We start from the raw sequence: 54,686 nt of genomic DNA on the forward strand, positions 1-54,686 counted from the left end.
AAAAAAAAAAAGAATGTTTTTTGCTGCAGAAAAAAAAAAAATGTATGATTTCCAGCATCCACTTCAGGCAGCTGATACCCTCTTGCTTTCTGCATTCACAAAACCAAGACATAGGCACACACCTACATGTGATAAAAAACAACATAGGTCTACAATTAGCAAATATAATATACATGTATTCCTATTTCTGTTTTTTTGCTATCAATAATTAATGTCTTAAAGTATAATTATGAATATGACTTTGTATATAATGAATTATAAACACTAAACATGATTTTAAAGGAATTAACCATACATTTATATTTTCATTAATACATTAATAACCTATTCATATTTTCAACATAGCCTTTTCTGTGTAACAAGCCAGCATGTTCATAATCCAACATATCTATATCAGAATATAAGATCCTGAAGCTAAAGACCTGTCTTAATCATTTAGTGTCCCCTCATCCCTGGGACATAAAAAATACATAATGTCTATACTGGTCAAGTTGAGGAAAAGGCTGATGTACTCCCCCAGTATGAACAGTTACCAACTATTGGCTTTTATGAACATTTCACTCATGTATGCAACTAGTGTAACAAGACGCTATGCCAAGATTCTTATGCCACAAGGTCATTGTTATCTACAGTTCTAGTAAACTATCATACACTGCTTTTCTTATCAACTTGATATGGGGGAATGGTTGCATGAGAAGGGCAGTTGACATCCCAGCCTGGATGTCAGGAAGTTCCCTGTGTATCCTAGCATAATGAACAGCATCCCTGGCTTTGGTCGGTAGCACCTTCCTCCCAGTATAACAATCCAAATTACAATTGTCCTCTGGAAGGAAGAATCGTGTTGGGAGAAAACACTAACTTACAGATAGTTGATGTCTAATTCTTGAACAGTTTCACCAAGGAGATTTGTCTGTCCTTACTCAGAAGGGTATCCCCTAGCTTGGTTAAAGTGTTGCCTAGATAGGCTAATCTGATATATTGGCCTATCCCTTAGTCTACCCCTAATCCACTACATATAGCTATACTAAGCTATCTTTCTCCATTGAACTGTTCAAAATCACTATGATATCAGACTAGAAGCGATCTCTGTCTTTGTCATTGAGGTATTTAGTACATGCATATCACATCTATAATACTGCTATCAGTTATTTCAGTAAAAACTCACACAGCCTTCAGAATGTTTAGACAGTAAGGCACTATCCTCTATGCTCCCAGGAATTGCTAGAACTCCAAGAAATATATTCCAAGGCCTTTCAAAAATTGTCTTCCACATACAACTGTATACATTATGCTCTCGGTGGGGGAATAAGATGTTACCAACACATATGGACACTTTAAAAAAAACTCATCCCAATCTTCATAAATATTCTAATACTATCAGTCTGTTTGTCTGTCCATCAATCACCTATCTTTATCATCATCACCATCTATCCATCTATCTCCCTCTCTCCCTCCATCCTTTACTCCCTCCTTCCTTCTCTTCCTCTCCCCATCCTTCCTTTTCTCTCTTTCTCCATTGTTCTTGGCTTTTGAGGGAATTTCATTTCATTTGTTTCTATGGTAAATGTTTAAACGTGACACCTCTTAGAAGACAACCTACAGTCCTCGGCGTCTCTTTTCTTTCTCAGTTATTGTGGACCCCAAGACTTACATGCTAAAATTCAAATGTGGCTGTGCCTAGAGAAAAGGTCTTTAAAGAAGAAATTAAGTTCAAATTGTATCCTTGAGAAGAACATTAATTCAATATGACTGTGCTCTTACAAGAATAAGTCAGAACACAGACAAGCACAGGGTGGTGGCAAGGGGGTGTTCTTTTGAAGATACCCAGAGCAGATGGAAAGAAAAGGAATCCATCTATCATTCAAGAGAAAATTCCTCGGAAGAACCTTAACCTGATAGCACATTGAACATTGTAAAGCAAACTTCTGTTGTATGAGCCACTGTGTATATGGTATTTTATTAGGACAACTTAAGTAAAGTAACATACACTAGTATTCTCATCAACTTGATGTGGGGCAATGGCTTCATAGGAAGGGTGGCTCATTTTGCTTAGGTTCTGAACAAGTGACAAGCCTACATGGTTGACATAGCTCTCTTTAAATGAGAGGAGGTACTTGGACCCTCTTCAACTCTAACTCTTAACATCAATACTAGAGCAACAAAAGAAAAAAAATACCCTGCCTACTACATGATTTTGGCATCTACTAGGCTTTTAACAACATCCAGAAAGAGAGCCATATTTTCAGCACTGCAAGACCTCTGCTGTCCATTGCTGCCATACATCTCACAGATGCCTCTAAAGGCAATCACCCCTTGCCTATATGAACTTGGGTGAGGGTTCTACGATGCAGCAACCTGTCTGCTCAGTGATTTCATGGACAATATACTGAAACATGACTGACTAGAGGAATTATCTCCTTGCATTGCTGACCGGCAAATGGATTTCAAACTCTGGTCCAGCTCTGGATGGCAACCTTCTAGGTGCACATAAATCATCCTGTTGAGTTTAGTGAGCAGAACTAGTACAGGGCATTTTCTTGGCAGTCATCTTTCTCAATACTTTTTCTGATGTTTCACTTCAATCTATATTAGCTAAAACATCAGCAGGACTCTACAAAACTACAGACACTCGAGGTAGGATTCCATATGTATTAGCCCTGACTAATAAAGTCTTGTGTGGATTCATATCTGAAATATTATTTTTAAGGCTGATGATCTAGCTCAGATTTGTCTAGCTTACATAAAGTGACAGGTTCGAGCCCCAGAACTGCAGATAAATAAATAAACAATTTTTTAAGGAATTAATCTTGAACAGGAAAAGGCTAGTCACTGATTGAATAAGAAAACACTCTTCATTTCTACTCGGGCTTCAGTTTTGACACTTCTTATACTTTGAATCTGAAATATCCCCTGAAGTTTTATGTGTTAAAAAGTTTGTTGGGGCTAGGGCTTTGTAGAAATGATTGGCTCTGATGTCCGTGGCTTCACTGACAGTGAAGCCCATCGATAGAATCCCAATTAGATAGTATTATTGGGAGGTGATGGAAACAGGGAGATGGGCCTGGCTAGAGGAATCTAGCTGCTATGAGCTTGCCTTTGGTGGTATACATTGTTCCCTCTCATTACCTTCTTTGTCTGCTTCTTACCTGCCATGGGCTGAGCAGTTTACTGCCAACACTGTCAACAGACCATGGAGTAATAGCTCCAGTAGCAGCAGCTGAAATCAGTCTCCCCTATGCTTGAACTTTATGTCAGCTTTCTGCCTCTGGTGATACAAATGACTGACACACCATTCTACAGGCCACTATAGGACTAGGGTCCACCACATGTGGTCAGTACTAAAGGAGAAAAAAATATTGTGAAAATTGAACAGTCTAGTTTAAGCCTAGAAGCAGCAGTCAGATGTTTGACCTTGTACAAGTCCAGTCATTTGTTTCCTGGTTTTAAAACAAGGGATTAAGGGGATAGCAATAAAGAAAGCCTTCAGCTGTTAATTTTGCCTACATCTAACTACTAACCCCTTCCAGCTTTCTTATCTCGGTCTTCACACACTGTAGCATCTCGGTCTCCATACAGACTTCTCTGTGCTGGTGACATCATCCCTGTGAAACATTCTTGATAGCAATAACCTTCACATCCGGAAGGAAATGTTAATGTTCTATCGCAGCTGTAACAAATTGTGGCAACTGCTGCCTGAAACAACACATATTCAACATCTCCAAATTCTAAGTGGCCAGAAGTTGGGTTTGGGTTTTCTGATCTTGGTTTCACAGAGAAGGCAGAGCAAGCTGCAGGCTCTACAGCTGGGCTCTTAAAAGAAGGCTCAGAGAATTTGGTTTGCAGCTCTTCCAGTTGCTGGTAGATTCCCCTTTGGGGGAGGCTTAGGACTGGGGACCTATTATATAGGATATGATCCCTGTGTCTCAGTGCCAGCTGCAGCTGTTGGAATCGTTCATACGTTTAAAGTCTCTGACTACACCTTCTGCTGAGTCTTATATTTCCAACCAGAAAAGTTTCTCTGCTTTTAAGGACTTATATAATTTATCTGGGTACATGAGAGAGTAAGACCCCTCTCTAAAAGTCTTTGATGTTAATTGGATAGTCACCTTTTCCATAAAATAACACATTCCCAAGTCCCAAGAGTGAAAGTATGGGCATAACTCTGGAGAGAGCATTGCTGTACCACTGCCACCATGAACCATGAAAGCAGAAACGGTACCAGAGGGAAAGAAGCCACTGTCTCTGACTGTGAGTTTTAGTTTTCTCTAACTCAAGCAGACCCTTGACAGTAGTCCCAATTTAGCTGTTATTACATAGGTGATGATTTACGTATATTTAACTATGTTACTTCATTTAATCCCCTCAAAATCTTATGCAATTCACCTATTAATATCTTCATTTTACATCTGAGGCATAAAAAAAAAACAACCTTTAAATACCTCGTCCACATAACCAGCTAAGTAGAAAAGCCAGAATTCAAAGCCAATTTGTGTGCCTGTGAGCCTACATCCTCAACACTATAAAGCTCACAAGCCAAAGGCTCACTGAGATCTTGTGATCTCACCAAGATTGTTAATGAAAATGCTGGAAAAGAAATCAGACCTGCACCAGATTTTGTGCAACCTGCTCTCCCTGGCTCGCCCCTTCAACACCCTCCTCCTCCTTCAGAGCTGATCCTGCCCTGCATTTTCCCTTACATTGTTAGTTACCACATATCACCGTCTTCTCCACACAGAGGAAAATAGAAGTCCTTTTGTGGTCAGAGTATTGCAAAATTTTGCAAAATAGTGGGACTTTTAAAAAATAGCATAAGTGTCATAGTTCATAATGCTCAAGTATTAATTTGACAGAACTAGATTAGAGGCTTGGAATGCTTCAGCATAGAAGGAAGAAAGAGTAGCTATCTAGATCAAAAGGAGATGAAAAGATTTCACAGCCTCAGAAATAGTATGCTACTTGACTATGTGATAATCATGCTTCGATTTGATGCAGAAGCCCTTGCTCAAGCATGCACAAGTGCAGGTGGTCCTCAGACTGCTATAGCCCACTGTATAATTGATGGCACACAATAGGAAAGTTCTCTGGTGCTGAATATTTATTTAGATGGGATAGAGAGAACAGCCACTGAACTCTCAGTCCCTGGTGGGCATCTTGAAATATTACTGAAGCTTCTTTCAAGTGCGAATTTGATGTGTTGGTCAGTTCCCTGACAGCCACTGTTTTCAGACACCTTCGCCAAACTCAGCAACTAATTGGGATGAGCCTCATTTGTCCAGCATTAGTAATTCTGGTTATTCGTCCCTGCTGATGAATTAATAACTTTATAAGGACTCTTTCATGGAATCACTAAATAGTCTATAAGTAATAGAGGGCACTAAAACCTAGAAAGAAAGAATACCTTATCCAAAGTCACCAAAAATTTTAGAAGTCAAATTCAGAATTCTAAGCATCTGGACCCTACTCACTTAGTGGCACACCAAGAGTCAAGGCATAGAAACAAAATTCTATGATGATTTTCTGCACTGTTCTCAGATTATGAGTTTTTAGAGAGATAGCTCTTCCCACATAATGTTGACTATTCTACTAAGGAATATTAAGATTTTTGAAGATATTTCTTTTATCTCCTAGGCTGAGACTATGTTCTAGATAGAGAAGATTATAGAAATTAAATTGCTTAACAAAAATAGATTTTTCCATTTAGTAAAAGTTTTTTTTTAATTTTCCTATATTTTAAAGGCTTATATCCACATCTTTTTTTATCTTATCTTTTGAAAATATCTTGTCATCTTTCTTTATCATTTGAAAACTAAAGCTATTACAGTCAGTAGCCCAAGATGCCAGCAAGTTATGATGAGATATTTAATGAAGAAATATAGTTTAAACAAGTTTTACTCAAAAGAAAAGAAGCTTGACAAAGTTCAAATTAAAATAAATTGCTACCATTGCTCTCTAATATCTAGAGTAAAGGCATTGGGATGGAGATTAAAGAAACACCCCTCACATTAGCTACAAAGCTGGAATTGATGATGTTGTCCAGTTGCTCATTTGTAAGTATTCAAAGCATAGTAGCCTGAGAAACTGGCCTTGTCCAAATATGTACAAAAGTGTGTGTCAGCCATATACTTCATTGAGGCCAATGATGAAGCAGGGCCACACCTAGATCAATTTCTCAGTCAAACTGCTATTATGGTATAGCAAGTATGCTGACCAGTTCAGTTTCCCATGTGTGTGCATGAGTGTGTTTAATGCCATGTTATTTTCCCATAGGTGTTGATTCCTGGGTCCACCATCACAATTCAGATCCAGAACTCCCACCCTCATGAGACTCTTTCCTGTTGTCCTTTTATAACTCCCCACCTCCTGTCTCCCTTCCCCCACTCCTAACCTTTGTCACCAGTCATCTATCCTCCTTTGCCACTATTTCAAAAATGTCGTGTAAATAAGATTGTGTAACATCCAATTTGGGGACATTGACTTTTTCAGCACAGTATACCTAGAGATCTTCCTAAGACTGCACCATGGTCTAAATGTATTTATCAGCTGTTTAAGCATCTCTCCAGTGACCAAGGCCAATTTCAAAACATTTATCAGAATGTTTGGGCTTTCTTCTCTTGTGAAAACAAAACAGAACAAAACAAAAACCCAAACTAGGTCTGCTTAGGTTACCTAGAGATCTGAAACATGTGTGGGCAGTAACTTACTTTAAGTTTGAGCCAAGAAAGTGATGTAGTCATTGTCATGTACTCTCTAAATAGCTTTTTTGTTTTTAATCAAAGTAACATTGGGTGACATTTCACTGATAATAAAAGCAAAAGTCAAAAATGTTCAACTGCAGCCCACAAGAAAGTAGAAGTTGTACATTGCCAAGTCGGATAACCTGAGTTTGGTCCCTGGACCCACATGGTAGAAGAGACCCAGTGCTGGCAAGCCATTATGTGACTTCCACACATGTGCCATTACACATAGGCACCTGCATACAGAAAGGCACGCATAGAGGAATAAAAGCAATTTTTAATAGAAGGTTAAAGTCCAACTTCTACTAAGTAGTTGATCTAGGATTAAAACCTGTCTTTACCATCTTAAGAAATGTACACCCAGTGGCTCTCACACACTAGATTGTCTATGGTTTGAAAGAAGCCACTCCACCAAGGATGCAGAGGCAGCATCCAAAGAGTGAGGTCTGTGGCAGTAAATACAGAAAGCCAAACCCCACCTAACTCAGTTCAGTTTAGCTTGAACAAAATGGGTTTTTCAACTTGTATTTTTTTTCCTATACCTGATGTCCCTGAAACTGGGTAGCAAACATCTTTTTACAAAAAAAAAAAAAAAAGCCAAAACAAACAAAATCTAAAACAAAACTATGAAGTAAGCAAATGAGTACACTGGCTAGAATTAACTGGAAGTATTTATGGCAAACATGGCGAAGAAACTTCTGATCTTGTCGGGCGTGGTGGCACATGCCTTTAACCCCAGTACTCGGGAGGCAGAGGCAGGCAGATTTCTGAGTTCGAGGCCAGCCTGGTCTACAAAGTGAGTTCCAGGACAGCCAGGGCTATACAGAGAAACACTGTCTCAAAAAACAAACAAACAAAGAAACAAACAAACACCCCAAAACAAAACAAAAAAGAAACTTCTGACCTGGGGGCTCCTGGAGGTTCAGTACTTGAAGAGGAGACTATACCTCAGTGTTGCCCACATGCTGATGTGACTTGGTTGTATAATGTTTTTGCCATAAGCTTTTCTATAAATCAATAGCAGCACTGCCTGACTTGTCAGGCTGGTTTTAAATGACACCAGAGCCCTGAGCTGGGGTCTCAGAACTGTCCCCTCCACTAGCTTCCTGTGTGAGGTCACTCGCCCACACAGCTTTGAGAAGATAACATCTTGCTTACTAGACAGAGATGAATTCCTTGCCAGAACGCTCATCAGACACTCAGCTGAACTCATCTCTTCCTCCTCCGCTTCCCTCCCTCAGTCTGGTTATTTATAGAGATCACAGGTGAATCGGGGAAATTATTACAGCGCAATGACTGCTGAAAGGCTAGAAGCTAAAGAAGATGGATTACCATGGCTCTGACATGATTTGTATGGATTTCCAAAATTAAGCTGTTCGGAGTGACCACCCTCCTCCCACCCAGGCCTTCGCATCTGCCCTGGCGATAACCTTCATCTGCACTTGGGAGTCCAGGAAGCTGGGCACGTTTCCCATTACTTTCAAGCGAGTGTGTAGGGTTCTTCTGGCCCCTCAGTAATAGCAGGGCTGCTGGTGAACAGGGTGATAAACACCCACTGAGAGGGATACAGCGTGAAAAGATCTCATCACCTGCCATTAGCTCCCGATGAATAATGCAGCATTTTCCTGGCAGGTGTCAGGGGTGGGAGGGAGAAGGGCTCCCCTGAATGTTCTGGTGGGCACTTCAGCAGCTAGTAAGAGACAAGAGCAACAGATGCATGTGACAGAATTACACAAGCCATTGTGTTGTAAAAGAAAGGACAATTTTACTCCAGTCTCCCCTGCCGGTTTCTTTTCTTTCTTTCTGCACCCTGACAGTGAAGGCAGGCAAATGTGCCTTTCCCCTAGACTTGAAATGCTCTATATCCTGTCCCCTTGCAAAGGGATAGCTTCTCTCTGCTTTCAGTTGCCTCAGGTTTGTATACCTTGATCAGGGTTTTGCATTTATGGGTCTTTCTTATGTTTTCATTACATTCTACAAGCTTAGGTTAATAGAAATGTGGAAACACGGAAAAGTCACCATCTCTCTGTCCATCTGTACCCAGCTGTGCATCACACGCAGACACATTCACTCTGTAATTTGGAACCAAGTCAATGGTTGGCTACTAGGCTAGTTGTCTTTGAGAAGCTGCCCCGATGAGATGAGAGCAGCCACACAACCCCAAAAAGACAGAACTGACTGCCTCCTGCTTCTTCACAACATGCACATACAAACATTCAGCTCTCTCTCACTCCCTCTCTCTCCCCCTGCCTCTGTGTGTGTGTGTGTCTCGGGAGTTATGGGATGTTGATGATTTATAGTCTCAGAAGTTAGATTAACTTCCCTCCAAAACAGAACAATTTCTGAGCACTGAGCAGTGGAATTTTTGGTGTGATTCATAGAAGTTAATTTTTATGTAACTTTCCACATAGCTACGCATGAGGGCCAATTAGCCACCACTCTCTCCCCTAAGGTCTGTGTTTTCTAAAAGCAGAACTTCTGACACTCAGACATGGCTCCTTCCCTTTTAGTTGAGGAAATGATGCTCCATGCCTTCCTTCCACATAATGAGGGAAGACAAGGGCTGAGCCAGACAGAACCATCTTAAATTATAGCTATGCTTGCTTTGGAGATTATTGATATCCCATTTTTGTTCCCTTGGCTCTCAATTTCTCAATATCTTGACAAAATCTAACACATTTAAACAGCAAAATAGGAATGAACCTGCTCTAGAGCATGGGGCACATATAGCCAATATATGCTACATCTTTCCCCAAGACATTGTATTGCCATCAGCAATTCATTAGTATCTTATTTAGACTTAATCACATTAAACATATCTCATATTCTCAAATCATCATAGTTGCTTAGCTCCTCAAACTCCTAGTCCCTCATTTGAAAATCTCTAATGGGCTGGTGAGATGGCTCAGTGGGTAAGAGCACCGGACTGCTCTTCTGAAGGTCTGGAGTTCAAATCCCAGCAACCACATGGTGGCTCACAACCATCTGTAACGAAATCTGACTCCCTCTTCTGGAGTGTCTGAAGACAGCAACAGTGTACTTACATATAATAAATAAATAAAATCTTAAAAAAAAAAAAGAAAATCTCTAATATTCACTCAACTCAACAATATATGGTTTGTACATATAATATGTCACAAAATGGAGTTAAGTGCAGAAGCTAGCCATGTGTCTATCTCCTATTCTTGTTGGAGCCTATTCTTCTTGAGTAGACAAGTAATGTATACATAATCAAATAAATAAAATTTACACACACACACCTATATATATATATATATATATATATATATATATTCCTAATTCTCTGGTAATAGACAGGGATGTAGGCAATAAATGTACAGTTGCAGGTTCCACTTCTTTTCTGTCAATTGATCAAATGCATTAACTTTTATGCTTCCAAAAAATGATGGGGAAATTAATAAAACAAAAAGGTATCAACAGAGGCAAAAGGAAGCCAAGATTAAGGATGAAGGAATTTTATTGAAGAAAATTGTGTTGGGAGGAAAGGCAGGGGGGGCAGAGAAAGACTGAGGTGGTCACTGCAATACAATGCAAGTCTAATCCCAGGTACAGAAAGAAAGGGTGTGGGCCTTGTGAGAAGAGTTCTAGACTGCCATGCAGTCTAAGAACATTCCAAAGATTCCATCACAGACTCCTGGAGCCAAAATAACCTGTCAGCAAAGTACCACATCTCCCAGGAACAGCCCAATAAGTCCACTGGGCATAGCTTCAAACACAGCAGCTGGGGCCCTATTATGAATGTACTTCTGAAATTTCATGTGTTGCACGCTTAACCATCAAATTCACATGTTGGTATTTGGAGATTAGGTTTAGGGGAAGTGGTTAGGTAAGGTAAGAGGGTGTGGACCCACTGTGAAATTAGTCATCATAGAAAAAGAAAAACAGAGCTGGAATATTTGTGCAGTCTCAATGAACTGGTGAAACTGTTCTCAACACAGCAGAAAGGCCCTCCCTCACTAAACCCCACTGCCTTTTGCTTAGACTTCCAAGCTTCTAGAACTACAATGTAAATAAGCCTCAGTAATGTTATAAATTACCTGCCCTTGAGTATTTTGTTATAGCAATAGAAAAGGGAATAAGATGGGTTTTCAATCAGTCATATTCTCTGTAGAAGATCTGTAAGACTCAGTCTAAAGGCTTCATTAGCAAACCATAGAGTACAGAAGAGAACATTTCCAGGCAGAGGAAAACAGCAATGACCACACGGTGAAGTCAAGAACTACTGGAACAAGTGAGAAGTGTTTGGACTGATTTGATAGTGATCAAAAATAGATAGGCCCAGGATGATGCTGGACCAATCACAGAGATACAGTGGTTTGGTTGCAGAATGGGCTCAGTTAGCTGGGCATTGCTTCCCATGCTTTAAACACATAAACCTCAGCTTCTACAGGGAGCTGTTATTCCAAATACAGATACACAAAATTAAAGAGACTGTGAGGCATTCCGAAGGTCTCATGACCTGTATGTATGAGAGCTGAGAGTCAACCCCAGAGTTGAGTTTTATTTTCAACCACTGCACAGAAATCCTATGTATCTATCATCTCTGTCAAGGGCTCTAAATTTTGTTTAGAAACCCAGGAAGGAGACTATGGAGAAGGTACACTTCATTAAAGTACATGCCATACAAGAGTGTGGACTTGATTTCAAATTCCCAGACTCAGAAACTGGAAGCATAGGTACAGCTTCCAGGATACCAGACCTTTTACAGGGTTAGAGAGGCAGGAAGGAGAATTCACAGAAGCTCGTGAGCCAGATACCTTGGCCTACATGGCAGAAAAAAAATGAAAGTTTCCATGTTATAACATACACTTGCATGATATTTTTACACACTGAATGAAACATGGAGTTTGCATGTGACAGCAAAGTAGAGAAGTCTGTTATAGGCCTTGCATGCTATCTGATATTAGTGAATTTCAAAAATGATAGCATCTGGCAGTCACAAGGATGGATATTTGTTCAAACATAGAGGCTACTTGGGAGATAAAATACTCCAAGATAATTTGGTTCTGCAACATTCCAACTCTCCACCATCACTAAAGTTTGAGTCAGTCAATCAAGCTTGTAAAATGTTCCATACAAGTGCCTTTTTATGAGTATTTCACAATAGAATTAATGAATGTATACTAACACAGCCATTCCAGTGCAGCTACTCATCCTATGAACCTCTTAAGACTTTACACTGAAGCACAAGTAATTGCCTGAAGTTTGAATTCACAAAGGCTGCAATCACATGAGCAACTCCAGCCCAATTACAGAACTACAAGCTTCCCTGCCAGTTAGGTATTGTGATCCCTTCAGTGACCAAGGCAGAGAGGAACGCTGAATGGCACCTGGGGAGACCCCTGATTCAGCCAATAGAACTTTGGAGCAGAAATGTGTCATCATCTGTTGATGATCGCTTCATTCAGGGAAGTGAACCTGAGATGCAGCTGAGTTTAGAAGACAGCAAGCAGTGTGAGCCGCCATTTTGCACCACCAGGCCACAATGTTGGCCTCCATAGAAGAATGCTCTCCCCAAAAGAAACTGGTAAATGCAGGATAACCTTGACCATCTTAACCCCTTTAATTCTTCTTTTGACTTTTGACCACCAAGGTTCCTACTGTGACGTTCCTCACAGCTATTGTTCAAGAAGCTTGCTTTATAGAAAATAAGGAATGCAGTGGACCATTTTCACTGAGTTTCTTTATCAGCCCAAAGACTAGAAACAGTACTTCAAGAGATTGGACAATGCCTTCCAGGAGGCAGTCTGTTTTCCATATAGAAAGCCATTTCTACCACAGCTAAAATGCCAGGATACTGGATATGAAAGAGGCTTATCTCACTATGTCTTTAATGAGCCACTAGAAAGGTTTTACTTTCAGTTCCCCTTACTTAAGCTCTGATGGTCCACAGGTCTTCATTTCTGAGGAAGAAATGCCTCCATGGGAAACCTAGCAGTTCTCTGGAACTGGATGCTGGAATTGGTACTTAAACATTCTCAAAGCTTATGCTAACGAGACAACAAGCTAAATCTTTTGAAAGTTGTCAGAAGCAAAATGGAATCTCTTTGTCAAACCTTCACAATAAATAGACTCAGGATATTAGGATTTCATATATACCTATCAGTCTGACATTAGGACCAGAAGAATCCACTAAGACCACAAACTTGAAAAAAGCCTGCCATAATTGTGCATAATACCATCAATTCTGCAAATATAGTTACCTAACAACTGCCTGTTCAAACTTGGATTCATAGAACTTCATCATTGATATTTATAGCCAAAGATTATAATTACAAAGCAGTTTATATAACCCTCATATTTTTATACCCGCACAAGCTCTTTGAATAGTTTATTAAGATATACATATGCTTATTGCAATAGTCATTAATTGTTTACTAATATCTTGAGAATCTCTGTGCTTATTATTTAGGTGGACTCTATCAAATGGCATCTATATTCATAGAAATGACAGATAGTATTGGGGGAAATTGGTTCAAAGGTTTGGCCACCATAGCTACTAAGACTATTGTAAAGCAAGATCTGTGGGGCTGAGACTATGGGGCTCCATCACACAGAAGAGGGTTACTAAAGCAAGAAAGATAAGGTCATCCTGAATGGTGAAAGATTCCGGTAACTGCCAAGGCAATGAAAACAGTGAAGCCACCCCAGGTGTTTGCACACTATGCTTAAGGTAGAGATGTTTGCTTGACTTAACTACAAGACACAGTGGCCACCATTCCTCTGGGGAGGACTGGCTTGAAAAATGGTAAGACTAATCTATCTTGTGGTGCCGTGTTTTCATTTCAAATTATTGGAAGATGATTGGTTACCTGTGTCCCCATGCTGCCTATATGTTTAACCAGGATAAACACCACCCTGTTAAATTTATCCTCAGATAGTAGCATTGTCTTAGCCTCAGTGTCAATCGAAGACCTCTTTCTTGAACTGAACTTCAATCTAGTCAGTGATTAAAAAGATTGTATAAGGAAATACAGCATGTACTAACTGAAGTTAATTTTAGATATTGTCCATAAAATATGTTTATATAGACATCTTAGAAGAGTGTTGAAAATAGTTACTGAATTTTTTTACTTGTCTCACCAACTAAGGTAATTTTTAATGAGGATTCTAAAAAAGTCAAATCTATAAGAAATAAAATATAAAAAAAAACCCACAAAATTTGTATTTGTGAGATGAAGTAGGGGTAAGATAGAAGGAATGAGAGTCAAAAGAATTGTGAAACAAAATCAAACTATAATTTGTCAAGTTATACCCTCCATCAAAAATATGTTAAAATACCATCTAATGGCACATTAGTTAGTTCTCTACTGTTGGTATAAAACATGACCAGGGAAACCTATGAAAGAAAGTATTAAATTGGGCTTCCTATTCCAGATGGTGAAAGTCCATGGTGGCAGAGTGATAACCAAACAAAGACATTGAGTCAGGAATGGCTGAGAGCTCGCATCTTGAATCTATATACAAGAAGCAGAGAAAGTGCAGCTGTGGATCGTGGGAGACTTCTGAAGCCTCAATCCTCAATCAGTGGCTCGCCTCCTCTAACAAGGCCATACCCACTAGTTTTTCCCAAATGGCGACCAAATGGGGACCAAGTATTCAAATGCCTGAGATTAATGAGGGTTATCTCATTCAATCTGCCACATTCCATTCCCTGGCCCCCACAGGGTTCTGACTATTAAACTACAAATGCATTCAATCCAACTCCACAAATCCCCACAGTCTTTCATAGATTCAACACCATTTCAAAGACCAAAGTCAAAAACTCCTCAAAAACAATGCCAAATTCCATACTTCCAACCCAAAATGTCACATATTTATTACCTCTCCAAAACAGAGGGATTGAGGCATAGTAAAGAAATTCTAGATCCAACCAAGATTGTACCTACAAGGGCAAACTCTTAATCCTATAGCTCTGTACCTGGTGCCATACCTGAAGGCTTAAATGGCTCTGTCCTTCCAGCTTTGCTGTCTGTGACAACCAGAGTTCGATTTATGGAAATGAAGTTGTTGAGAATGTAATCAAGTGAGTGAGAGCACTCATTGTTCAAGCTTTGGGACCTGAGGTTGAATTCCCAGCACCCTTACAAAAGCACAGCTTGTGGCTTTGTGCTTGTGATCCCAGCACTGTAGATAACAAAAACAGGGGAATCATCCAGGCTCCAGGCTCAGTGAGAGATCCTGACTCAAGGGAATAAAGTTCAGAGTGACAGTGAAGAACACAGTTTCCTCCTTTGGTCCCCAAATACAGGAACGTGAGCACCAGGACACAGACATAGGCACAGGCACATGCACATACACACACACCAAAAAGAGAGAAAATAATGTAAATTAAATAAAATCATAGCAGAGAATATGAAATCTAATAAGTGCTATCCTTACACAAAGGTAGAATGCAGGACTACTGCATAAAGGTGATGTGGTGCCAGACCAGCGATTAAAAGGATGCATCTACAAAGATGAAGACTCCTTGGGAAGGTTAGCAACCACCAGAAGCTAGAAAAAAGACACAGAACAGATTCAGATTCTAAGATCATCCAGGAGGAATCAAAACCCTGTTGACTTTGGCATTGGACTTCAAGTCTGCAGAACCACGAGAGACCACATATCTGCTGTTTTAATGCCCAAATCAGCAGTACTTTACCAGAACCACTGAGTGATTCTACTATATTGCACTAGCCTAGAATTGGTTTTTAGGTTTTGATTTTAATTTGTCCTTCACAAGTGTTACAAAGTATTTAACAAGAACTAAATTTTGAAAATGTTTCAGTTGAAGCAGAAGCCAGGCAGAGGAGGGCTGTCACAGCATCAGTAGCTAATGTAACTGTGCCAGCTCAGAAGACACTGGGTCAAGACATTTTGTTTTCCAACCTTCTCAGATGAGAAATACATCATTCAGTGGCGCTTGGTGAATGTTCCCTTGATAAATGGCAGTCAGCAGGTATGGAGAAAGTAAAACCGTTTGACCCACAGCAACGTCTCATCCTGGGACCCCAACAAAAGAGAGCCTTGGGAATGTTTCTTACCAAATCTCTTAGCACATGCTGCTGCTGCTGCTGCTGCTGCTGCTGCTGCTGCTGCTGCTGCTGCTGCTGTTCTTATAACAGAAATTGTAAGCCAATACCTGAGGGAACAGGCTTCTATTAACAGGTGTGTGTGGTAACAAAACTTATCACAGATTTTTGTTAGCTATATCAGCTATGCATGAAGAAAACTGAATTAAAATGACCCACTTTTTCAGCTATCAAAACCACTTGTTAGCATCATGTTGCTCTCAGAATGTGATTAATTTGTATTAATTTTAGCATAACCATGACCTCAAAATTGTATGTACTTTTTTTTAGCAAAGCTAACCGTATATTTAGGAGAACTTTCTCAGTGTTAAGAATAAGGGGTAGAAATTTTTTTTGTAAGAAACACTTGATGCTATAGTTAATGTTTTTATTGCTAGTTTATTAGATTATGTGGGAACAAAGTTGTACATTCCTTTTAGAGTCATTCTTTCATGTGTGTGTCTGTTTTGTGTGTGTGTTATATAAAGAGAATAATAAAAGAATAGAGGGAAAAACAGAAATTAGAAGGCATGTGGTCCATATTCTGAACAGATTAAAAATTTCACCTTCAAGTATACCTCATTGATTGTTGGAATTAAGTGCCTAATTTGTGTTTGTTTAAATTATGCTAAATAATTTGCTCTGAGATAGCACATTTATGTAGAATCATTCTCTCCTAATGAAGACAATTAATTCCTATGACGCACTTCTTTGACAGTGACTTTGATAACTAACAGCAAATCAAATGCACAGAGAGCTGCTGTCTGCAATCGCAGATAAAAGGAAACTGATGGGAAACAAATCCTTTAATGCACTGAAGGATCTTCACAGTGCTGAGCTCAGAACAGAAGGGCAGCTTTCAAAACAATGTCAAAAGGCAAAGAAAGTGCCTGCAGCGGCAGCTTTTACATAGGAAAGGCCAGTGTACAGCTGATCCTCCAAAAGAACACCTTTATGATTTCAAGACCCTACAGTAGAGTAAAAAAGTATTCAAATTACTACATTTAAGTGAGATTTAAGATGACTTCCAGAAAAATGCCTATCTGACTTTTCACATTCTTGAAAGCACATCTCCTCCAGAACAGAGCAAGGCACAAGCCTATCCTCCAAAGACAGTGAAAGAATCTACCAATGGTTCTTGGGTTGTCTGTTCAAAGTATCCTGCAGCCTCCCAACACACACGATTAAAACACTGGATCCCCAGAGGACACGTCCTTAAATGTGACCTTGACTGACTGGAACAGTTTGATGCTACATGGACTGGACCTTTCTTCCAATCAAACAATGAATCTCTTGCCAGGACACTCGGTTAAGATAACAAGTGACTTGTTTGGTTTTGTACATGGCAGAAATATGAACAGAGAAGCCACTAAGAAGGCATCTTTTATTATGTGCATTGGAGGTCTGTGACAGAAGAATAGGAAGGGGAAGGGGAAGAGGAAGCAAGAGTTGCAGGGAGTGACAGAAAGATGAAACTTCATCTTGAATTTCAGTTCCTGGGGACTAGCTGCAACCTATAGTCTAAGAAACCTTTATACATATGTGTGTGTGTGTGTGTCTGTGTGTCTGTGTGTGCATATGTATATATATATATGAGTGTGTGTGTATATGTGTGTATGCAACCTGTAATCTAGCATATATATATATATATATACATATATATGTAGATATACATATATATATGTGTGTGTGTGTATCTTACCTTCTTCAGTACCCATTTTCTTTTCCTTTTCTAATATTATTATTATTATTATTATTACTTCATTTTTTTACGGTCAAGTCATTATCCCCCTCCCAGTCCACCCTCTGACTGTTCCTCATCCCGGGACCATTTTAAAAATTATTGCTACTCTCTATTGGAGGTATGATTTTTCTTTATTTTTTTTCTTTTGTAAAATGTCAAGCATACAAAACTGGTAGCTATTAGAACTGGATGAGTCTAAGCAGTGTGGGTGGGGTTCATGAATCACATGTGGAACATGCTAGGACTTCTTATAAGGTCAGCCTGCACATCCATGGCAGGAAAGCTGTGCAGAGTAACAAATAACACGTGCATCCTAGGAGCAGTCGGAGAGTAGGAGACAATCTGCATCCAAGGACAACTGATTTCTCAACAAAAACACTACAGCCACAAAACAGTGGACCACCAACTTGGAAGCTATGGAAGAGAACTGCCAACCTGCAATTCTAAATCCTAGCGACAATATCCTCCATTATTAAGGTAAAGACCTTTTAAGAAAAAAAGAGCAAAACAAACTTTTCAGCATGCTTGATCTAAAGTGGAAGTTTAGCAGGAAGGAGACAGAGGGAAAGAAGATGAAATTAAGAGAATTAATTTTTATAGAGGGCCAAAAACTACACTTGGGAATGCTACCATACATATTACTAGGTATAGAAGGCACTGAGTACCTACACAAAAGACTAAGATTGCATTTCCTATAAAGCATTTTACGTGAAAAATGATCGTGAGTATTTGACTCTAAATCCACTTTCCAATTTATTAACTTTTCTCTGAATAAAGAACAAGTGAGAAGATCAGACAAACTAACGTGCAGACAACTACACAAGTTGAAGAAAACCATCTTTCTTATTGGTAACTGCCTGAATTCTTCAGACGTTTAATGCCATTTTAAAATTCTCAAGATTGGAAAGAAATCAAAACCCAAAAGGTGTAAAAGTCCAGGTCAATGAACAAATGACAAAAAATCTTTATTCTGGTAGATAATTGTAAAACACTTACAGATGGAATTCAAGCAACTATTGCAGTTTATTGAATTACCTTCTTAATTTTCTCAACTCCACATCCTGATTATGACATTTCAATTAGCAAGGAGACCTGCAGAAGCCAAAAGGCAAGGTGAGTACTTTTAGGGACTTTCTTGGAACTATGGACTGGATGTTTGTTCCCATTTTGGCAGGTTTTGGTGCCTATGTGCTAGATTTTAAGGTCAAAATGGTCACTCTAACACGTTGTGAATTGTGCTAAGGTCTGAAAGTCTTATTCCCCAATGGTTCTATGGTCATGAGTTAAATATTGTACTCATCTTAGGGCAGAGGAATATATCGTCTCCTTAGTACTAATAATTTAACAGTTTAAAGTAAATTTAAAAGTAAATTAAGAGTAATTTAATAATTTGTTCTTTGCTTTACATAGTTAGGTAGTCAGTTATGCAGAGTTCTATCGTGAAAGCTAGAAGCAAAAAGTCCAGCAATGGCCATAAGTACAGGAGTTTACCAGCAAGACCAGGAGAGTAAGTATTGATACCAGTTGTCATATTCTTGGTGTGTCTTTTCTTCTTTTCTAAAGTTATTCCTGACCACGGCTAAACTTTCTCTAATTAGCCCACATTGGATGTCATAGAAGCAACAAGTTTCTCCAAGTTCAATAGAGAGACATCTTTGTTTCATGAAAAGGAGGGCTAATCCTCTGTGATTCTGATGAGCAACCTTAACTAAGGAGTCACCCTGATCTTCCAAACAGGAAAAAGAATTCTCCTTATAGCCCAGATCTATGTCTACTTAAGAATTGTGTTCCTTAAAGATTGTATGTCTCACTATTGGGGCCAAAGTTTTAATTGCAGCAGAGCCTACCTACCATGCCTAGCCACATCGGGGTGAGGATGAGAATGGAACATCTCACTGAGAACAAGGAGGCTCAGAATCTAGATTAAGTAGGCCCTGGCCTCTTCTCCTTTATAGGTGACCATCTGAGGAGTGACACACATGAGGACGTAAAGGAGTGGAATCTCCTCCAGTGCAAACAATTCAGAGTATGCACATTTGGTTAAGCCATTAGTGAAAGCAAGCCAGGTAGTGTCTGGGGCCTGGAAATATGTTTGACCATAGTTCCTGGATTTAACCTGGTATATGTGGTTATAGGAATCTGCATACGGGGGAATTTCTCGGAGAATCTTTGTGATACTAAGCAGGTACCCCTTGCTTACAGGTGCTCCAGGTGTGCTTAGGTTGGTCCCATTTACAGTTGTTAGTATTGGAAGTAGAATTTATTGTTTGATTAATTCTATTTCATTGATCAGTGTGTCTGTCTCTGTACCAATACCATGCAGTTTTTATCACTATTGCTCTGTAGTACAGCTTGAGGTCAGGGATGGTGATTCCCCCCAACTGTTCTTTTATTATTAAGAATTGTTTTTGCTATTCTGAGATTTTTGCCTTTCCAGATGAATTTGAGAATTGCTCTTTCCATGTCTTTGAAGAATTGTGTTGGGATTTTGATAGGGATTGCATTGAATATATAGATTGCCTTTTGTAGGATGGCCATTTTTACTATGTTAATTCTGCCAATCCATAAGCACAGGAGATCTCTCTATTTTCTGAGATCTTCTTTGATTTCTTTCTTGAGAGACTTGAAGTTATTGTCATGCAGGTTTTTAATCTGTAGTGACAGAACCTAACAAAAATAACAAAGGAAATGGGAAAGTAATTTATTCTTCATTGCAAGTAAAATGCATGTGATCTCATCTATTTCTGGATACAGACACTCAAGGCTTTCTGGCCCATCCTTTGGCTTCAACTCCTAAGTTAAAAGTAAGCAAAGTATGTGAACTATTAACATTCATGCTTAGAAGCTCCAGCCAAAAGCAAGTACCTCTTCCCAACAGTATTAACAAGAGTCCTCAGATCACCTTCAATCCTTGAACCCCAATCTCTTTATAAACCATAAGTGGGTCATTTCTAAGATATGTGTCCATTCTTTGAATCATGGTAGGAACCAACTATACTGATCAAAACAATGAAAGGTTGTTAACTAATGTTAAAGAAGGAAAATCTGCTCTTGTTACCAAAGGTGGGGGCGGTGGGGGGAGTGAACAGTAAGACACTTAGTCAGGGTTTCTATTCCTGCATAAACATCATGACCAAGAAGCAAGTTGGGGAGGAAAGGTTTTTTTTTTTCATCTTACACTTCCACATTACTGTCCATCACCAAAAAAAGTCAGGACAGGAACTCAAACAAGGCAAGAACTTGGAGACAGGAGCTGATGCAGAGGCCATGGAGGGTGCTGCTTGCTGGACTGTTTCTCCTGGCTTGCTCAGCTTACTTCCTTATGGAACACAGGACTACCAGCCAGGGAGAGCACCAACCACAACGGGCTGGGCCCTCCCACCCTTGATTACTAATTGAGAAAATGCTTTTAGCTGGATCTCATGGAGGCATTTCCTCAAGGGAGGCTCCTTTCTCTGTGATAACTCCAGCTTGTGTCAAGTTGACACCCAAAACCACCAAGTACAGAGACAGATAGAAAGGGGAGTCTTTCTACGGGAAAAGAAAGTGAGTTACTAAAGAGGTTCATATTGCAGGGGTATCTGAGGCATCCAAATGTGAACGTGTGAAGCTTCCTCTCCATCACGGTACCACTTTGCCATCCACAGCATCTGATTTTCAAGGATACACTCCACACAGACTCCTTTCTGGTATACAACTGACAACTATCTGGGATCATCCCTCATGTGGTCCATACAGTACACTCCTGTGTCACTGGTATCTGAAAGTCTAAGGTACCATGTAAAGCCTGGAAGGGACATATCTTTGCTCAGCTACACATACAGCTTAATAACCTAAGTCCTAAGCACTTACTTTTTTTTTTTTTTTTTTNCCTGGAACTCACTTTGTAGACCAGGCTGGCCTCGAACTCAGAAATCCACCTGCCTCTGCCTCCCAAGTGCTGGGATTAAAGGCGTGTGCCACCACGCCTGGCTGCATTTACATTTCTTATTCACAGATAACATTGTCAGTTCCTTGTGTTTTTTTCAACCCCTGGGTTCACAAGGTCTCTGTGCTATTCACAATCTCTCTTGTTCGGTGTGAAGTAGAAGGAAATCTCACCAGCAATGAAAACTATCATGCTTTCCACAAAAAAATTCTCCTTTCTGTTCACTTTAATTTTTTAATATCTGCTTACTTTAATAACCAAAATTAGTAAAAATCAACAGAATATTTCTCTTTATAATTTTCCTGGTACAACTCACAATAATCAATTACAAGGGTGGAATATCTAAAACCACCAAAAAAAAAAATAGTAGATGACATTTCACAGTGGTCTTTATTCAGTCCTTTAAAAAACATAAATTACATTCTTGATTTCTATTAAAATACTTTAACATTTTTAAATTAAATTCTACTTGTTTCCTTATAATTTTATAATTTCCTTATATAATTTTTGAAATCCTAGTCATTTCCTATGAGTTCAGTTTATACATAATACTTTAATTAGACTGTTTCTTTCTAGTGTTCTATGCCACCTCATGTTCCACAGTTTGCATAGACACCTCAGCTGAGGAAACTGACTCACTAGGCACAGACTGTTCTCAGTCTTTTGCCTCAGACCATTGATTCCTTGACTAAATCATGTGAAGGTTCAAACTGAGTATTCCCTAACACTGAGCCTCTCCTGATTGGAGGTACCCCTAGAGGAAGAAACCAAGTGGTTCTTAATGTGAACCATGCTGGCTAAGTTCTCTGTCCTGTGAAGATTCTGGCTTCCTGTAAGAAGGTGAGGTGTTGATTTTGAACAGAAAGATTCTCCAGCTCTTAATCTATTTTACCAAAGATAATCCTGAGGGGCTGCTCCAAGGACCACATAGATGTTAGCAGGGTTTGCAATATCTGGAATGGAGAGGCTATATGCCAATGCTCAATAACCTGTTGTTCTTTTGGATATTTTGATTGCCCAATTGGACACTCATTCGTTTTATTAAAGGGGCGATGCTTAGAATGACCAGTTACCAAGGTTTCCCTCTGGTTTTCTTTGGAAGGGTAAAACATGGAGGGGGCAAATGTTAGTGTGTTTAAGAAATTCTTGAAATCTGCTTGGAAAATGAAGACAATTTCTTGCCTTGTGTGTGGAGTGTTCACTCTGAAGACTAGACACATTTATAGTTGGCATGACAAAAAACAAGTTTTCATTTTTCTGAGCACAACCTCAAAACAGAGGCTGAATCGGACTAGCACAAGTATCTTTGAGCTAGTACAGGGCTTATCCAAAGAGCAAAAGAGCAAATACTAAACCTTTTGGCCTTCCTATGCTAATGAGAACATTACTCTGGCCAAAGTGCTTGAATACATACCTTGGAGCCTTTCGGCAAATCTACTTCCCATCTTTTTGGTCATCCGTGAGCAAGCATGTGGCTTGGCTAAGTCTTGAGAGGACACTATTTCAAATGGGTGGACGTCATCACAGGTTTCTCAGATATAGAAGGAAGACAGTGACAGATGTGGAAGGACACTAGCCTTCTCCTGATATTGCTGGGTCCTGAGAAACTTCTAGAGCAGAACATTCATTAGATTATCTTCTTGCTGAGAGACTAATACCTTTGGGGACTCTTCTATTCATGACATCACTCCTTCCTCTGGCATTGAGGCTGCCTCATGTTTGATAACATAAGGCTTTATTGATGATGCTCTGTCTAGACTGGCCAGGTAGCTTGCTATCCTGGGAGACGTCAGGCAACTAAGTCTAGGATCACCTGGCAAGGCTAGCCCAGCTGTAGAACATGAACACACTTAGGCTGCAGTCCCTAAATAAAACCCTCCCATTCTGTACATTGACATGATGAAGTAGACCTCTGCAGCTCTGAGCAGGAGTACACCTCTGCAATGGAGTCCCACTACAACTCCTCGGTTGGTAGTTTACATACCAACCAGTTAAGTGGTAGTTTGCATAACTAGATGCCTTCATAACACCTTCAAAATCAAGCATGGGTGATCTAGCATCTACTGTCTCTCTTTGGAATGACAAAGTATTAGCCACCTCTTGCTTTTATCTTCTGTCTCCCACCAATACTGAGATACAAAAGAATATCATGTTAACATCCTATTAAACTGACTGGGTCCTTCCAAATCTTATCCTCCAAAATGTTATTGTGGGATTGATAATCTATCTAACACAAAGTGACAGGCTCAAGAGATACTCCTGGCTCTTACAGAGGATGGGATTCAGTTCCGAGCACCCACATCAGGCAGCTCACTACCACCTGCCACTCCAGCTCCAGGTGTAGAACACCTTGACTCCATAGGGGTACACATATGTACACAGACACACACTCATACACAAAAATAAAATGCTTAAAATAAACATTTTTATTTAAAGAGCTATAGTTTTAAAGATTTTAAAAAAATCCTTCAGAGAAGCAAGCAGTTGTGTGTCATAAAGCAGAATTTTTATGTTCACCAAGAATAGCAACCCTGAGTTCAAGTTTTTGGGGATAAGTGGAAGTTCTACAAGATGGCATATTGTCTCAGATCTAGAAAATTTTAAATTTGACTTTTAAAATGCCAAGCCATTAGAATCTAAGCTTCTAACCCTTCCTTTGCTCTTTCTAACCACCGTATACAGTGTCTGGCGTGTAGCCCAAGTCTATAAATACTTATTGATCGACTCACTACAGACCAGTTACTTCATTATAAAAGAGTTTGCTCTCCAAGGATTCATTAATGCCAGTATTCTTGCATATGTGACTTCATCGTTAAACATGGACAATGCATTTTATATATTTTTGTTCTAGTTCTTGGAATGCTACCGCTAAGCAGTGTATTTCTCATGAGTTAAAATTCAAGAGTTTTTGCATAAATGACATTTAAATCCACAATCCAATTAGTGCATTAAAAGCTGACAGAGTTTTGCTAAAAATCACCATTTGTCATGTATTCTGTGCCCTAGTATTATCCCTACAGATATATAAGGCTAAAAAAGGCCACCTATTACTGTAGAGATGTATCTAGAAAATCTCTCAGGCTGTCTGTAATCATCTCCATTATGTATAATGACCATTTTGATAATAGTCTTTAGAAGAGGTAATGGCTCAGCTGAACGGTTATTACCTGTCTGTTCATGCTGGAAGCAAGATGCAGAAGCCAGAGGGGACAGTCAAATGGTCCTTGTGGTATATTCTGAGGAAATAAGAAATATTTAACAGAACGTAAGACACAGACAAGCGAGCGCCTTTTGCAGCAGAACTGGCCGCCTCAGCCACAAGTCTCTCTGAATTTCATAATTTAAAGCAAATGCTCCAATAACAGATCTGCTCTCAGCCTTCAGACCAATTTCATCCAGAGCATCACCACCTTGTCTATTAAGAGGAAGGGGAAAAGACAACTGAATGTTATCATATTCCTTCACATGTTATTGACAGGGGTATAAGCTGATAGCAACGGTGACTCCAGAGGTTGCATAATTGACTGCTAGCAACCAGCTCTCAAAAGGGAGCACTACCAGTTTTCCAGGCCATAGTGAGGGAAGGTCATGAGTTCAACAACCCAGCCATACCTATACCCCAAAACCATGCCCTACCTCTAGAATGGCTAACTTCTTCCCAGATGTACTGGCGTCCTGCTCATGAGAAAATGTGATTTGAAGCAAATCACATTTTATAAAGCTTAGAGAAGGCTCCCTTTATCCCTACTTAAGTCATCTTGATGCTGCCCCTGAAATACAGGAGGCAATGAGTCTTACTGAAGCTATAACATAATCTTTTAATATGAAGAATTATTGAAGCAGACTTTCAAAGTTAAAAATATGGCCACAAGTTCTCCACAGATACAGAGGAAGGGGGTGTGGGCACTGAGTCCATCAGCAAATATGAACAGAAAATTCTGAGTAAAGTCAGTATAAGCAGGTACAATGTGCTTGTTAGATTATAGCACCTTTTAGTGCCTTAAATGCAGCTGTGCACATCAGGAATCTTTAAATGGGATCGGGGAGGGGGTTGCAACACAGTACATGATACTACACTACTTTTTCAAAGCATTTATCAAAGGACATTTGATCTATTTATAAAACATATGTGAAGAACTTCTGTCAATGATAATATCTATATCAGTAAATGTAACATCCACTGACTACTCAGGCCAATGAGCATTTAAATTATCCTAAATTAAATTAAAACTCCAGGTCCTCAATTGCATTAACCAACTGAAAATGTCCTTTTAGCAACAGTGGCCGATGGCTACTCTCTAGGATGCTGCAGATTTAGAAATTTATATTATTGCAGAAATCGTAGGTAGCATCTTGTATTTAATTATAAACTGTAGACTTTTATCTCATCACTAACAAATGTTTTAAGGCAGAAACTCATGCTCACAATGAGTTTTCTTGCACAGAAAAGAACCTGGGAAATGTGGCAGAACCCTGATGCCTGCATCCTCCCCAAATCACACAAGTGGTAATAGATGGAGACAAGACTAAGTAACTCAGAACATCCAGGCAAACTGGGAGGGTCTGAAATTGGAGAAACACTCATGAATGGCAGGCAGCAAGGAATGGCTCAATAGTAAGAGACTTGATAATCAAAAAATGTTAAGAAGTGTTTGGGACAGAAATATTAAAATTCACATAGATCTGTTCAAACCAATAGGTGATCAAAAGCTGAATTATTCTTTGAGTGAATATTGCTTTCTTGTATCATTTAGGAAATATTCATATTGATATTTGCTGGTCCAAGGAGAGAGAATTGATTTGAATTACAGAACACTCAGCACAATGCTGGGTACAAGAAAATAAGTAAGATGGGCAGGAAAAATTCAGTGGAAAAAACATTTTTAATTATGTCAGAAGCTAAATAATATTCAAGAAACTAATACAAAGAATCATTGAAACTTGGCCTCTACCCTAGAAAAGTTCAGTTGTTAACACACAAGTTATTTGTCAATAAAATATTATATAGAGGGTCTAAAGTATGTAGATATTCAAATGAAATTTAAATCCCTTCACACAAGATGAGGAATGGTTCCCATTTAAAGTAATTCCAGTGATTATTGGAGATCAAAGAACAAAGATGTGCATGTTGCAGGAAAATGCTGAAAGAGTTGTGCAGGTAAGACTTAAGTTTCCACATCCTTGGAGCCTGTGTTAACTCTACTTGTTTTCACAGATCTAAAAGTAATGAAAACCCACGCTAGTTGCCTACTGTTGAGGAATAAAAGTGCCTGTGGCTTCTAAGATGAGACAAGAATCTGACCAAATAAAATCTGTATTCGTCCTTTCAGAAATAGACATGGAATCTACCCAATAACAGTGTCTATCAATCTCTGGCATTGGTAGATGGAATTTTGATCTACAGGCATTTTCTTTTTCCCAAGATTGACACTTTACTGCACCAAATTTAAACTTTGTAAGACTCCACATTCACCTATTCATATATATGTATATGTATATATATATAAAGTATATCACTATTAGTTAAATGACAAGAAGCATGGTTGATTTGGGTATTAACCTGCATACTTTTCCCAAAATCCTAACCAAAAAAAGGTATGTTATAAATTTCCTGTTTACAGAGGTTTGGTTTGTTTGTTTGTTTGGTTGGTTTTTTTTTGTTTTTGTTTTTGTTTTTGTTTTTGTTTTTGTTTTAGCTAAAACTTTTATGAGATATTTTCACTTGAGCCTGAATTTAGACCAAGTCAACATTTCTAGAAACCAAACCTCTCACACAAAACAAAACAGTCGATTCTTTTTCAAGATCAAATAAAAGTCAAACAGAAGATCAGTTCTTATGATGTAAAATGTGTTCATATAGAAGAAAAGACAAGCAATAAAGGAAGCAAGACACATAGCACATAGTTCAACTTTATCCTGGAATTGGACAATGTTAGACTGGAAATATTAGCATAGAAGAAAATAAATATTTAAACAGCAAGTTTTATGTGCAAACCAATATCTTTATACAGGTTCTCCAAACAAATGAACATGATGCAACAATTATGCTTTCATGAGAGATGTAATTCTATGGTTGGAACAAAGCAAAAAAAAAGTTGAATAGACATCTGAGAAGAGGTGCATGGTGACACATTCTTACGTTGGGTTGGTCATATGTCACCAAAGGTTATAAGACACATGATCTGCTGTGCAAATGAATTCAACTCAGGCTGGCAGTATTTCTCCAAATATGACAAACAGAGGAACTTGATTGAGGAACAGCCTGTTCAAGAGAGGGAGAAATGCAGGCATAAGATTTATTTTCCATTTTTTTTTTCTGATCTCCTATTGCCCATTGGTCAATGCATAATACCATGAGTCATCTTGCACACTTCTGGTTGACAGCTCACATTCTACTTCCTCTGCTGTAGGGTATCATCCAAATGAAACAGAAAGAAATCAGAAATATGGGGAAACAGGCTATTCCATCTGGCTGCTCTGGGATAATCAAAGAGAATTGCACTTGTTCAAATGAGTAATTGGCAGTCCCTGGAAGGCAGAAAGAGGAAAGAGTTCTTAGTAACCATAGCTAAGACTGAACCCATTGCTGAGGGCTAAGAACCAATAGCATCTAGAATCTTGAAAAAAAAACCATTAACATATGCATGATATTAGCCTCCATATTAGATGACTTATATAATCCCAGACGTTGGGTTTTACCATTACTGCTTTAAACATAATACATTTAAGTTTATTCAATGGATAGTTCCTTTTTTCAAAAAGATTTTATTTATTTATTTATTTATTTATTTATTTATTTATTTATTTAATGTATATGAGTACACTGACACTGTCTTCAGACACACCAGAAGATGGCATTGGATCCCATTATAGATGATTATGAACCACCATGTGGTTGCTGGGAATTGAACTCACAACCTCTGGAAGAGTAGCCAGTGCTGGTGAGCCATCTCTCCAGCTCCCAATAAGTAGTTCTTAACCTAAAGTAAGAGCATCAAAGCAGCAGATGTTATTCTTCACCGAAAGTCCATCAGAACACCTAGTATCACTTCTCTTTCTTCTTTCATTTCTGTTTGACATCAGATAGTACACTTGAGTTTATTCACACATGATCATGTTTTCAACTTTATGCATTCTGATATTTTATCAATTTATATATGTCTAAAATAGCAATATTCAGGAAAACAAATTTTTTGTTCCAAATTCACAGTATATATACATATATAAATATATATGTGTGTGTCTGTATACATATATATATACATATATATGTATATATATATATATGATTCAGTGAAAAACTTGAAACAAAAAGTATATATATGTACACACACACATATATATATGTGTGTATATATATATATAATTTGTTCAAAATTTTTCTGTGTATCCATTTTTCTACTGCTATGACATATTAGCAAAGAACTTCATAAAGAAAAGGTTTATTTAACTCACACTTCTTTGGAGGCTGAGAGTCCACTGTTGATGGCTATCTGTTTACCAATAATAAACACATGCTCAACTACATTACAACACAATAGAGGAGAAGACATAGAAAAACTACATGCGGAGGGGAGAACTCCCTTACACGCACTGTATTACGTACTTTTTAGTCGCTGTCATAAAACAGCATACCCAAGGTAACTTTTATAAGAAATATTATGTTTTGGCAGAAAAGCATAGTGGCCAATGTCAGACATGGTAATATTAACTGGACGATGAGAGTTAACATCTTTTTTTTTAAGTTAATTTATATTTATTAACATCCCAAACACTGCCCGCTCCCTGTCCCTCCCCACAGAGACTCTCTTCTGTCCTCCATCCCTTTCTCCTCTGAGAGAGTGGGACCACCCCCTGCATATGCCTACTCCCTGGCTCATCAAGTTTCTGCCAAAATAGGAGCATCCTTTTCCACTGAGGTTAGACAAGGCAGCCCAGGTGGGGAACGGATACCACAGTCAGGCTACATCTTTAGGGAGAGCCTTGCTAACAACTGGAGAATTTACATCTGAAGCCCTAAGCAAAGAGCAATCCGGAATTAAGCTAGGCTGTTTTGATCTCAAAGCCTGCCCTCATTCCCCGCAGGAAGTCTGCACTACCCAAACCTTCTCAAACAGCACCATCAACCAAGTGCTTCACTACTCAAGAAGATGGGGAACATTTCTCATTCACATCAGCAGATTTCCCTCCCAGGCTCCCAAAGTCTTCTTCCCATATCATAAAGCAAAAATGCATTTAGTTCAACTTAAAAAGTACCTGTAGTCTTTCACAATCTCAAAACTGCTTAAAATTTTAAAGCCTCTTCTGAGATTCAAGGCAATCTCTTTATTGTCACCCCTGCAAGCACAAAAAGCAAATTGCATACTTGAAGCATACAATGGCACAGGCTGCACATTATAATTCCAAAAGGGAGAACAAGGCAATAGTGTGACAAGCAAGTGACCCAGGCAAGGCTAAAGCCCCACAGGACAAACATCAAAGCCTGCAATTCACACTGTCTAGGGTTTATACAGCACCCCCACCCCACCCAACCCCTTCACCCTTAGGCTGGTAGCATTCCTTATGTTCTATTGTCTGTGATAGTCCCATAGCTCTGGCTTCGCCAACATCTTAGCATCTCCAACGCAATCAAGGATTCACATTTATAGTCTCACAAACTGGTCTTTCAGAGCTTTGGTGCTGGGACTCCCTTGCTGCCCATTGCCTAGCTTCAGCTGCTCTCTGAAACTGTGGAGGAAGAATATACGACCCTTTCTGCATGCATCCTTCATGCTTCTAACGCCAGCACCATGTAGACAACACCATCGAGCTCACCTTGAACAGGCTCTGAGCCACTTAAACAACAGTAATAGCAGCTTTTCCCTCAGTGATAGATGGGAACTGGGCTGGGTCTTTTCCTGAGGAGGATCCTTCCTTCTACTCTGATGCACAGTAGCAGGTCTCCCCTTCATGGTGTTAATCTTAACCTTATCTTTCAGAACAAGTCACAGTTTCAGCTGCAAGAATAAATTTAGAGGTATTCTTTTACTCTTTAAATTCTATGTACACTTTGTGTTTCTTTGTGTTCCACTTGCTATTTTTCATCATAGACCTGTATAAAGTCATTATTAACAGTCATACAACAGATTCAATATGATGCTGTCTTGAAATTTCCTTCACCAAAGAAATTAGTTCATTACTTTTTAACTTCATGTCAGTCAAGTTCTTAGGATCACTGCAGACCATGGGCAGACAAAACATCACAAGAATGGCCTCTAGCCCCATTTTCTCATCTTGTTATCCTCTGAAACCTCTTGATCTGGACAAGTCCTCATTGCTCCCAGAACTGCTACCTGCCAAGCTCCTATTAGGACTTAGGATAGCCCATTATACTCTGCCTACAGCTTTTAGCCACCTTTCTAGCCCAGGGTTCTGAAGTCCTCCACATTCTTCAAAAATCTAAGATTCTTTACAGCAACAGTCCACTGCTGAAGGAAGTATAACACTGGAGGAGTCTGGGTCTTTAAGAGTAAAAGTTCTCCCCTTCCACTTTGCTTTGTTGGCTTCATGCTCATGGTAAAAGATGTGAGCTCTGTTGCCATGCCTACCATGTGTTGCCATACCTGTGCTGTACCATCCTGCACTTGTATCCCTCCAATACTGTAAGCCAAAATAAACTTGTCTTTAATTGCTTTTGCAACAACAAGTAAGTTCACTCCTTTTGTAAGAGCATCAGGCAGTCCTTTCATAGACCTCTGTTAAGGCTCTACCTCTTAAAGACTCTATCATCCCCCAACAGACCCCAGGGACCAGACTCTACACATGAACCTTTGGGGAACAAACAAATTGAAGTTAACTATCAAGTCAGGAATAACACTAGACCTAGAGTAATGTCTGTAGTCCTGAGATAAGACAGGAGAATTCAAGACAGGATAATTAAGATAAGATAATTCAAGTTGAACTAGCACACATATATAATAGGTAGACTTTTCTTCAGCTCTTCCTTCTCAGGGGCAAGATATAGAGAAAGTTAAATACAACGAATTTAATTTAATCCAAACCACGCAAATGTCTATCACAAATACTACATCTTTACATTTTGGGAACTCACATGGGCTTCTTGCCCCATTTCTGGAAGTGAGAATATTGTGTTGAAATGCTTGAAGTGAAAAGAAAATACAGCACAAACAGATACAAATTCTGCTTATCAAATTATTTATGGCTTCATTTGCTTGTTTTTGATTTAGTGTATTTCAAGGACACAAGGAAGTCATCTTTTAAAAAATTCTCATTGATTCATTAATTTAAAATATTGCGATTTGGGCACCTCATGTCTTTAGTTTCATATTTCAATTTCTGATTGCTGTACCAAGGTGAGGAAATACACAGAGCTATGCGGCTGATAGCCAGATCTGTAGGAATGGTGATGAAACCGCAATGTCCCCTCACAGGAAATTCTAGTCCCTATTCCCTTCTGCCCCAAGTTTATAACCCTGCTGCAGCTGCGCATTTTCTTAGGAATGCTAGTCAAAGATATAGAAAGGCTAACTGGAAGCTGTGACTTGCAGAGGATGCAGTTTTTCCAAAGTTGCCCATCCAGGGAAGTGGGACATTTTAGTGATACAGCTGTCCGAGAATCAGTTCAGTCACATGCCTTAAAGTGATGCCAATAAACTCTCAGAAGTTTTTCGTTTTGCCTCTGCCCTTCTATCTGGGTTGGATAGGCATTTCTTTACACCTCTGGAGGAAAAAATAAGAAATCACACTACCAATAAAATGCAAATTTCTCAAGAAAGCAAAAAGTTTCACCGGTTGTCCAGGTTTTACACATTAAGAGATTATAAGGGTAAAATCCAATTGTTGGGAGCAGGCTTGGCAAGATGACTTGAGGCAGAGGAAAAAGAAGTTTCTTAATGGACATCCGGCTTTTCCCTAACAAGCATCATTTGCATCACACCTTTTCCTGGAGCCAATGTGACATCTGTCACCATCAGAAAGAACTGTGTCTGCTAAGATCTCCTGCTAATAAGAGGCCGTTTATAGGATGCACTCCTTTTTAGCATCAAATCTCATCTGCAATTGACAGCTGAGATACACCTGTCCTCTTTCAGCAATAGAGGCTGCACTGCTGTGTCTCACATCAGAAATCCTCCGTCTGACTTTCTGAAATTTCAGAGCCTTCAACAGTTCTTTTCTATCATCATAGCTGATGGCTCTATAATGGTCTGCCCAGCTCTGCCTAAGTTATAAATTTACAGACACACTGCTAACTGTGTGTGCTTGCTGACCACTCTCTGAGTTAAACACTTACTGATTCCCTAAACAAAATGCTTAAATGCTTTCTGGGTTGGTTTTCTTTTGTTTTGTTTTTGGGGTTTTTTTTCCCCTAGATTGTAGTTAAAAACAAAGAATGGTGGAAACAAACAAGAAATATGAAAATACTCCATGAATCTAAGAAATCACAAAATCTATCATAATCCTGACTGATATTTAAATCACTTTTCTTTCCATTGTCTTCCCTGTACTCCATATTTTACAAAAAAAAAAAAAAAAAAAAAAAAAAGAGTGGCACACATCTTTAATCCCAGCACTCGGGAGGCAGAGGCAGGCAGATTTCTGAGTTCGAGGCCAGCCTGGTCTACAAAGTGAATTCCAGGACAGCCAAGGCTATACAGAGAAACCCTGTCTCAAAAAACAAAACAAAACAAAACAGAGTCCTGCTTGGAAAACGCACAGTTCTACAGCTACCGAGCAAAGCACAGAGAGCATGGAGAGTGCTTATGCGCATGTGCCATGCACACACACAGTATGTGACTGTTGATATCAGCCTCTGGTCGACTCTTCACAATGCATAAAATTGTCGTCTCTAGCTGCAGCTTGCCCTCTATTAGGAAAGCAGCTTTCTATTCCATTCTGAGGATGATGCATGATTGCAACCTCTGTGTAGACAGAGGACTGGCAGGGCCTCTACCATCTAACACATGATAAATGACTTATTCCTAGGAATAGAAAGGGAGCCACCCTGTAAGTTTATTGGAGAGAATCAAACACTGTGGGGAGGCATATTAAAATAAAATCAGGAAAACCAGGACTAAGAACTTATTGAACACACCAGATTCTAAAAACGTGTAACTCCCTCGCCTGGACACTATAATATAAAGTGATGGAAACCTAACATTGAGATAGCATGACCCACACCAATCTGTCATCTGATATCTGATGTGTACATCAAGAACCAAGGACTCCCTGAAGTAGTTCAGTTCCCCATTGCTGACACAGCCTGCTTGATTGCCCACCCACTGACCTGTGCATTCATCTGGATCTGGACCTGCTCCTCATTGCTGCTCCTGGACTGCTTTTTGCTCCTGACCCCATTTGGCCTTTCATCTGGCATCTTGTGCTGCTGAGCTCTCAGACTCGACTCCAGCAGCCTCCTTAGCCACTTCAGCAGCATCTTTCCAAGCACTGATCCGCAGCCTTGTCTTCATCTATCCGGTGTCTTTCCTGAGTCCACCCTGAAACATTGTAGACTATGTGCTGCTGCCACACCCCCTGGATGGGGCTGGAGAGGCACTGCATTGTGTGTGATATGTGAGTTAATATTAGCAATTAAGATTGGAATAAGAACCTGCATTTGCCTTGGCCAAGCTAATAAGGTAGGCAGATTTTATGACACATTGCTGCCATCAAAACCACTAAAGCTTGTGAGTTTACTGTAATTCAATAAATAAAGTTTGCCGTTGTGAAAAGACATAAGCACGTTTATCTAATTTATAGGATAGTATACTCAACACATATATACACATATACACATATACACACATACATATACACAAACATACATCACACACACACACCATTAACTAAGAAGGTAATAGCTTCTATTTTTCATCACAAATTTCAGTTTCATCTTTCACTTACTAGTCTTGTCCCTGTCAGTGATCTCTGACTCATTTTTAAATCTATTTTTGGCTGAATCCTCATTTCGTGGTAATTTGGGGTTGAATATATGCCTGAGACACCGGGGTAGAAACGTTGCTGCTGCACCCCGAGGATGAGAACAGAAGCTAAACTATTTGAATACAGACAAGGTCTCTGTCTTCAGCTTGCATTTTTCTGTCCAATGAAAGGAACTTTTAAGCATTTCCAATTTTATACCTAAGAACTCCTCCTTACTCCCAGTTATCATTTCTCAATCCCCATGTCAGGCCTGCCTGAAAATGCAGGCATTTGGTGTGTATCACATTTTCCTATAATATTCGCATAATAATATTCCATTTATAAAGTGATCACGATAAATACAAGAAAATAACTTTAACAAGATATGAGATATGTAAGACCCCTTGATTGCTTACTTCTAGAATTTTTCACTTAAAATTTTTATATTATAGCTGACCAATAGTAACAGAATGTGTATAAAGTTAAACTGTGGATAAGTGGGAACTATTGTCTAATTACTACAATGAAGGAGCAAGAACATATTTCATATACACACCAAACACTAAGAAAACACTAATGAGTAATGGAATACGAGATAATTCAAAAGTTAAAAAGCAAGATATAATGTTGAAATAGTGTTTAAATAATACATTCAAATGGAATTAAAATTTTAACATCTAGGGCTATATTTGAAAGCCATAAATCTGATTTAAATATCAGTAGGAGTAATGGATTCATCTTTTCACAAAGCTTTTTGTGGTATAAATAGTGAAACCCATAGATATACCATAATCTCAACACAATGAACAAATGATTAAATTGTTAAATGTGATGTGAAGATATATATGCAAAACAGAAAAACAGAAATAAGGTAATTAACATGTAAGCAAACTAAATATTGTCATCTAACTCTCGTGTGTCTATAAGACTAGTTCAAAATGAGGGCAAGATTCATCTGGAATTTTGTCTCCATAGCTATGAAAAAGGACCCATAATAGAAAATCAAGAGTGATATTTTCCTCTTTTCTCGGGACTAACCATATAGAAAAGACAGACTTTGGCCCGTCAAAATCTTGAAAAGTTATTACATTGCTTGGTTTTCAAAACACTTCCATGAAGATGAATACAGATTTAAAAATATAAAGAGGAGAAAGGGAAATCAGACATGTATAATTATTTACAGATACTACCAATGTAATGAGAATTATTAGTAACTGACAGCCAGAATCTTTGTGGAACTTAATAGATGATTCAGGTTAGAAGTGTGTGTGTGTGTGTGTGTGTGTGTGTGTGTGTGTGTGTGTGTGTGTGTATGTATGATTAGTATATATACAGAAACTTTCTTATTGACTAAATGTGAGGGTTTTCTTTTCTTTTTTTTTTTTTAAGTATTGCAAACTAAAGTCAATTAGTATCTTGGTTACTTGTCTACTGCTGTGATAAAACCCCATGACTAAGGCAGTTTATAGAAGGAAGAGTTTAATTTAAGGTGACAGTTCCATGGGGTGAGAGTCCATTATGGAGAAGCAGAATTAGCAGGCAGTGGGAATGGCAGTGAAGAGCTCACAGCTCAAATCACAAATAGGAGGCAGAGAAAGCTAACTGGGAATGTCACATGGCTTTTGACACAGCAACTTCTTCCAGTGAGGACATGGCTCCTAAGCCTCGCTAAAAAGCAAAAGGTTTGCAGCCCCATAGGAAGAGCAACAGTGTTGACCAACCGGACCTCCCCCAGCCCCAGAGTTTCCAGGAACTGAACCACAGACCAGAGGGTACACATGGAGCGACCCATAGCTCCAGCCACATGTGTAGCAGAGGATGGCCTTGTCGGGCATCAATGGAAGGAGAGACCCTTGGCCTTGTGGGGGCCCAATGCCCCAGGAAGGTGAGAGTGGTTGGGGGGGAGTGCCCTCATAGAAGCAGGGGGAGGAAGGATGGAATGGTGGGTTTCTGGAGGAGAAACCAGGAAGGGGGAATAACATTTGAGAAGTAGATGAAGAAAATATCCAAATTTAAAAAAAATAAATAAATAACACTAGCAATGAGGACCCAAGTATCCAAGAAAGACTTAAGGAGGATATCTCATTCAAACGACCAAATTTTGCTCTATTAGCACCCACAATCTCATGGTCATATTGTAATGTAAAATCCATTTAGTCCAAATTTAAAAGTCCCTACAGTCTAAACACTGTTTAAAAATTGCAGTCTTCTGAGACTCTAAGCAATCTCTTAATTATAACTTCCTGTAAAATCAAAATGCAAATTACATACTTCAATCATACAGTGGCACAAAATATACATTATCAATTCAAAAGGGAGGAATGAGGACATAGTGAAGAAATACTGAGCCAAATCAAGACCAAAACCCATCAGGACAAACACTAAATCCTATTATTACTCCATGTTTGATGGCAAAGGGATGAGATGGCTCTGGTCTTCCAAATATGCTGCTTATACTCTCTCTCTCTCTCTCTCTCTCTCTCTCTCTCTCTCTCTCTGTGTGTGTGTGTGTGTGTGTGTGTGTGTGTGTGTGTGTGTGTGCTATTGTTCTCGTTCTTTGTGTGCAGCCTTACTTGGAAGATCAACCATGGCTCAGGCACTTCTAGAATCTTGGGGTCTACAATGTATTCACTTTCACACAACAGCCTCTCAAAACCTTTGGCCCTATTGGTTTTTTCCTGGATGGTCTGCCTCACTTACTGACCCATTACCTAATCTCAGCAGCTCTCCTTGACTGCAGAGAAAGACTTCAGTCTCTTTACCTGTTTATATTTCATGACTTTAAAGACAGAACCACATAGATGACACTGCCAAGTTTAGATACCTGCTTGGGGTGAATCTGCACTGCTGTGGGGTACATTGTGTGAAGGTGTGTCTCTGTATCTTCAATTGTTAATTCTGTACTAGCAGAGAACTGAATCCTGGAAGGTTTATGGTATTGTTACTTTTTTTGGATATTTTCATTATTTACATTTCAAATGTTATCCCCTTCCCAGTGGCCCCTCTCTCTGAAAACCCTCTATCCCATCCCTCCTCCCCCTTGCATCTATGAGGGTGTATGACAAGGACACATGCTCCACTAAGTTCATAGCAGCCTTATTTTAATAGCCAGAATCTGGAAAGAACCCAGATGTCCCTCAAGAGAGGAATAGATACAGAAAATGTGGTACATTTACACAATAGAGTACTACTCAGCTATTAAAAACAATGAATTTATGAAATTCCTGGGCAAATGGATGGAACTAGAAAATGTCATCCTGAGTGAGGTAACCCAACCACACAAGAACACACATGGTACGAACTCACTGATAAGTGGATAGTAGCCCCAAAGCTTGGAATACCAAGATACAGGAGAGAAAGAGAGAGAGAGAGAGAGAGAGAGAGAGAGAGAGAGAGAGAGAGAGAGAGAGAGAGAGAGAGAGAGAGAGAGAGAGAGAGAGACTGGGAGAAGAAAGGAGATACAGGGGATTTGCCAGAGACATGGAGGTGAACGGATGGACCAGAGTGAAGCAGAGAGATAGAGCTCGCTAAGTGTTGGGACATAAGTATTAGGATTAGTTGGGTTAAGTTTACAGTAGCTGGGAGACTGCCCTAGCTAAATGACCTAAGCCTTAAAATATTAAAAAGCCTCTGAGTCATTGTTTATATGACTGGCGGGTCCAAGACAGTCCTGTTGTACTGTACTCTCTCCCCCATCCCACCTACATTATATGTGCAGCAACTTTTGTTCATTCCTCAGACCTTTCCTTTCACAATGTGGAAGTTTAGCTAAATAAAGCATCCTTCCCTTTATTCCAAATGAAGACTTGGCCCCTCCTTAATGTTGCTAATCTCCTCAAGAGTTGCAGCCTGTCTTCCAGTGAAAGCATTAGTTGTAACATTAAGCTTAGGGGTGCCCTTTTACTCTCCCAAACACATAGTTTGCATTTCTTTCTGTACCACTTTCTCTTTTTCATTGAAGACCTTTATAATAGTGATTGCTAATAGCTATGCAACAGAGTCAATATTAGGCTGTCTTAAATCTCCTCTGCCAAAGAAATTAGTCCATTACTGTTAAATTTTGCCTCAGGCAAGCTCTTAGGACAATGACAGAAAACAGCAACACTCTTTGCCCAACACTTTGCACGTAGAAGTATAAGAATTACGACTTGAGGTCAGCCTGATCTGTTTATGGACACACTGTTCCAAACAAACAAAAGACTGCCAAATTAAATACAGATACGAGAACCTACACTAGATGGCATGTTTCTCTATAGTTATACATGGTAGGGACACATGAGGAAGGCATCATTAGGTGACTTTTTCTGCAGGTGAACCTCAGTTGGCTCATGAATGACAGCCTCCTTGGTCACTGGATCTGGCCTCAGCATGAATCACAAGCACAGCAAAGACAGATCTGTGAGACTTCTTCATCATACAGCTCATTGCTTTAAACTAATTTTTAGATGCAGTGTTTTATAAAATAACAATAAGAGATAAGGAGATCATGCATTAACATTATCAAGTATTACATACTGAATATAAGTATGTACTATTCTTCTATTGGTTGTTGGTACCATCGGTTTTGTCTTACCACCACCACCCTAAACACAAAAGATTGCAAAGAAAAACAGCTAACATAGGATTTTTAAAATCAGTTATAATCTGCCATCATCCAATATGAGATCCATCACTGATGGAAACATCAATAGACAGATTTCCTCTCACAACTGAGCTTCACACTTATAAACATAACCCTTTACTTCATAGCTTCATTTGAAGAACACCAAGCTGATGTGGATTAATAGGGCACTTCATTTTCCATACCAGCTGATTTTTCATGTCCTCAAAATGTCACATATGGCCAAGCACAAAAGCAAATCCTCATCATGAATTTTCCCCTCATCTCTACCTCCAATTCATCTGCAAGTCCTATTTGTTCCACCTCCAGAAGTCATCAAATTTTCATTTTCACTGTCACTTTCCAGTCCTGACCCTATGCATTAAAGTAGGTTACATCCCACCAGATAGAACACCCATACACACAAAGTTAATAACAAATTTAAAAATAAACAAATGAAAATTAAAATCCAAGGAGTATTTGGTGCAAGGTAAGTTCCTCTCTAACCACTAAGCAGTTCTCAGCAACTCTACAAAGGCAACCATTTGTTTGTGTCCTTTCAGAAACAGTCAATTTCAGATGTTTTCCCTTGAATGGGCCCTTCTACTGTTCTGCCAGTCTTAAGTAGTTGTGCATTTTTCTTCTGACATTATTCTGGGATTCATATTCCTTTTCTTGGATGGCCTTGGTTGAATGGAATCTCTCCTATCACTTGGATCATTCTCACTTCCCTTTTGTAAAATTCTAAGTTGTATCTATAATTTCTGAGAGCTTTGAAGCACTCTTTTTAACCTAAATCAACCCATTAATATAAGGCTCCTATAAAAAAGGAATAATGGTCCACTTATTGATGAGGCAAAAGTTGTGGATTCACTATTAGGGTATTTCCTCATTTCTGGTCAATAAAAGAAAGATTCCTCACATATTGAGCCCCTTTTCCCTACAGAGAGTTGCCATCTTGAGTTAGGGGCAAATTAGTAAAGCATGTTGGATGTCAATGAATTTTCAAACCATGATGTATAAGAACCCTGAGGACAGACCAATTGATGAGTGGGTCTCATACTTCTCCTAGAAGGCCCTTTCCAACCCTGGTGCTATGCATTAGAGCAAGTCACATCCCACCAGAACTCTACCACCAAGATTGCTATGCTGTACATGGACACTGTAGCTCCTTCGCTCCTCAGATGAACTCACTGACAATTCAGCACCTGCTGATGCACCTACTTTATACAAAATTAATCAAATACTAGAAATAAATAATGTCACCATATGGAAGTGCTTAGTACTAAGTTATCACGAAAATCTATTTACCTGAAGTATACATCTGACACTTAAATTCTACTTCTTATCAAAGTTGAATTGAAGCATGAAATTTGTTATAGAACTTCCCACATTGTGTGCCAAAGTATGTGCATGGAGTATTTGTGATACAATAGCAGGGATTCAATTTTAAGAGATCTACAGCATAACTCCTGTGCTTAAGACTCCGGAGCATGGCTGAAGAGGGGCCAGAAAAGCTTGTAAGAGACAAGGAAGAAGTTTCCCATGAGATTTCATCTCCTAGAAATAAAGGCTAGAGAAGCTATACCCATGAAGTCTCGTCACCATGACTACCTAAACAAGACCTAAGAAGTCCAACACCAACAGACATGCTGACACAGAAGGAGGAAATCTCATGGGATCCCAACCCTAGATAAAGAGCTACAGGTACCTGAAGAATGTCAAAAGTAGAAGAAATATTCTCCCTAGGGAAGAACCTACAAATTGGTAATCCAGCATCAATTAACCTTGGATTCTTATACATGCAGGCAATGTCAAACAGACAGAGCAGGCTGTATTTATGTATTTAGTACTATATATATATACACACATACACACACAACTCTACAATTTCAAAAATAGATTTCATGAACTTGAGAGAGAGCAAAAGAATGCACGGGACAGACTGGAGGAAGGAAAAGGAAGGGGAAAACCAATGTAATGATATTTTCATTTCAGAAAATAAAAATATCTTTTGAAAAACTTCTTACTCCTTCTTTGAAATTTAGGATCCCTTGCCTCCTCACACTTTTAGATCAATGTCTTCATGCTTCTAATATTTTCAATCACACATAATCTCTGGTGCATATCAGGCTATAGACTAGTAACTACTCACATTGTTCCTCCTACTTGATCAAAATTGGGTCCAGAGTAGCAGTTCCATTCTTCATTCTGCAGTGAGAATATTTTAATGAGTGAAATAAATAAAAAGCAAGCCAATGGTTTTTGGCTGAATGAGACTTCAACTATATTCTTCCCACCATTGTAGTCCCCATCAGTAATATAACTACCACAGGGGTGGTAGTTCTGAGATTAGATCTGGCTGAAAAACCTATAGTTATGTCAGTAAAAAAAAAATACCATTTCCATTTCTTCCTCATTTTATCTTCACTCAGAGCTCCATTATGATGAGGCTCAATCCTTAGACTTATGGGATACTACCTAAATATGACTGTGCCACCTTATCATATATTAAGATAGCATCTACTGCCCACCTCATCAACCTCTTAGCACCTACACAAGTGCACTTGCCTCTTCATATTTAGAATTTCTAACTTATTTCTCTACTAAGAGGCAGGTGAGTTATTAATTACTTCATTCAATTAATTCTCCATGTGTTCCTGTACATAACAGACATGCTCCCGAGCATATTTTTGGCTTTATGAGTTAAATCAACCTCCCTGATATTTGTCTGTATTTTTTGTTTGTTTCTTGTTTGTTAGTTTGTTCATTCTTTGGTCTTTTGGTTTGTTGTTTGGGGTTTTTGGATTTTTAGGGGTTTTTTTGGGGGGGGACTGAGAGGAGAGAGAGAGAGAGAGATTGAGAGAGAGAGAATAATATTGTGTAGAAGGTGGAAAGGATTTGGGAAGAGTTTGAGAGTTTGGCTGGGAGAGAAAACATGATCAAAATGTATTGCATAAAAATAAAATAAATTTTAAAAAATTATGTTATTCTTGCAGTCAAATGCTCTGCCACTGAGCTATACCCCCTAAATTATGTCATTCTTAAAAACAGAAAAAGAAACCTTCTCCCAAAACAAAAATTCTTTGAGAACATATAATGTTCATCATTTGCTTTTCCACCTGAAACCCCTGGGTTTCTTCAATTAGCTGTGATATTATAAGGACCTCGAACAAATGTTTATGGGTAGAGACATGAGGTAAGTTCCGCTCATGGAGTAACTTCTAGAAAAACAAAATAGGTAGGGACATACAAGACAGTAGGAAGTTTGAGAGAAGGATATCTGGATTGTAAAACACATTGAAGGACATCACCAAAGGCATACAGTGCAGTGGCAGTTTGCACTTTGTCTTAGGGAGACCCTGACATTGTTTAAGAAAGTACATGCATCAGGGCTGGAGAAATGTCTCAGCAGGTTGAGTGTTCCCTGCATAAGCATAAGGACCTGAGTTCAGTCCCCCAAAGCCATGGAGAGATTGAAAGAGAGAATCAACTCTACCAAGCTGTCCTCTAACTTGAAAAGGATGCCACAGCATGCTTACATTCACATGCACACACACTATTATCTATTAATTAATATTTAAAATGTAAAATTAATTAACATGATTAAGGATAGAGATTACATAGAGTTCTATGGGCTACCACACTGAATTACTTCAAAACTATAAGAATTTCTAGTGGGTTTATTTTTCTGTATTTTGGACATAATTTCTCATTTGCTCAGATTTTTGCCAATGTAAATTTCTGTATTATATTTAAATGCTCAGTTATGAAGAGACTAGTCTCTATGCACACTGTAAGACAACACCTTGAAATTACATAACCCAAGGGAGTTTGTCCTCTGATAGAAAGAGAGCCAATTAACCCAACATCATGCAGCATGCTGTTCATATCTTCTTAATTAAAAAATAGAAAAAAAATCGACTGGACTCAGGAGCGCTCTGTCCACAAGCTTCAGAGTTCTATAATTCAGGATTCAGTGGGTGTTGTGATTAGGAAACAGTCTTGCTCTTCTGTAGTTCATGACAAATTTGATTTATGAAATCAAATCAGAGGACTTTTAGAGCTCCTCCTCCTGGCTTATAGTTTACATTTTTAAAGGAGGAAATAATTTTAGGTCTCACCCCCAAGAGCTTGGCAAAGAATCGCTATGTTACTGAGAGATCCATCAAGAGTTCACTTAGCAGGAGCCACGGGATAGACTGTGCCCTTAGGGGACTCTAAAGCCAGTACGATGTAATATTACAAACTAGAGAACAACACAAATATAAAAGAAAACAACCCATTATCAGCAAAAACTCTGGGCTTTCTGGGTGTTCCCGGGATGACCCCTGAGTCCGACACAAGTGGTCCATGATCTAGAAGGAAACAAGAGGAAGGAAATGGCCGAAAACAATGAGAGTCTGTTTCCCAGCCTTTGAGGAAAACTTCCCACTCCTCTTCAAGACCAATCAATGGGTATTCGAGCATGGACCTGTTCATTGCAGCCTCAGCCCATTCTCAGCAGGGCCCAGAGAGCTGTGTCCTAACCTTGCTCCATCCATTCTGTCCTTTCTCACTGTGACACAAGCCTTTTGTGGCAAGAGAGACAGAGAAGTGATCCCAGAAATGTATCCAGAGAAGTACTTTGACATTTCCGAAGGCCAAAGCATTCCAACCCTTAACAGTTCTTTCATTTGGCCTCCATCTATCTAATGGCATACATTTGGCCTCCCTTCACTGGGCCATTCCTCCTGGTACCAGAGGCCAAGTATGTGAAGAAGACTTTGGCCCAATGCGTCCTCATATTTTCTGGACCTTTTTCATCCCCTCTCCTTGGCTTGAAATGAGTACAAATTGACAAAATGGAATCATTTCTGCTTGGCATAGACTTTGGCAACCAGAGAACACGGGGAAAGCCAGGTCCACATTTACTCTCCCCCATGTTCATCGGCATGCAAAGTTCCAAGATGGAAATTTGTTTCCCCTGCAGTTTTATGACACTTCTACTGCCTGATTATCCCACTTTATGGCAATTTGCATCGTTATGGGCCTGCGGCAAATGAAACAAATTGCCATAAAATGTTGGGAATGTCCTAAATCATGGCTCTGTCTGGCCTGCTGAATGATGCCACAGGGGTTGAATTCAGATGGCTTGGTTCAGTTTGCTGCAAATAGTCACACTGGCCTTAATGTGTAGCACTGGCTCACACACGTCAGGCTGCTTGGTGACGACTAAACGAGGCAAACTAATAGAATTTTTTTTCCAACGAACTAAGCAAGTAAAGAAAAACACATTGATTCCAAAGTTGTTTACCACCAACTAAACAGAGCCCCTATAGCTTTTCCCATGCAATCCACATTAGAGCTAAATTAACAGTCCTCATATGTATCCATTCTGCTACTAACAGGCAAAAGTGCTTACACCATTAGAGATGGAACTTGCCTCCGTCTAAATCATGATGCAGAAGGGTGTCTTCCTGCCTTAACCAGCTATCAGATGCTGTGATAGCATGCTAGACAGTGCCTTGAGGAAAAAATAATGTAGTCGGAGCTCATAAATTATTCGGGCGTTTTAACTCAGTGGTGAAGTACTCGCTTTCAAATAAAGGCCCATGATGGTTAGGCATGCAAAAATGAGAATCTGGAAGGATGACGATGTTGATAAGCCCCGGGATTCTGTTATCACATCTGTGGCTCTGCTTTTACTAACCTCTCTCATGAATCCATTTATGAAAGTAGATTCTTTGTAGTAAGAAACCCCGTTAGTTCAGTATATATAAGAGACAATGAAGCTGGAACTAAAGTAGCAGAACTGTGGGGCTACCATCTGGGTTTTGTATGCTAACCTCCAGGTCATCCACTATGCCCTTACTCCAGACGCTCCCACTGTCTACTTAGATTCTGACATACGGAGATGACACTAGGACAGCATCCTCCCCACCATTATGACATATGAAGTTTTATAGTGACACACGAAAGAAGTAGCTGCAGAATGCCCAGATACAACCCCATCTGAGGGTGACACAGCTAGAGTTCTGAGCTAATCATTATGGAGAATCCACATTTGCACTTATTCTCCAGGCAATAGAAAATATTCAAAAAAAAAAAAAAAAAAACTGTGAGCCTTTACAGAGACTGGCTTTATATTATTTTAACAACATATTTTTAATCTAACGCTTGTCTTAAAGAAAAAGCAGTTAAAATTTGTCATTGGTGGAACATTTATTGTGTGCCAAGGCTGAATTATCAATTGAATTGGTCCACCCTCCTCATTTAACCACTCACAGATGTGCAGATTCATTATTAGAGGCTGAAGCACTTGGATAGGAACTAAGATGCATAGCTAGAATGAGAACAAAGACCTGATCTTCCCATAAATTGCATGCCCTCCTCTATGCCACACAATCACACTATAAAAATCAACTTCTCTGCTAAATTAACATTATTATGGGTTCTATAATGAACCACAAATATAAAAGACACTTGAATAATTTCAACAATGTCACAAGTATGGACTCTCTTGGGTGATTCTCATGACTCATTTGTCTATCACAGTGTTTGCTTTGAACTGCATAGCCTTTCCAATTCCACTGCCATTTTCTAACAGTGTCACATTCACTGTTTGAGTCTTCTTTTCCACTGCTGTCATGTATATACTTTCAAAAGTAGCCTCGGGAAGAAGAGGGTATTTCCACTCACAGTTTTAGGTTGCAGTCCATTGTGGCAGCAGGTGCTTGAAGCAGCTGATCTGCTTTGCATCCACAGTCAGGGGAAGAGAGAAACAAATGAGAAGATCTAACGATCAGCGTATTTTCTCGGCTAATCCACAGTCTCCTGCCTAAGGAATGGTGTGCCCACAGGGGGCAGATGGTGTCAGCTTCCTTGATGAGCAATCATGATAATCCCTTATTGGCACATCCAGAGGCACATCATCCAGATGACTCTATATTCTGTCAAGATTGCAATTAAGAGTTTATTCTTTAGTTTGTTTTAGAGAATTTCATGAGTACTATTTTTATATAATTTTTCACCTAACTCTTCCCCCTTCCAAATTCTTCCACATCCCCTCTCCCTCTCAACTTTATAATGTCTCCTCCTCCTCTTTCTCCTCCTCCTTCAATTAGTATTGCCATGCACATGCTTTACATTAATCATCACATTCACTCAACTCAGAATGAAAATATTCTGGCCTCACTTTTATTTTTTTAATGTATTCCTATCTAAAGTCAGAAACCTTACACCAATTCTTCAAAATGTGTGATACAAATGCCTTACTGATAGCTTATGAAAAAAAACCCCAAATTTTATTAATTATATTGTGGTTCAAACATCTCTATCAAAGTATCAATTTAAGAAACAAAATGCAGGGGTTTGAGAGAGGGCTTGATTCATGCTTGATTCATAAAGTGTTTGTTGCTTTAACATGAGGATCTGAGTTCAGATCCCTAGTATACACATTAAAAACAAAACAAAAACAAAAACAGGTACAGTACTACACACTCATAATATCAGCACAGAGAAGAGCAGACTCCAGGAGGACGTTTGCAGCTTACTAGGGAAGTGGGTGAGTTTTAAGTTCAGTGAGAGATCCTGTCACCCCCCCCCCAAAGGTGGAAAGCAGTTGAGAAAGAACATGATATTGACCTCTGGCCTCCTTATACACACATACCCATGATCACTCACACACAAATACATACATACACATATCAGACAGATATGCATATATACATACACAGGATCAAGATGTAAACTCATTAAGCTTGATGTTTGAGGCAACATCAGCCAATCAACTTGGAGAAACAAATAATCACATAATGAAGAGAGTCTACAAATGACAATTTCACTTTCTCTTCCTGAGGGTTTGACTCATTGCTTATTATAGATCTACTATCTATAGGCAAGCTCTCCCCAATCAAATGTGAGTAGAAGGGCTATGACAGCTCAAACACCATTTTTGATTGTCTGTTTATGTGCCACTAATCTAGTATGCTATTGATTCATCTCCTGCATAATGTCATTCTTCAGTCTCTTTGAGTCATGAGCCATGTGTCCTTTGGATCTGAAACGAGAGTGTTTAGCTTCTCCTGCAAATCATCTGCAGAGCTACAGTGGGATGTTTGGGGTCAGTGGAAGAATGACAGGTGCCACCTTATCTTTGTGTGAAGTCACTTTTGACTTTACCATCCCCCACTTCTTGCCCATCTTTGCTGTGGCTCCTCAGATACAAGAACAATGGCCCTCCTGAAACTCTTTTCTTCCCACTGTTCAGAGTTTAATTTCCTGAGTGTTGTGTACATTTTGGCTTAGTTTCTATGGGGAATACAGGTTGCAGAGGGTTTTGTTAAAGGATCTCATGTGGCCCCTATGCAGTAGAGTTTTTTAGTGTCCTGCCAGTGAAGAGACTGTGTTCACCAAGACCAACTGAGTGATAACATTGGAACTCAGACACTGGGAACACATTAAGCAAATCCTAACAATTAAATGTTGCACCATCATCTCTGTCTTGCTCCATGCGTTTATTTTCTGAGACTTAGGAATTTCCCAAGTGCTCCTTTCACCAAAAATTTACGTCCCAAATTTGTGAGTACAACAGCTGAGAAATGCAATAAATAGATCAAAGAAAAGAATTTGAGAGATGGAAAAGTATTTAAAAGTCATTCATTCATCCTAACTGCACAGAGAAGAAAACAAATTAAAAAGAAGAGATCACACAAGTGGAGCCAAGTCCCTTGTTAGGAACCTCTGCCTAAGGGCTATAGCTGTATGTCCTGTCACACCCCAGATCTCAATGTGCTTCAGTCTAACTATATTAGACAATTGTGTGGGGGTTTGGGATGCTCCGTGAAGCTTCTCTGGAGCCAGAACTGCAAATGAAGACTTGTTTGTATGTGCCACTACCTCTCTGGTGTCCTCTGGCCCAAGGTAAAATAATTCTATTTTTTATCCGTAGGTTATAAGGGCCCTTTCTGGCATTAATTTAAGTCCCTTCCGACACTTGAACTGGAAGCACTATTAGAAATATCCCTTCCAATAATTCTGCTAATAGTTTCTGGCAAACTTGAACCTGGAGTGGCATTTGAATGAATGTATCTGTAGTGGGCTCTGCAGGAATCAATATGTCATTCTGATTCATTCTCAGTTTCTAGAGGGAAAGTATTTATTTTCTAAGGGTGAAATGGGAATCATTGCAGGATGTAGAATACAGCAGGCCTACAAGACAGCCTCGTCCCCTTATTACTCTTGAAGAATTAACCCACAGGAGCTTTAGACTGAATGCTGTGGTCCTCTTCTTGAGATCTCTCAGATATCCTATAGGAACATCAAATATCCCTATGGGAGTTTAATAATTTTCATCATTTTGACATTAGGATTTTTATCTGGAAAAATACTTTGAAGGCCAGCAGGCCATAAACCAGGGCAGGCTCTATCACCAGTCTATAAGCACATGAGAATGTGTCTCAAAGGAGAATTGATTTTTACTTCCTCCAGTGAAGATAAAAAAGTCTTATCATCTTAAGAGAAATGAAGAAAGTTATTGGCTGTTATTGATTCCTCTATAATAAGGAGCTCTTAACAATAGCAAGAGCCTAAGTCTTCATAATAATATAACTTCTACCCCAATAAAAGTAAAAGTTCTTCTTATGGAAGCAAAATTAAGATCAAACCCCCAAAGCTTTAAGTTTCCTGAGAGACAAAGTCTATCTGCCTTTACCTTGTTGTATTAATAAGCTTTATATTGATAAGATTAAACACTCAAGACAACCATCTTCTTAAATAAAAAGGGTTAGTTAGGATTAAAGGTTGGCCCTGTGGCTTTAGACTGTGGCCAGGCAGCCAATCATGTGGTAATGCAGAGATGCTTTCTTTGGGTGGCTGAGAAGGAAGAGAGAAGAGAAAGGAACAGGGTTGGCAATATCTTCTTTGGGTACCCTCAATGACATAGCTTTCTCCAAGTAGTCTTTGATGGTTTCACTGCCACCCAACAGTACCATAGGCTTTCAACACCTCTGGACTTTGAAGGGCATTTCAAACCCAAGCTATAGCATGTAAACAGACCACAGTGCAACTGGAAGACATGACCATTAAAAGTTCAGAGCACGATGAGGAATTCTTGATGTAGCTGGAAATTAACTCTAGTAGAACTCAAATGGCATTTAACTTTACTTCCTCTCACTAGGAATTATAAAACATGAGAAACCGGAGGCTCTTGGGAGTCAATTATAAAACTCATCTGTCTTACTGTCCTTAGGACTAGACCACTTTGGAGTCCAGTTCAGCCTCTACTCTTTGGGAAAGACAGGTATAACAATGTGATCATAAGTCTCAAAGCCCTGTCTTTGCCTGGTCCAAAGGACTGCCTGTAGTGGGCACAATCAGCTCTATGACACCAAGCAGAAGAATTGACATACAAGATCCTCCCAGGTATCGCATCCCTGGAGAAGTACCGGGGAAATGAACTCCCTGGTTCCTGAAATGCTGATGAGAGAGATTAGAAAAGAATCCATGCCACTGAGAGCGCTTCAGTAGAGTCCATCTAAGTCAGGACAGCTGGCACCACCATGTGCACCACTGCAAGTTCACCACAAACACAACAGGCTAAGGATTTCGGCTCCTAGTTCAGGCCGTGGCCTTTTGTTAGGGTGCAGTACATTTACCATAGACATGCTTTGTCATCAGCCATCACTGTGACAGAGATGTCCCCTGTTGCTGTAAGCCACCTCTCTGATGTTTCCACCAATAGATTGGAAGGGTCTTGACTTGGGCCTTTCTTTGCTCTGCTCTGTAAAGACTTCACGAAACTGTTACCACATTGGACACAGACCTTTGCGGAACTTAAATCTGTGTTCCTGTTGACATGCATGCGGTTCCAGAATAAACCCGCTTTCCTCTTTAATTTGAGAATAGTGTTTTTGCACTGACATGACCTACAGACTTGTTTTGCAATCTCTGCAAAACTTCCAGTGATGTTTTAAAATTAATTTCTAGTATGCAAAGTAGTAGGGCTTCCTTCCAGCATTCTCATAGACACTTGGTTTGGGTTAACCCTCTGTACTACCTCCTCCTCTCCCAGTTCTCCCTTCCCCTCACCCCCTCAGTATTCCGCCTTCCACCTCAGTATTCTCTCTTTGACTTTCAGGTCACAGGTGTTCTATTACTCTTCTCTACCTTGTCCTTAAAGGCCCAACTTTCCACCTTAAACCCCCACTTTTCTTCCTCACTCCTACATACATGCACATATGTAACAACTAGAAGCTGAGATTTGCATATGAGAGAGACCATGAAAGCAATGCTTGTCTTTCTAAGCCTTAGTAACTTCAGTTAATATTTTTTACCATTTCATTCATTTTCCCGCAAATTTTATATTTTTTTATAGTTAAATAACATTCCACTGTGTATAGTGAAGTACAATTCCATTGTGTATAGTGAAATAAAATTCCATTATGTACATTACTACATGGTCAACATCTATTCATGGGCACCTGGGCTGATTCCGTTCCCTTACTGTTGTGAATAATGTTGCGAGAAACATGGATGAGCAAGAATCTCTGAGATAGGATGGAATTCATTGAGTATATGCCAGGAGTGGTACAGCTGGTTATATGATAGTTTAATATGATAGTTTAATCCCTTTAAAATGTCCACATTGCCTCATTGAGGTGTGGGGGAACCGGCACGGGATAGGGGGTTTCTGGAAGGGAGACCTGAAAAGGGTCTTTATTTACATTTGAAATGTAAATAAAGAAAATATCCAATAAAAGAAAAAAAAAGAACCCAGCATACAACAAAAACAAACAAAAATGTCCACACTGATTTCCACCATGGCTTTACCAGTTTGTCCTCCCACCAACAGTGAATAGGGTTCCTCTTTCCCCACACTCGTGCCAGTGTGTTGTTGTTGTTGTTGTTGTTGTTGTTGTTGTCTGCTTTTTTTCTTTTAAATCTTGGCTATTCTGACGGGAATGAGAGTTAATTTTCATTTCCCTAATGAATAATGCTGTTGAACATGTTTTTCTTAACTTTTGAAACCCACAGTACTGTTTTAAATTTTTGAAAAAAAAATTAACTGTCTCTAATCCATGGGGGTCACATTCACCTCCCTTTCCACTCTCTTTCATCTTCTGTTTCTGCTTCCCACCAGTCTCACCAACTAACATCCTTCTTCCCAACTAGTGTAGTGCCCTTCCTATTCCCATCACATGTTGTGTTTAGTGGTGGTGATGGTGGTGGTGGTGGTGATGGTTATGGCATTGGTGGTTGTAGTGATGGCGACAGTAGGGTGCTGGGGGTGGTAATAATGGTGGTTGTGGAGATGGTGGTGATGGTGTTGCTGCTGCTGGTGATGGTGGTGGTGGTGATGGTGTTCCTGCTTGGTGATGGTGATGGTGGAGGTGGTGGTGACAGTGCTGCTGGTAGTGACAGTGTTGGTGTGGAGGTGGTAGTTGGTGGCAGGCTCTGAGGAAATGGTCACAGCAGCTGTGTGTTCATGATTGCAATGGCCATGTAGTGTCCAGAAGATATAGCTAGAAATAAGACAAGGCTTCATGGCATTTTTCTGTATCCTCTAGCTCTTGTAGTATTCTACATTTCAGTGATATTTCTTTCTCTCTTTTTTTTCTTTCTTTTTATTGGATTTTTTATTTACATTTCAAATGTTTTCCCCTTTCAAGGTCTCCCCTTTGGAAAACCCCTATCCCATCTCCCCTCCCCCTGCCTCTATGAGGGTGCTTCCCCCACCCACCCAGACAGTCCTGTATTCCCACCCTGGCATTTCCCTACACTGGGGCATCGAGCATCCTCTGGCCCAAGGGCCTCTCCTCTCTCAGTGATGTTTCTTGAGACTCAGAGAGAGTAATGTGCATGCCTCAGTGAGGGCTGAGCACTCAACAGTCGCTAATTCTTAGCAATCCGAACAGTTATGAACCCCACTTTGACTGTCAATCACTGCCAAAACAGGCTTTGCTAACCAAGGCTGTGAACTGTATTAGCACATGGGTAGAACCAAATATCTAGAACCCAGCTTAACTACATCATGTCCATTTTTTCAGAACAGCAATAGCAAATTTCCCCCATGAGACCCGTAACCTCTCCAGCTATAAGCTTTTGAACAGATCTACAATACCAGGTTTGTATTTTCTCCAACAGAGTGGGCCTCAGATCCAATCAGGACATGACAGATTACTCCTAGAACATTCACTTCACTAGTACACTTGCCAGGCATGGGTTCACAGCTGGGCGTGGCGACTGATGCGCTTTGCCTCCTAACAACCTACATAGCATCTTCCAGCACTGTGAATGTTAAAAGCAAGGAGGAAACAGCAAATTTGGTTCCAGCTTGATTTCTCAGTGTCCTGTATTCGGAATGTATGGACTGTTGAACAATAGGGTGTGTCACCATCATTTTTCTTGTTGCTATGATGAAATATTCCAACAAAAGCAACTTAAGGTAAAAGGGGTTTATTTGAGCTCACTGTTCCAGAATAATGATCATCCTGGCAAGGCAGATGTGGCTGCAAACAGGAAAGGTATGATGTCAAGAAGAGGCTTGGCAATCACAGTGTATCTACACTCAGGAAGCAGAGAGCAGCCAGAAATGGGACTGGCCTACAAAGCCTCAAGTCCCACTCTCAGCAAACCACTTCTAGTGAAGTTGCATCTTCTAAATAAAGGTTCCACAGCTTTCCTAAACAGCCCCACGAGGTGGGAACCAAGTGTTCAGCACTACAGAAGTATATAGGAGACATTTTGTTTTCAAACTACAACACGGTCTAGTTCTAGTGACAACCAACAACAGTAGTAATAGCCCTAAAAGCCTCCCTAGACAATGAAAGAGCCAAATCTGGGATTTAGGTTTGAGAATCTATGACTTCTGGGAGCAGAATTAGCAACTCAAATAGTTAAAAAACATTTTTGGTCATTTGTCTTTCTTACTTTGAAAATTCTCTATTTCATTTCCTCGTTTACTGACTATGTTGTTTGTTTTCTACGCTTCCCAGTTCTTTGTATACTCCAGATGTTAATCCCCTGTCATAGGTATAGCTGCCAAATATTCTTTTCCATCCTACATACTTATCCTCACTCATTTAACTCTTCCCTTTATTGTCCAGAAGCTTCATTTCCTGAGGTCCCACTTGTTGATAATCACCCTTATTTACTGAGGGATGGGAGTTCTGTGCAGTGTCTCCATCTTCAAGTGTTTTCTTTATTTTGACCTTTATCAATTTCCAATCTTTAGTTGCGGTATGAGATTTATTCAGATTTTTTGTGTAGGTCAGAGATAATGGTCTGGTGCCTTTTTTCTGTATGGGGGCATCCAGATTTCCAAGAGCCATTTGTTAAAGAGGCTATCTTTCCCGCAATGTGTACTTTTGGCATTTTTGCTAAATCAAGAGTTTGTAACTATGTGGGTTTATGTCTAGGTCAACTACTCCTTTCTACTGATCATCATATCTGCTTTGTTCCATCATCATGCTGTTTTTATTACGATAGCTTCATTATATAGTTGGAAATCAGGTATGGTGACACCTTTGGCATTACACTTTTGCTCAAGTTCATTGACTACCTGATATCATTTGTGCTCACAATAAATTTAAATTTTTTTCTAATTATGAGAAGAATAGTGTTGGTCTTGGGTCTGGACTTTGAGGAGTCACATACACAATGAGCTCAAATAACCCGTTTTGAAAGTCTTGGGTCTAGGCTTCATGGGAGATACTAGGATGATTCCAAAAGAGATTTATCAGGAGAGATGCTCATGTCATAGAAAAACAGCATGCTGGAGGGCTCTGAAGAGAATTCAGGCCTCAATGTTGTAAATAGAACTCAGGCCCATGAGGACAGAATAAATTTCATGGAAGAAGAAGTTTTTAGACCGAAAGGCTAAGAGTTCACAGCAATGCTAATAGTCAGGCTATCTCTGCTTTCCCGGTAGCAAAAGAAGGGGAGGTGTCTACATTCTAGGGAAAGATGTGACCCTGACTAGGTAGAAGGTATAGGGAAGAAAGACACATTAAGAAATACCCATTATATGGGTGAGTGATAAGCCAGTAAACTTTCTGGAGGAATTGAGAATTGGGCCATCTATAATTCTCCTGGGGAGTTTGCTACGAAGTTACAAATTCACCTAAGGGTTCTCTGTAGAGGGGGCTGCCACTTTCTTTACAGTAGCTTTGAGAGTAAAAAAGAAAGAAGTTCAGGAAGATGGGTATGGCCTGATTAGGCCTGAGCCCACAACCTAACTATTTTGAAGGGGATTGCATTAAATCTGTAGATTGCTTTACAAATTGAATCTGCAATATAAACATATTGGCAGTATTGATGCTTCAAATCCATGACTTTGGGAGGTCTTTCCATCTTCTAATGTCTTCAATTTCCCTTTTGACTATTTTAAAGTTTTCATTATCATGGTCATTTAATTGCTTGATTAGACTTACTCTAGTTACAGTTTTCATAACAGTAGATTAAATAAATACTCTTAAATTTTTCATGGAGCCTTCAGAGAACATGAAGCGTCAAAGGAATCTTAACCAAAAGGGACAAAGCCAGAGAAATCATATTACAAATTATCAACAATATACTGCAGATCTTTAGAGAAGAAAGCCAACAAACATAGACATATGACCAATGAAATAACCCAGTACTAAATTCATATATTAATTTCCAAAGCGAGGGCCACAGGCCTCATCCGGCCGGATCAGCACCGGGGTAG

At 39.4% G+C, this 54,686-nt stretch overlaps 1 long non-coding RNA gene across 3 annotated transcripts; it reads right to left on the reverse strand.

Annotated features, from left to right (window-relative positions):
• Positions 1–15,787: 15,787 nt before the first annotated feature.
• LOC115029994 lies at positions 15,788–45,924 on the reverse strand. Of its 3 annotated transcripts, XR_003835585.1 has the most exons (11): positions 45,680–45,924; positions 41,154–41,209; positions 33,764–33,974; positions 30,295–30,476; positions 29,737–29,817; positions 27,833–28,008; positions 27,620–27,742; positions 24,648–24,716; positions 22,895–23,090; positions 18,588–18,644; positions 15,788–15,879 (listed from the first exon to the last, which is right to left on the reverse strand). It is a non-coding gene; the product is annotated as an uncharacterized LOC115029994 (long non-coding RNA). The 3 variants fall into 3 exon arrangements; XR_003835586.1 differs by lacking the exon at positions 18,588–18,644; XR_003835587.1 differs by lacking the exons at positions 33,764–33,974; positions 41,154–41,209.
• Between the last annotated feature and the right edge of the window lie 8,762 nt (positions 45,925–54,686).

Source organism: Mus caroli, chromosome 19, assembly GCF_900094665.2.
Source record: "Mus caroli chromosome 19, CAROLI_EIJ_v1.1, whole genome shotgun sequence".
Lineage (NCBI taxonomy): Eukaryota > Metazoa > Chordata > Mammalia > Rodentia > Muridae > Mus > Mus caroli.